Source organism: Callithrix jacchus, chromosome 18, assembly GCF_049354715.1.
Source record: "Callithrix jacchus isolate 240 chromosome 18, calJac240_pri, whole genome shotgun sequence".
Taxonomy (NCBI): Eukaryota; Metazoa; Chordata; class Mammalia; order Primates; family Cebidae; genus Callithrix; species Callithrix jacchus.
This window is the reverse complement of record NC_133519.1, coordinates 40455655-40527563: the sequence shown is the minus strand read 5'-3', so window position 1 is coordinate 40527563 and position 71909 is coordinate 40455655. Positions and strand designations below refer to the sequence as shown.

Genomic DNA, 71909 nt, shown 5'->3' with positions numbered 1-71909 from the left:
AACTGCTTGTTGCCCCTCTTGAAATTTCCACCCCTTGACCTGAGAGCTTCCTCTGGGATGGAGTGTGAACCAGTTACCTGACAGGTGGGACCAGGGCTCAAACCTATGTGGGTGGCAGGGTGAGGTGGCTCATGTCTGTAATCCCAGCTCTTTGGGAGGCTGAGGCAGGCAGATCACTTGAGGTCAGGAGTTTCAGACCAGCCTGGGCAACATGGTGAAATCCTGCTTCTGTTAAAAATACAAAACTTGGCTAGGTGTGGCGGTGTGTGCCTGTATCTCAGCTACTCCGGAGGCTGAGGCACGAGAATTGCTTAAACCTGGGGTGGGTGGAGCACGGGGGGCAGACAGAAGTTGCTGTAAGCTGAGATCTCGCCACTGCACTCCATCCTGGGCGACAGAGTGACACTCTGTCTCAAAAAAACAAACCAACCCTATGCGTATGTATATTTTGATGCTAAAGAAAGTAAAATGTGCTCTGTGAACAATAAAACTGGATAGGACAAGGGAGTTTTTTCTGTTTTCCTGAGAGTGCCAACATTGTGCTCCCACATCATTGTTTATATTCCAGATTCCGTGGGTTGCCCTTAATCTGGCACACACTCCAGAACAGCACGCACTGTCTCCCACAGTGGCCGAGGCCAGCATGGCCAATGTGTCCACTCTCCAGAGGCAGGACAGAGGTAGTATTTTGGGTTCTTTGGGACTAGCACAGGACAGGTGAGTGGAGTGTAGGTGGGGAGGGCAGCCAACAGTGGCTGTGAACCCACCTCAAAGAAATCTCACAAGAGGCTGGGCGCAGTGGCACTTTGGGAGGCTGAGGTGGGTGGTTCACGAGGTCAAGAGATAGAGACCATCCTGGTCAACATGGTGAAACCCCGCCTCTACTAAACATACAAAAATTAGCTGGGCATGGTGGCGTGCGCCGGTAGTCCCGGCAACTTGGGAGGCTGAGGCAGGAGAACTGCTTGAACCCAGGAGGCAGAGGTTGCAGTGAGCAGAGATAGCGCCACTGCACTCCAGCCTGGCGACTGACAGAGACTCCATCTAAAAAAAAAAAAAAAAAAAGAAGTCCCACAACGAGCTTCAAGGGAGTGTCCCAACAACGGCTCTAAGGGTCACGTTTCTCAGCTTTGGGGGTCAGCAGCCAGCGACTGAGACCACGGGAAGTAGGAAAGAAGTGAGTAGAAAAATGAGGGTGAAGATGAAGAAATAGGAGAAGGGCTGGATTACACAAGAAGTACCCTGTCATTCCGGGGCGTCCAGAAAATGAGGGAATCATCAGGGTTTTGGTGGGTTGGTTTGTTTTTTGATTGTTTGTCTTTTGAGATGAGGTCTTGCTCTGTCTCTCAGGCTGGAGCACAGTGGGACTGCTCATAGCTCACTGCAGCTGTCATCTGGGCTCAGGAGATCCTCCTGCTTCTGTCCGCTAAGTATCTAGAACTACAGGTGTGCACTATCACACGCAGCTAATTTTTAAATTTTTTCTTAGAGATGGGATCTCATTTTGTTGCCCAGGCTGGTCACAAGCTCCTGAAATTAAGCCACCCTCTTCCTACCTCAGCTTCCCATAGGCATGAGCCACTGTGCCCAGTTTGGGAACTGTCAGTATTTTTAAAAATAGGATTTAGTCTTTAATATTTTACAAAGAGCATCTATATATTGCCTGAGGGGCTGGGGAAGGTTGGGCAAAGGTAAAGCAAGGGAAGGTAATCCTTCTCCTTTCGTGATTAGGGCCTCAGTTATTTGTAGTAACGCAGGCTCAACAGGTCCTGAAAGGGCAGGAAGGAGATGGGAAAGGAGGAAAAAGAAAGAGAAAGATGGAAGATAAAAAAAGCTTAAAAGCTTGGTGTGGCTAATGCCTGTCATCCCAGCACTTCGGGAGGCCAAGGCAGGAGAACTGCTTGAGCCCAGGAGTTCAAGACCAGCCTGGGCAATATAGTGAGACTCTGCCTCAGAAAAAAAAAAAAAAAATTAAAAGAAGGAGAGAAAGAGAAGCAGGTATGAGCATCCATTGGCAAATATGTACTAAGTGTTACTATGTCTTAGACTGAATGCTAAGAACTGGGAATATAGAATTAAAACTTTCTGATCTACTGAGAGAGAGAGGAGGAGGAGGGGGAGGAAAGAAAGAGAAAGGAAGAAAGAGAGAGGAGGAGGAGGGGGAGGAAAGAAAGAGAAAGGAAGAAAGAAAGGAAGGAAAAGAAAGAGAGAGAGAAGGAAGGAAGGGAAGAAGCAAGAGGAGGAGAGGAATGAAAGCTTTCAGGCCCTGCCTTCAAGGAGCAGTATGCCACAGAAACTGTGTACAGACTGTCACTGTGTCACTGGGCTGCTGCCGACATGCCATGCCTTATGGTTGTTTGTTCTTCAGGAGGAAGTCCAGTCTCCACTGATACGTGTAATTTGTCTTAGAATGTTGGGCGGGACCACAACTCTGTAAGGCAAATTGAACAAATATCCTTTTTCTCCATTTAAATAGGCTATGGCATGTTTACCATTTATTCATTTCATTTCTTTTTTTTTTGAGACGGTGTTTCACCCTGCAGCGCAGGCTGAGGTGCGGTGGTGCAATCTCTGTTCACTGCACTCACCGGCCGACTCCTGGGTTCGAGTGATTCCCCTGCCTCAACCTTGGGAGTAGCTTGGGTTACAGGTGCACACCACCGCACTCAGCTACTTTTTGCATTTTTGTGGAGATGGGGTTTTGCCATGTTGGCCTGGCTGGTCTCAAACTCCTGTCCTCAAGTGATCTGCCTGCCTCGGCCTCCCAAAGTGCTGGGATTACAAGTATAAGCCACCACACCCGGCCTCTTTCATTTAATTTTCAAACCTTGAGGTTCTACCTTACTACTAAAGGCATGCTACAAAGGATGTATCTAACCATTTTTTTTTCTTGGCACTTTAAATAACAGGGACCCTTATGACAGCCTCTCTCTGAGGCATTAACTATCCTGGAAACAAGTTTGACCATAGATTAGATTAAGAAGGGAGGTCAAAACATTCCTGAATCACTTCTGGAGACGACGTGGTTTCAAAGTGAAACCCTGGGTTGCACATTGGGAACTGACATAGGGAGTCTGCTTGGAGCTTCCTTTTCCTGGCTTTGGTTGGTGTCCCAATGGCTTATTGCCTGATCAGGATCACTGAAGGTGTGTGACATGACTGAATCAATGCTCTGCACTGGCAACCAGCAGCCACCTGCATCACCAAAGACTTTTGGAACACTCTGCTGCTGTCGTGGAAGGCCCAGGTTACAGAGATAAAGAGAGTGTGTTCCCTGCCCTTGGGTTGCTTATAGCCCAAGAGAAGAAGCAGAGGCCGGGCACAGTGGTTTGCGCCTGTAATCCCAGCACTTTGGGAGGGTGAGGTGGGTGGATCACGAAATCAGGAAATGGAGACCATCCTGGCTAACAAGGTGAAAGCCCATCTCTACTAAAAATACAAAAAATTAGCTGGGCGTGGTGGCATGTGCCTGTAATCCCAGCTACTCAGGAGGCTGAGGCGGGAGAATTGCTTGAACCCAGGAGTCGGAGGTTTTAGTGAGCCGAAATGGTACCACCACACTCCAGCCTGGGCAACAGAGTGAGATGCCATCTCAAAATAAAAACAAAAAGAGAGAGAGGAAGCAGGGAGGTAAATAACTGATTGGAACTTGAAGCAAAATCAGATGAGTTCTAAACTCTGGAACAGGGACTGGGACCATGAGGACTCAGATGTGAGAGCACGTAATTTCCTTAACAGAAAATCGGATGGAGAGAATATTGATTTCAGCTGGGCCTTCAAGGCTATGTAAGATTGCACAGGTAGAAAAGATGGAAGGTGATTTTCCAGGCCAAGGGAATTGTAAGAGATTTGCACAGAAACATGAAAGCATGCAGCGGTTCCAGGAAAAGTAGCTCTTTGGAGGTGCTTGAAGGGAAGGAGACTGCATGGAGTGATTAAGGAAAAGTCATGGACCAGGTGCGGTGGCTCACACCTGGAACCCCAGAACTTTGGGAGGCCGAGGCGAGTGGATCACCTGAGGTCAGGAGTTGGAGACCAGCCTGACCAACATAGTGAAACCTCATCTCTACTAAAAACACAAAAAATTAGCCAGGCGTGGTGGCAGGCACCTGTAATCCCTGCTACTCGGGAGGCTGAGGCAGGAGAATTGCTTGAACCCGGGAGGTGGACGTTGCAGTGAGCCAAGATCGTGCCACTGCACTCCAGCCTGGGCAACAAGAGCAAAGCTCTGTCTCAAAAATAAATAAATAAAGTAAAAGTCGTGGAAAGGGCATCTGAGAGACTCACAGGAGGAAACTACAGTGAGCTGCCTACAGACAGATGCTTAGGGAGGCAGTGCACGCGGCCCTGTATTCCAAGCAGGCACGCCAGAGTCTGCCTCTCCACTGTCTCGTGATTACTGACCGATGCTGAGCAACTTATTGAACCTCTTTGAACCTCGTTTTCTTACTATATAAGTTGAACATAATATATCTACCTTTTAGATGGGTGTTAAAGTGCTGAACAAGTGAAAACGACAGACCCTCAATCGATGTAACCCTCTTCTTTGACCTCTTCAGGCAGAAACATCATTGAGCATCAGCTGGTTTTCTGAATTGCCATTCATTGTCAACTGTACCATTCAAATATGCATATACCACCTTCTGTGCATTGGGCCCTATGCTAGATGCTGAAGGATGCAAAAAATGCAGGCTATCAAAGAGAGGATAATACAGTTGCGAGATGATAGGAGGAGAGATCAAAGGGGGAGTAAATGTCCTAGATAGCAACCCATCGGAGCCCTCACAAGGCCGCGCCCCATTCATGAACAGAGGAGCATCCAGACGGTGAGTGCTGTGCGTGATGTCCTGTGAGTTCAGAGTGCGGTGAGGTCACTGAGGGCCGGGATGCACTGGAACGGTTTCAAGGAACAGGAGAAAGGTGAGCCAGGGCTGGAAGCTAGTTAGCATCTGGAGAGCAGAATCACTGGAGGTGTGTGAAGTGACTGAAGGAAGAAGAGAGGAAAAGAATGATGTGTTAAGTGGCAAAGACCCAGCCATGGAGCAAGGTGAGCTTAGGGGAAGTCTGGTTTGACTGTGTAGGAGGAGACCCAGGAGAGGAGGCTGAGAAGGAGATTGGTGTCAGATTATGGAAATCTTTGGAGGTCGGGCTAAGGACTTCAATTTCCATAATAAGCAATGTGTTTTTCATTGTGTGCTCTAGGCACACAGGTCCACCTCCAACCCACACTCTGCATTTTTTAATGCCACTTATTCTGTAGTATGCATATATTGTACTATTTTCTCTATTGGATATATGTGTCATACTGTGCCATAAGGAAAACTATAAATTCCACAGGATAGGTCGCATGAAGTTTTCCTAAGCTGATGTGATTTAATGAGGTAGCAGATCTTGGAAGCTGGAGGTAAGGAAGGCTTAGGGATGTCCATGGAGAAGCCGGGAGAATACTGCTCTGATGGTTTGTAGGAAGTGTCTCCACCCTTGGTGCCTCTCCAAATGTTGATTTTAATGCTCTTAGAGTTTCCCTGATGGTTTGGACCTCGAGTTTGAACAATACCACTGTAGACCATATTTGATGTTATTTCCCATACGCTAATATCGGAATCCTGAAATATCCATTTGGCTGTGTCCCCACCTAAATCTCATCTTGAATTGTAACTCCCACAATTCCCACGTGTCATGGTGGGAGGTAATTAAATCATAGAGGTGAGTCTTTCCCGTGGTGGTCTTCTCGTGATAGTGAATGAGTCTCATGAGATCTGATAGTTTAAAAAATGGGCGTTTCCCTGCACAAGCTCTCTCTCTCTGCCTGCCACCATTTTGAAAGACATGACCTGCTCCTCCTTGCCTTCTGCCATGATTGTAAGGCCTCCCCAGCCATGTGGAACTTGTAAGTACATTAAACCTGTTTTTCTTCCCATTCTCAGCTATGTCTTTATCGGTAGTGTGAAAATAGACTAATACAAAGTAGAAGGGACATTTCTGCTGAAGGATCTTGGGTCCTTCCAGATTCTTTTAGATTTTGCCTGATCATACTTGACTCTCCCAAAGTCAAGTTTGATTGACTCCTTGACTCTCCCAAAACAAACCAACCAAAGTCTCATCAGCTAACGGTAGAACTGCTGTATGTTTGTAATTCCCTTGTTCTCTAGAGACCCCTGTGCTTTGATATTACCAGTTATCCTTTCTCAGCTTAACTCCAAAGAAGAAATCAACCAAAAACCTTGGGAATCCACTGACCAAGGGCAAAAGGCAAGAATGGTGCAGTACAAACATGGCCTGCCTGGATGTTTGATTTGGTTTAAAGAGTTACTAGGGATAGTATACTAACCTTTTATTTTGCAAGGACCTTTACTTTCCCGGTAAATAACTGTTTTTAAAGTAGCAGTTTCTCCATGTGACTGGGCAAACAGATCCTTAAAATAGATCTGACTCCTTTCTGTGGATCACCAGGGTGGCAGCAGTGACACCGGGGCCGTTTGTCCCAGTTGCATGCCAGGAAAATGGTCAAGCCATAGTGTCTGGGTTCCTTTTCTATCCAGGACACAGTCGTTGATCTCACTGCCTCTTGAAGCCATAGCCTGTGGTGGCCCTGACTACCACCAAAGAGTGGACTCCACACACAAGTGTCTGCAGCCCCAGGTGCTGAGAGAGACCCTCCCGGGGGGCATGCACAGGGACCGTCTTACTGGCCTGGAGTAGATCACTTCAGTTTCACAGACTCTTTTTAGCATGGTTCTCCATAGCAAGGGTGGCTAATGGAGAATAAGGGGCCTGGGAAGAGGCCATTCACAGTGGTTCCTACAAGGAACATGGTCAGTATCTCCCCTTCCCAGCAGGAGCCTGCTCCTGCATTTGGGGATCTGTCGCTAGTAGGTTGACTGGGTCATGCCAAGCCCTCAAGACCCTGGATGCTGACCATCCTCAGCCTGTTTTTCTCCCTGCTTCCTATGTATTTCCTACTGGAGTAAGACCAGCTTTTTACAGCTACCTCCCAAGTCAGACACACACAAGAACCGTGTGACAGTCTTCTCTACTGGCCTTCGTTCATGCTGTTCTTTCATCCTGATAAGTTCTTTTCTTTCTCCTGTATCCATTCAAATCCTTCCCACCCTTCAAAGTCCGGTATAAACCTACTCCCTCCTTAAAGCCTCCTCAGAAAGTTCCTGTTTGGCCCTGCTTCTTGTCTCATTTCATGTGGGCCAGTTTAGTTTCCCCATGTAGTTTGCAAGCCCCAGAAAGCAGAGGCCATGTTGGGTCCTTCCCGGGTGTCACCCACATCCCCTAAAACTCATTTCTTGTATCGCTTATCTCTCCTTTGTAGTTCACTTAAAAAAAAAAAAAAACAACAACAACAACAAGTTCCCCCCCCGTAAGTCACTGGGAATGGTGCTATTCACTTCCAAAATGCCCACAGCTACTGGCACAAAGCTGGCGATCAATACATGTTTGCTGATTGGATAATTTATCAATAGCCTATATTGAAGAGACAAAATAGTAACTAAAATGATAAAAGCTTGAGCACAGTCCGTGAATCTTACGTTGGATCCTTGAAAATGACCATGTCTAAACACATAATGGCCTTTCATGCAGTTCTCTTTCATTTAATGAGGGAGATTGACTCCAGCTTCTCTTATGTTCATTTACAACAATTCAAACTAGTACTCACTGTACTGGATCTTGATCATGAGATCTGAGGTCCTGCTCCTGGAGAAGAGAGTGGAAGATGCTTCATTAGTCACCAGCCAATCATTTCCCACTCAGCCCTAATAGGGAGTAAGCGTGACAGCTATGAGCAGTAGCCACAGGCTGTTCAGGGCAAGGGAAAACATAGGGAAAGAGATCCAAGGGATGTGAAGCTGGAGTGAAGGATTTCAGCTTTGAAAGGAGAGATTGATTGATTCTCAAACTACATACTGTGGCCAGAAGTGGCCTGAAGACTCACATGACCAGTTATGCAAGTGGCATAGCAGACACCAGAACACGATGAGACCTCCAAGGGAGGGAAGCCAGGCCAAAGCTCTCTCTGGGGAGCAGCCAAACCTTCAACAGTCATGGAACAAAGTCAGGAAAAGTCCCTGAGAGGAGCTAAATTTATCCAGGTTGCCTCTAGTGCTTGAGGGCATGAACTTAGGGGAAAAAAAAGAGCAAATGAGAAATAATTTATATGCCAGAGAGAGGAGAGAGAGAGAGAGAGACCAGAAAAGACAGACCAGTACCTATGGCTGATGGTTTGCAACAGCACAAGAGGGAGATCTCACTGATGTTGACCACCAGCAGCTGCCTAGCCATATCTCTGTGTGTGTATGTGTGTACGCGCGAGCGTGTGCGCACACACTGCTATGGGTGTATATCTGAGGACCTTTATACTAGGGATTTAGAGTGGACAGAAGATCAGGAACCACATCAAGCTTCCACTACCTCTGATGGCTCCTAGGCATGTAATATTTTCCTGGAGAGCTAGGTAAACAGCTGAGAGTTACAGAAGCATGCCAGCTCCTACCCAATGCTTGAAGAATGCAATACTCAGGGTACAATAGCTTGGTAACATAATGGTAGAATCCCACCTACTGATGGATCACAGAGAAAATGCTGAGATTGTTGTCAGCCTGGACAATGTTTCTAATTTGGAAGGAGTTGGAGGAAGCCGTGAGAATGCCCGCTCAAGGGTGGCTCTCAGTAAGTGGGCAAGAGGAAGCAGGAGGTGACGGAGCACTTGCTCAGTAGCTATTGGTAGTTTTTTGTAAATGCTCTCTTATTCAATCCTTTGAGGTAAGTATCAATTCCAATTTATAGATGACAACCCTGAGACTCATGGAGTTTACATAACCTTAGCAAGGTCACCCTGATAATAAGGATTGAAGTAAAGGTTCAAACTTAGTCTGCCTAGTTTCAAAGCCTGGGCTTTTTCTACCCTACTGCCATGGTTCCTAGCTCTATCTACGCCCATCAAGTCTAAAATCAGCCAGAGAGAACCACCAGGGAGAGCCTGGTGTAATCAGAACCTGTGAGTTCTTGGCTCATAAAACTCTGCATCCTGGACCAATCAAAAGATAACAATCAACCAACACCTTCCCTGGGCCAACCAACCACTTTCCTACTTGGAACTCCTTCCAAAGTGACATTTTTCTTAGAAAATATTTAATGAGATAAAAGGTGGCTGTTGTTGCATTTTCCCTTTGCTTTCAGATATGATAACCCTTCTGGTCATGTCCCAGTCTTCTTGGTCTTTGCCCTCAGCACTGTGAAAGTACATATTTGCCCAACCTTTATACTACATAGCTCTGAGCAGCACATGCTCTGATCTGGCTGAGTTCACTTGACAGAAGGGTGGGTGGCCTCCTACTGACCCTTTCAGGAAACACCTGTCCTCACCTGGCTCCCCTGGGGCCCATGCTGGTGGCAACTGTGCTGGGATGGGGGCAGAGTGTGCGGGAGCCATTTCTCCACAGGAAATCCAGAAACAGTCCCACCAACTTCTCCAGGATTAACTTTTAATGCCTTCAGCCTTGCTTAAATCTTCACACTTCCTTTTGTCACTTCAAGCATTAGCTACATGTAATTGTAACCCATGTCCCATGTTCAATACTCAGGAGGAAGGAGAAGCAATAAGAAACTCACACCTTGGTCCACTTCCTCAGAGACGAGCGTCCATTCTGGGAGTTCCCTGCATTCCTCCTTACTCTTCCCATCCTAAGGCTGGTGCTCCTTGGGACTTGGTCATCTTTTGTTCTCGGTGTGTTCATTCTCCCCAGGCAATCTCATCCTTTCTTATGGCAATGATCCTTAGATCTCCCTCTTCTCAGACCTCAGCACCCACCCGTCTACTAGAAACTTCCACTGAGAAGTTCCTCAGGACAAAATACATGCTCAATAACTCATTGCTGAATGTGTGGATGCTTTAAACCGGAAAAATGAGCAGCTCAGGCAGAAGTAAGCCTCTGACTTGTTGGATTTTATAGTTCCCCCTTTTTATTTTATTTTATTATTTTGTTACAGCTCTGTGAGGCAGTTGGGAGTGGCGGAAGCATCACAATCCTCAGGATTACAACTGTGTTTTGGTCCTAACTTCGCTCGAACATCTATTTATTTATTTCCTCCAGACGGAGTCTTGCTCTGTTGCCTAGGCTGGAGTGCAATCTCCGCTCACTGAAACCTCCGCTTCCTGGGTGCCTCAACCTCCTGAGTAGCTGTGATTACAGGTGTGCACCACCATGCCTGGCTAATGTTTTGTATATTTAGTAGAGACCAGGTTTCACCAGGTTGGCCAGCTTTGTCTTGAACTCCTGACTTCATGATCCACCCACCTTGGCCTCCCAGAGTGCTGGGATTCAGGCATGAGCCACCGTGCCTAGCCTTTAATATCTATTTCTATCAGTCTGTCTATCCGAAGGCTACAGGCAAAGCTCTGAGCTAGGCAGTATGGAGTCCCATCCAGGATTCTACATCCTGTTCTGTTGCAAAAGGGCTCGTAGCTTTCAGCAAGTCCCTTTGCCCCTCTGGATCTCCTGAGATAGTTGAATTGCTCAGCTGAATTATCTAAGACCCATCTAACACTTACCTTTCAGGGTGAAGCATTCTAACACCTCTGGGTAGAAGTGTTTGTCAGACTAACTTACAGTTTTTTTCTGGGAGGAGATACTATAAATCTCAGCAACTTGGCAGAGTTCATTCTGTTTTTCTACAGCTTTGTCCAGACTCTCTGAAGGAGGCTGGGAACTAGTTGCTGGTTTCAACACTGTCCAAAATTCAGACTTCTGTCATTGTAGCTGTCCACATAGCAGGCTTGAAAAGGAATGTGAAAATATCTGTCTCTACAGATGCCTGTGTTTGTCTAGCTTGTCTACTTTCTTTTCTTCTGATGCACAGACTTGCAGAGGCAGCTGCTGCCTGAATATACAGGCAGGAGTTTCTCTGCATGGATGACTGACTGTAGGGGCTGCCTCTACAGGTTGATAACTGCTTGACATGCCAGACACCAGAACCACGGCTCTAAGTGAATTGTTACCTTTCCAAGTATTCACCTCAGTAGGTATATAAGGATACTAGTGTTTGAGGAATACTATTTAATTATGATAGTAAATCCATTTATATTTTTTATTTTTTAAAAAATATTTTTCTTTAATTTTTTTTTTTAATAGAGATGGGGTTCTTGCGACGTTGATCTAGCTAGTCTCAAACTCCTGACCACAAGTGATCCTCCCACCTTAGCCACCCAGTGTGGCGCCTGGACCTTATTTAAATTTTAATAAAAGTGACATAGACCCTGAATGTAAACAAGTCAAATGTGCTAAAAACACTTCACTCAGCAGTCCTGTAGCCTCCTGACCTCCTCCTCCACATCCTGCCCCCCAGAGATACTTGCATTCAAATTCACTTCTTTCTAATGATATATACTTCCATATTTTATTTTATTATTATTTTTTTATTTTTTGAGATGGAGTCTTGCTCTTGTAACCCAGGCTGGAGTGCAATGGTGTGATCTTAGCTCACTGCAACCTCTGCCTCCTGCGTTCAAGCGATTCTCCTGCCTCAGTCTCCCATGTAGCTGCGATTACAGGCATCTGCCACCATGCCTGGCCAGTTTTTCTATTTTTAGTAAAGATGGGGTTTCACCATGTTAGCCAGGCTGGTCTCAAACTCCTGACCTCAGGGGATTCACCTGCTTTAGACTTCGAAAGTGCTGGGATTACAGGCGTGAGCCACCGCGCCCAGCCATACTTCCATACTTTAAAGACTATGCCCATACTGATGTTTAATAATTTGATATTGGCCGGGCGTGGTGGCTCACGCCTGTAATTCCAGCACTTTGGAAGGCTAAAGCAGGTGAATCACCTGAGGTCAGGAGTTTGAGACCAGCCTGGCTAACATGGTAAAACCCCATCTTTACTAAAAATACAAAGAAAATCAGCCGGGCGTGGTGGCATGCGCCTGTGGTCCCAGCTACTTGGGCAGCTGAGGCGGAAGAATCGCTTGAACCCAGGAGGCGGAGGTTGCAATGAGCTGAGATTGTGCCACTGCACTCCAGCCTGGTGACAGAGCAAGACTCTGCCTCCAAAAAAAAAGCAGATGAAATTATTAGACAGGGTCTCATTATGTTGGCCAGGCTGGAGTGCAGAGGCTACTCACAGGCATCAGGGTACACTACAACCGCAAACTCCTGGGCTCAAGCAACGCTCCTGCTTCAGCCTCTTGAGTAGGTAATACACAGTGAGCACCACTGTGCCTGGCTAACTTGACAGTATTTAACATTTTTATTATAGATGAGGTTTTAGATCTCTGTGGCTCCCTTTTTCTTTTCAATTGCTTCCAATTCCTCCTGCAGAGGAGTCAAATAGTATTCAGCATTTAGATTATTATTACTATAGATTGTTCATGCTAAGCCAAGTATTAGATTATAATTTCAATTTTTTGATAATTAATGATTGTCTGTTTACATCTTTTGTTTTCTTCTTGCTTTTCTTTTTCTCCCCTCCCCTCCCCTCCCCTCCCCTCCCCTTCCCTTCCCTGCCTTGCCTTTCCTCCCCTCCCTTCCCCTCCGCTCCCCTCCCCTTCCCTTCCTTGCCTTCTTCTTTTCTCTCTTTTTTGAGACAGGGTCTCAGGCTGTTGCCCAGGCTGGAGTGCAGTGGCACAATCACGGCTCACTGCAGCCTTGACCTCCTAGACTTACATGATCCTCCTACCTCAGCCTCTCAAGTAGCTGGGACTACAGGCATGCATCACACCTGGCTAATTTTTTGTATTTTTCGTAGAGATGAGGTTTTGCCATGTTGCCCAGGCTGGTCTGAAACTTTTGGCCTCAAGTGATATGCCTGCCTCAGCCTCCCAAAGTGCTGGTGTGAGCCACCATGTCCAGCCCTTACTTTTTTTTTTTTTTTTTAACCTATGACTAAATCCCTCTACCCCATTCGACATCCTCTCTGTATAAAGTTCCATGTGGTCAAAGCAGATGTCTGTGGAGGATGGAGATGTTTTTACATTCATCTTGAAGTCTTCTGTGTGTACAGCTCGAATTATTTCCCTGTAGACCTTTCCTCCAGGAGCTTCTGTCCTCTTGCCCCACTTTGGGTGGTCCTCCAGGCCTGTGGCAAAGCTGTCCTTGTGGGACTTCCCTTCACCATCATCCCAGGAATGGCCTTCATCTTTCTCTTACATTGCATCCCCTATTTCTTGCATCCCATGTCTTCTCTTTTCTTCGTTTACATTTTCATTTTGGTTTCCTTTTTCCTTTTGAGATGGAGTCTCACTCTGTTGCCCAGGCTGGAATTCAGTGGCACAATCTCGGCTCACTGCAACCTCTGCCTCCCACGCCCAAGAGATTCTCCTGCCTCAGCCTCCCAAGCAGCTGGGACCAGAGGCGCCTGCCACTATGCCTGGCTAATATTTTTTTGTATATTTAGTAGAGTCAGGGTTTCACCACGTTAGCCAGGATGGTCTCAATCTCCTGACCTTGTGATCTGCCAGCTACAGGCTCCCAAAATGCTGGGATTACAGGCGTGAGCCACCGTGCCCAATCTGGTTTTGTTTTATTTTCATTTGTCACAGTCTCTAGAAATCTCTAGTAAAGGATACATAGGAGGTAAATTTTTTAAAGTCTTGCTTGTATGAAAATGTCTGTGCAAACTTCCATCATAGGCTACCGCTAATGATATAAACTCACTTCTTATTTATCATCTCATTTGCTTTGCGTTATCCTTCCACATATACTGCTCCCTAGAAATGACACTCAGTAAGGCCACCAGTGACCTCTTTATTGTGAGACACAGTGGTGCCAATCAGCCCTGGCCATCCTCTCAACTGACTTGAGTCAGCCGATGGCATTTGATGCTGTTGATCATTTCCTCCTCCTTGAACTTCCCACTTTCCCTGGTCTTTGCAGTTTTACTCTCTACTCCCGCCTAGATTTCCTTCAGTCTTCCTGGGTACTTCTCATCAGGCTCCTTTTCCTGCCCAGTCCCTAAAATGCTGATTTTCTGCAGGTGCCATTTCAGGCTCTCTCCCCTCTCCCTCCACACATTCACCCTGGGTGACCTCATCCCCTCCCATGACTCTTCCCCCACATGAGCACTGATGATGCCCAGTTCCACCATCTCTGCTCCAGACTCATCTCATCAGCTGCCTTCTGGCAGTGTCTGTCTCCATTGATACTTCTCACTCAGCAGGTCCAAGGCTGAGCTCATCACTCTCGCTCCACTCCCCCTCCTCTTCCTGCATCCCTGTTCTCTGTAAGCACCATTGCCATCTACCTCATGGCACGAGCGTAAATCCTGAAACTTCCTCCTGGTGTTGGATTATCCAGCAAGTGCAAAAAAGCAGAGGCTTGAAACACCAAGGAAACAAACCCAGAGTGCCAAAAAATTATTTCTAAAGAATGTAGTGCTTTACACGCATGTTTACAGCAGCACAATTTGCTATTGCAAAAATGTGGAACCCACCCAAATACCCATCATTCAACTAGTGGATACATATATATGATGGAATGCCACGCAGCCATAAAAAAGAATGAATAAATGCAACCTGGATGGGTTTGGAGACTATTATTCTAAATGAAGTAACTCAGGAATGGAAAACCAAACATTGTATGTTCTCACTCATACGTGGAAGCTGAGCTATGAGGATGCCACAGCATAAGAATGACACCATGGACTTTGGGAACTCGGGGGAAAGGGTGGGAAGTGGGTGAGGGATAAAAGACTACAAGTTGAGTTCAGTGTGTACTGCTCCAGTGATGGGTGCACTAAAATTTCACAGATCACCACTAAAGAACTTATGTAACCGAACACCACCTGTTGGCCCAAAACCTATGGACATAAAAAATAATAAATGAAAGCTTAAACAAACATACAAGAATGTGGTGCTTTAAAAAAGCACCAAAAAGCCATCCTAGAAAAAACAAAGCTTTTGGCTTCCTTATTTTATGATCAGATAGTACTTTCCTTGTGGGTGTTGTATACAGGAGGGTGGGTGAACATAACCTTTCCAGGCTTAGAGCCACTGATGTTTCTTCTACAGCCTCGTCATCCTCAGCCACCCCTTCTCCATGCCCAGTTGGTTCCTAAGCCCTGTTGATTTTGCCTCATCGACAGCAGCTGAACCATCTCTAATGCTGTCTTAGGGCTTCTGGTGTGTCGGTGTCCTGGATTGCTATAGCGGCCTCTTGACTAGCTTTCCCTTCCCACCCATCTGTCACAGAGATGTCACCTGTTTCATGTCACTCTCCTTCCTAAAATCTTTTCCTTGCCACCTGGTAACTTCGAGAGAGGTTTCAACCCCTTAGCCTACCTCTCTGCTGCTATTCACATGCAGCCACCACTCCAGGCATCCTCATCTCTACCCCTCCCCAGCTGGGAAGGATCTGCGTGACAAGGGAGAGAAAAGGTGGGAGACTGTAATCCTGTATTCTCTAGGGAAGAAAGGAATTCTCCCCATTTCTCAAAAGCCTCCAGAGGAGAAATGATCAGATATACATAGAGTTCAGCCAAGAAGCATTTTCCTTCTGCCCTGGGCTTGCCTTTTGGTCATAGCTTTTGTCCTTAAAATGCAGGTAGATTTGTCACTGGGGCCACATGCAGAAGAGGGCCATTGTCTTCTCTCAATGTTCTGCTCAGTGAGAATATCTTCACGTCACCAGCCACGAGCAAGCCGGCTCAGCTGACACAGCTCATATCCTCTGTAAACAGGGCCTGGGAGAACGCTGTGTGTGCCTCCGGTCAGGAGCTCCGTGGCTGGGCCTTGGCGGGCAGAAGGGCATTACTCACTGGAGCCCCGTCCTCTCCCCAACAGTTTGCCCATTTTCACGGGGGGGGGGGGCTGAAAGGGGGATGGGGGGAGGGTGGGAGAACACAGGAGAGTGGAGCTGTTTGTTTTCTCCTTCCTGTTAACAATGCAACATCTGTTCCCCAGCCTGGCAGCTGGACCAAAGTGAATTGATGAGAGCATTCAAGCCTCTGGATGGGGGTGGGGAGTGGGAGAGGGAAGGAGGGAGGGCTGCCTCGAGGGCTGAAGCCTCCCTGAGCAATAACAATAGCAACAATCATGAGAGTATCTTCAACACCATTTGGCAGGAGGACTGTGGCCCACAGAGCCGGTGGAGCTGGGTAACTTGATGTTCCAGCAGAACATGTAATGTAACAAACGCACCGAACAGAGATCTGTGTGCTTTTTTTTTTTTTTTTCAAAGAATTGCCCAATTAAAGGGATAGTGTTTACCTGGTAAATATCTATTTTGGCTCATGCAGGGTGATAGAAAACATCTTTATTTACCTAAGAATGAATCTGAGAGAGGTGAAGCTGACAGAGGTAGAGTGACAGCAGAAAGGCAGAATGAGGGTTAAGGAGGCCTCAGTGAGGAGAAAGAGGGCCCGCCTCCTCCTGATGTCCTCCTGCCACCCTCCTGTTCCTTCTCGTTCATCTTTGGCTGCTTTCTTCTCAGCTCTGGTGTCTCCCGTTGGCGTGTGCAGGGTTCGGTCTCTCCTCCACCTGCCCTCACTCTCAGTGTTTTTGTCTAGTCTTATGGCTGTGGGATCCACCTAAATACTGAGCATTCCCAGTGAATACCCCTGACTCAGACCTGTCCCTTGAATGTCAGCTTCATGTATTCAACTGCACACTGACCATCTTCAACTGAGAATCTAAAGTCATTTCAAAGCTAAGCATCCCCAAATGAGCTTCTTGAGTCTTCCATTCTCCAAACTTGATCTTCCATAGTCTACCTCATCTCAGTGCATGACAACTTCGCTCATTCTTCCTTGACTGTTCTCTTAGTCTCATATCTCACAAAACACTGTAGGCAAAGGCTGTTATCTTCAAAATGCATCCCAGAACCCAGTCACTTCTCCCTGCCTCGATGACTTTGTTCCCTGTTCTAAGCCATCATCAGTTCCTTCCTAGTTTATTTCAACAGTTTCCCGACTACTCTGCTTCTGCCTTTGTGCTGTCTTCCTCTTGTCCAGCCTGTTCTCAACACGGCAGCCAGAGATCCTGCAAAACCGTGATTTCGATCGTGTTCCTACCCTGCTCAAAACCCTCATACGCTCCCCATCGCAGAGGAGAAGCCTGCGAGCTTCTCTCCAGTCTGGCCTCCCGCTCGCCCTCTGACTTCTCCCACTGCTAACTACTTCAGCTTGGCCGGCACCTTGTGTTTCTAGAACATGCCAGGCACTCCCAGCTCCAGACCTTTTCCTGGACGGCTCTTCTCTCAGATGTTTGCTTATCTTGCTTTTTATCTTTTTGTCTTCACCCCAGAATTCCCTACCTTCCTTTTTTGGTCTATTTTTCTCCATAATACTTGTCACATCTGAAAAGTCGCATCTCCCACTGATTTATTTGGTTTATTGCCTCTTCTCAGTGATGACTACACTCTGTGCGGGTGGGAAAGCATGTTGTTTTGAATTCTGCTGTTCCCCTGGCACTGGAACAGTGCTTGGCACACAGAAAGCACTCAACAAACATTTGATGAATGCATGAATTGATGAATAAACAAACAAACAAATGGATGCATGAATTCTGCTTTTGTTTCTGGCAGAATGGCTATGATATGGTTTGGCTCTCTGTCCCCACCCAAATCTCATCTTGAACTGTACTCCCATGATTTCCATGTGTTGCAGGAGGGACCCAGTGGGAGATAATGGAAACATGGGAGTGGTTTCCCCATACTGTTCTAATGGTAGTGAATAAGTCTCACAAGATCTGATGGTTTTATCACAGGTTTCTGCTTTTGTGTCTTCCTCATTCTCTCTTTGTCTGCTGCCATCCATGTAAGACGGGACTTGCTCCTCCCTGCCTTCCACCATGACTGTGAGGCTTCCCCAGCCACGTGGAGCTGTAAGTCCAATTAAACCTCTTTCTTTTGTAAATTGCCCAATCTAAGATATGTCTTTATTAGCGGCATAAAAATTGACTAATACAGTAGATTGGTACCAGTAGAGTGGGTCATTGCTGAAAAGATATTCAAAAATGTGGAAGTGACTTCAGACCTGGGTAACAGTCAGAGGTTGGAACAGTTTGGCGTGCTCAGGAAAAGACAGGAAAATGTGAAAAAGTTTCGAACTTCCTAAAGACTTGTTGAATGGCTTTGCCCAAAATGCTGATAGCAATACAGACAATAAGGTCCAGGCTGAGGTGGCCTCAGATGGAGATGAGGAACTTGCTGGGAACTGGAACAAAGGTGACTCTTGTTATGTTTTCAGCAAAGAGACTGGTGGCATTTTGCCCCTGCCCCAGAGATTTGTGGAACTTTGAACTTGAGGGAGATGATTTAGAGTATCTGGTGGCAGAAATTTCAAAGCAGTGAAGCATTCAAGAGGTGACTTGGGTGCTGTTATAAGCATTCAGTTTTAAAAGGAAAACAAGGCATAAAAGTTTGAAAAATTTGCAGCCTGATAATGTGATAGAAAGGAAAATCCCATTCTCTGAGAAGAAATTCAAGCTGGCTGCAGAAAGTTCCATAAGTAAAGTGGAGCTAAATGTTAATCCCCAAGACCATGGGGAATATGTCTCCAGGGCATGTCAGAGGTCTTCACTGCAGCTCCTCTTATTACAGGCCTGGAAGCCTAGGAGGAAAAGTGGTTTCTTGGGCTGGGCCCAGGGTCTCTGGTCTGTGTGCACCCTAGGGACTTGGTGCCCCATGTCCCAGCTACTCCAGCTATGGCTGAAAGGGGTCAATGTAGAGCCATAGCTTTAGATGGTAGTCTTGGCAGCTTCCATGAGGTGTTGAGCCTGTGGGTGCATAGAAGTCAAGAATTGAGGTTTGGGAACCTCTGCCTAGATTTCAAAAGCTACATGGAAATGCCTGGATGCCCAGGTAGAAGTTAGCTGCAGGGGTGGGGTCCTCATGGAGAACCTCTGCTAGAACAGTGCAGGAGGGAAATGTGGGGTTGGAGCCCCCACACAGAGTCCCTGTGGGGGCACTGCCTGGTGGAGCTGTGAGAACAGGGCTACTGTCCTTCAGACCCCAGAATGGTAGATCCACCGACAGCTTGCACTATGTGCCTGGAAAAGCCACAGACAGGTAATGCCAGCCCATGAAAGCAGCCAAGAACAAGGCTATTCCCTGAAAAGCCACAAGGGCAGAGCTGCCCAAAACTATGAGAGCCCACTTCTTGCATCAGTGTGACCTGGATGTAAGACATGGAGTCAAAGGAGATCATTAAGATTTGACTGCACCACTAGAATTTCAGACTTGCATGGGGCCTGTAACCCTTGTGTTTTGGCCAATTTCTCCCATTTGGAATGGCCATATTTACCCAATGCCTGTACCCTCATTATATCTAGGAAGTAACTAGATTACTTTCAATTTTACAGGCTCCTAGGAGGAAGAGATTTGCCTTATCTCAGATGAGACTTTAGACTCTGGACTTTTGAGTTAATGTTGAAGTGAGTTAAAACTTTAGGGGACTGTTGGGAAGGCATGATTAGTTTTGAAATGTGAGGATATGAGATTTGGCAGAGGCCAGGGGCAGAATGGTATGGTTTGGCTCTGTGACCCCAACCAGATCTCATCTTGAATTATACTTCCATAATTCTTGTGTATTATGTGAGGGACCCAGTGGGAGACAATTGAATCACAGGTGCAGTTTCCCCTGTACTGTCCTTGTGGTAGTGGATAGGTCTCATGAGATCTGAGGTTTTATCACAGGTTTCTGTTTTTGTGTTTTTCTCATTACGTCTTTGCCTGCTGCCATCCATGTGAGATGGGACATTTTCCTCTTTGCCTTCCACCATGATTGTGAAGCTTCCCCAGCCATGTAGAGCTATAAGTCCAATCAAACCTCTTTCTTTTGTAAATTTTCCAGTCTAGGGTATGTTTTTATCAGCAGAGTGAAAATGGACGAATACAGGCTAGATTGCTAGAGGTGCATCTTACACCCTCTGAACCAATGAGAAAGTGTAGAGTGCTTGTTTTGGGTACAGCATCTCTCTTCCCCTGAAAGAAGTGTGGGTTAGAAAGGCAAGGTAGGCTCTTCGGTCTCGGGGACCTATTATGGCTCTTGGGGAAAGGAATGTGGGGCTGCCCCCAGTAAAAGTCATAAACAAAGGCTCTGTTCCAATTCATGGAGCTCCCTCTGGTGCCTTTTTCAGATTGACTGCTATTAGGTACTCCTGGGAAAACGTAGTAGATTACAGATGAGAGTGACATGAGGACAGCTGTCACTCAGACACAGGAGAGAGATGAAGGATGGAAACTGTCAGGTTAGGGCCTGAACCCTATTCCTCAGCAGGCGGTCATGACCCTTTGCTCTGTAATCTCCCTCGAAGCTACGTGGGTCCTTAGAAGGTGGTGACCTTTCATATAACTTTGATTCTTGACTCGTCTCTTTCCATTCGTTAGGGACCAGGGCTGAAAGAAAGAATGCAACAGAGTGGCTTTTTCTTGGGTTAATCAAAGTGGCTTACACTTGTACAGTTTGCCAAGAACTTCCATATGCACTCCTTCAACATTGTCTGAGGGCCACTTATGTGCAAGGAAACTGCTAAGTATCAGTGATGCTAAAGACAGCTTTGATGCAGCACGATGGATGCTGTGAAATGTTGGTGTCATTAAAGCCACACCGAAGGAGGCAGCTTATTCCCTTTATGCAGGTTACGAGACAGATTTAGAGATTAAGTTGCTCAAGAATACATTAGAAGAGGCCAGGAGTAGTGGTTCATGGCTGTAATCCCAGCACTTTGGGAGGCTGAGGCAGGTGGATCACCTGAGGTCAGGAGTTTAAGACTAGCCGGGCCAACATGGTGAAACCCTATCTCTACTAAAAATACAAAAATTAGCTGGGTGTGGTGGCGGGAGCCTGCAATCCCAGCTACCCATGAGGCTAAGGCAGGAGAATCACTTGAACCAGAGAGGTGGAGGATGTAGTGAGCTGCAGTCTAGCCTGGGTGACAGAGTGAGACTCCATCTCAAAAAAAAATAAGAAAAGAAAAGAATAAATGAGGAGATTAGAAGAGCCCCAGGAAACAGATTTGACCCCAGATGTTCTGATGCCTAGTCCAGTGCTCTGACCTTTATGTTATATGCTATTCAAGGGTGCCTTCCTCAATCATTTTCTAAGCCTACACATAGTCACACTAGTGTATGGCTTTAGCTACCTGTTCCAAAAACACTAAGCAAAGAGGTGTGTGAGATTGTTTGTCCTGAAGTCCGCTTGCTGAGGTGGGAGATAGGACCCAGACATCCTTGAATAATCCCTTAGGTTTCTGTCACTTACAATTATCTCAACTCTGCCACTTGTGATTACCAGTGATGAATTTTTTTAACCTCTCTAGGCCTCAGGTTCTTCATTTGTAATATGGAGATCATAGTTCCTATATCAAAGGCTATTACAGCGCTTAATGAGCTTACAGGTATAAGGCACTGTGTTCGTTTGCAAGGGCTGTCTTAATGAAATACAGCAGATGGTGCGGCTTAAACAACAGAAACTTACGCACAAAATAAAAAGAAAAATAAACCAACAGAAATTTATTTCTCACAGTTCTGGAGCATAGAATTCCAAGATCAAAATGTCAAAAGGATTACTACCTTCTTTTTTTTGAGACAGAGTCTCACTCTGTCTCCCAGGCTGGAGTGCAATGGCACAATCTCTGCTCACTGCAACCTCTGCCTCCCGGGTTCAAGCGATTCTCCTGCCTCAGCCTCCAGAGTAGCTGGGACTACAGGCATGTGCCACCATGCCTGGCTAATTGTGAGCCACCTGCCTTGACCTCCCAAAGTACTGAGATTACAGATGTGAGGCACCACACCCAGCCTGGGTTAGTTTCTTCTGAGGCCTGTCTCCTTGAGTTTCAGATGGCTATCTTCTCACCGTGTTCATATGGTCCTTCCTGTGTGCACCCTTGACATGCCTTTGTGTGCCCTTATCTCTTCTTTTAAGGACACCAGGCAAACTGGATTAGGCCCACCCTGATGGCCACATTTTAACCTAACCATCCCTTTAAAGGCCCTGTCTTCAGATACAGTTATAGTCAGACAAGGTGGGCGTTAGGGTTTCAACATAGGAATGTTTGAGGGACACAATTCAGGCTGTAACAACAGCCTAACACAGAGCTTGGCATATAGTTTGTTAAATAAATAAATAAAAGGAAAACCTAACACTTCAATCAAATGTCTGTTCTCAGCCTGTACAGCTTCTTAGGGGTGGTTACCATGTGTGCACCATATTTCTCCCTCACAAATGCATCTCTCTCAAATGTCCACAATCGTTCCTAGTACTGTTATTTTTAAACTGCTGCATTTTAGAAGAGTCTAAATTTACTCACTTCATATCCTTGGTGATTTTCTAGAATGTAGAAATATCCTCTCTCAGCTTTTAGCTTTTCAGATGGAATGGCCCCCTGGCAGAGCAGAAATATCCTGGCTTGGGAGTCAGGAGATCTTGGTTCAAGCCTCGGTTCCACTGTAGCTTTGGGCAAGTCTTTTCAACTTTCTGGACTTCTGATTCTCCAGATAAAGACTGCAGGGAATGAATTAAGTGCTACAATTGAATAATCAGTGACCATTTCACAGAACATTGTAGATAAGAGCAAGGACTTTGGACCCAAGGCAGATATGGGTTTCACTCCCACCCCTGTTACTTTCTAGTTGGGGAGCTTTGGGCAAGTTACTTAACCTCTCTGAGCCCCAGTTCCTCTCTTGGACTTCTTTTCAAACAAAAAACAAAATGCGAATAACGGTACCTCCCTTCATAGGGTTGCAGTGAGGCTACGCTCTACTCCAGGTGTAGCAAGAGATTGGATTTGTTGGAAGAAAGAATGATGAGATTGGTTTTGTTTGAAGAAAGAATAATGTTCTCTTGTATTTTGATTTTTTTTTTTTTTTAACTAAAGTAGTACATTAGTCTCATGCTCTCTGTGGGTCATAAATAGATCAATTCAACAGCCGGGGTCAGGGATGGTGGCTCACACCTGTAATCCCAGCACTTTGGGAGTTCAAGGTGAGCGGATCACCTAAGGTTATGAGTTCAAGGCCAGCCTGGTGAACATGGTAAAACTCCATCTCTATTAAAAATAAAAAATATTATCCAGGCATGGTGATGGGAGCCTGTAATCCCAGCTACTTGAGAGGCTGAGGCAGAAGAATCGCTTGAACCTGGGAGGCAGAGGTTGCAGTGAGCCGATATTATGCCATGGCATTCCAGCCTGGACGACAAGAGCAAAAATCCATTTCAAAAAAAAAAAAAAAACTCAACAGGAGGGTGAATAGGCATACAACAGTGCGACTGCTCAGTTAAGGCCACCATTATAATCAGAATATGAAAATCAGTGTCTGCGAGTTTTTTTCCACTGCGTTTTATTATCATACTTTTTATAGCTTCTTATTATTGCAAAGCGTCAAATCACTTCTGTTAAAAGTTTTGTCTAACCTTCATTGCAGTATATAATATAAATTCATATGAAGAAGTAGTAATATTACCTTTGCAGTATTAAATCCATGTTCCTTTCAATCCATAGAACAAATGGAAAAATAGAAAAAGTGCTATACCCTCCTCCTTGTCAGTCAAGGCAAATCTTTAATTGAAACTTTTTATTGGTCCCTTCTCAAGGGCTGACAGATGTCTAACTCCTAAGTGTAAGTCACAAATCTCTCCTAATAGCTCTGGAGCTTACTGCAGGAGGATGTGGTCGACAGTGGTGGCGAGAAGGTACAGCCTCCTGAAAGTTAGTGACTCAACCTCAAACCAAAGGGATAACTGGTAGGTTTCAGTTGGGAGAACATTTTGAAGCTGCAGGTTTATTCCACTTCAGTTGTTTTTAAAACCAGAGGTTTTAATGCAGCTAAATGTTCTTTAAAAAGTACTTCTGGCATTTTGTAAAAAGAAAGTGCACCTAAAGGGACGTCAAAGATTCATCTAAATCTGATTCCTAAATGATAGTTTCTCAAGTGTTTAAAGACAGTTGTCGCGTCTTGTGGGCGTCTGCAATTTTCTAGGCTAAATTCTTCACCTCTTTCAATGACTTCCTATGTGACGGTGTTGCCCAGTTCTGAATGTCTTGTTCAGTTGTCATTCAGTGTGCTTGTCAACCTGAAAGTGTGGCACTCAGAGATGAACTTACCGCTTCAGATGTGGATTGACCTGTGCAAAATGAAGTCTTCTTCCATTCCTCTGTGGAATTTTACACTTCCATTCACCCTAGCCCTGTAAGCATTAGTGTGTCAACAATACCACAATCTTAACTCATAGTTTCTTTTAGTCAGCTAAAATCTAAATGATCTGCTGTTATTTCCTTCTCCCCACCAAGAGTAATTTAAAAAACCTTTGTTTTGAAATAATGATAGATTTTCAGGAAGTCGGAAAGAGTACTGACGGGTCTGGAGTCCCCCTCCCTCTGTTTCCCCCAATGGTTATATCTTACTTAGCTATAGTGCAATAGCAAACTCAGGAAATTGTTATTGGTACAGGGTGTGGGTACAGTTCCACACCTCTTTATCTCTTTTTGCCTTAAAGGAATAATCTGAGCTCATTGAAAAATAAACCCCGTAACTGTATAAGCATCTTCAGATGTTATCCTCTTTTCCCCCATTTTGGAATCCTTTGTAATTATATTGTCAGAATTGAATTTTTGAGAGCTTCTCATTTAATTTGAAGTCTCTTCTCTTAACATGTCTTAATACTTCTCCAGACCAAAAAAAAAAAAAAAAAACAAAACAAAAAACAAAATACAAAAACCAACCAACCAATCAAGCAAAATCCTCCTTCCTCCCTGCTCCCCATAGCAGTAAAATGGCACCACCATTTGCTCAGTTGCTCAAGCTCAAATGCTGGGAGACAATCTTACTCCTCCCTTTCACTTACACCCTTTATCCAGTCCATTAACAAATCATGGCAAATCTGCTTTCAGAATTCATCCAGAAGTCCCACCACGATCATCCCCCCACATCAAAGCCACCACCACTGATCTCTGACCTCCTCGCTGACCTCTGCTCTTGCCTCCTTCCAGTCTGTTCTCCCCAGTGAGCATAGAGAGAGGCTTCACAGGAGTAATCTAAGCCACTGGCATTCTTCAGCTTAACCTTGCCAGGGGCTTTCCACACAACAATAGCTAAATACTCATTTATACAGTGCTTATTATGTGTCAAAGGATGTTAGTGCTTTACCGATTTCCAGTCTTCACAATACTGCTGTGAGGCCAGCTGTGGCATGATCTACATCGTACAGCTCTTATACATCCACCTGTCAGAGGGCAGCGACTTTGCTGAGGTCTTATAGCTCCCATGTGTAAGAGTGAGAATAAGACCTCCACAGATTAGCTCTGTAGTGCACACTATGCCATTCTGCCTTGTGCCTCATCCACAATAGAATTCACATTTGCATGGCCTAAAGGCCTGCACCATCCTGCCCTAGTACCTCTCTGACCCCATTTGCTACTACTCAGCCTCATCCATACACATTGGCATCTTTGCTGGTCCTTTGACATGCTTAGAGCATAGCAACAGCCCTCTGCAGCAGCACTTCCCTGCAGAAGCAAACCCCTGCTACAGCACCCCTCTACAGCAGCACCCCCTCCCTGCCACAGCACCCCCTCCCTGCCTCAGCACCCCTCTGCAGCAGCACCCCCCCGCAGCAGCACCCCCTGCAGCAGCACCCCCTCCCTGCAGCAGCACCCCCTCCCTGCAGCAGCACCTCCTCCCTGCAGCAGCACCCCTTCCCTGTAGCAGCACCCCTCTGCAGCAGCACCCCCTCCCTGCAGCAGCACCCCTCTGCAGCAGCACCCCCTCCCTGCAGCAGCACCCCTCTGCAGCAGCACCCCCTCCCTGCAGCAGCACCCCCTGCAGCAGCACCCCCTCCCTGCTGCAGCACCCCCTCCCTGCAGCAGCACCCCCCTGAAGCAGCACCCCCTCCCTGCCACAGCACCCCTCTGCAGCAGCACCCCCCTGCAGCAGCACCCCCTCCCTGCTGCAGCACCCCCTCCCTGCAGCAGCACCCCCTCCCTGCAGCAGCACCCCCTCCCTGCTGCAGCACCCCCTCCCTGCAGCAGCACCCCCTCCCTGCTGCAGCACCCCCTCCCTGCAGCAGCACCCCCCTGAAGCAGCACCCCCTCCCTGCCACAGCACCCCTCTGCAGCAGCACCCCCCTGCAGCAGCACCCCCTGCAGCAGCACCCCCTCCCTGCCTCAGCACCCCTCTGCAGCAGCACCCCCCTGCAGCAGCACCCCCTCCCTGCCTCAGCACCCCTCTGCAGCAGCACCCCCCTGAAGCAGCACCCCCTCCCTGCCTCAGCACCCCTCTGCAGCAGCACCCCCCTGAAGCAGCACCCCCTCCCTGCCTCAGCACCCCTCTGCAGCAGCACCCCCTGCAGTAGCAATTACCTTGCAGTAGCACCCCTCTGAGGCAATGCCCCTCGCAGCAACACCTTAGTACCTGCTCATCTCCCTGCCTGCAGCATTCTTCCTCCATAAAATGGCCTCACTTTATTTAGGTCTCTGTTCAAATGTTCCTACTTCAGACAGATTTTCCTCGACTACGGAAATAGCAGTCTAACATCTTTGCCACTATCTCCTGAGCTTGCTTTATTTTTAAATTAAACTTATTTTTTAGGAATAGCTCTTGATGTACAAAAAATAAAAATGAATAGTACAGAATTCCTATGTGCCTCACATTGGGTTCTTCCGATTATTGACGTCTTATTTTAGTATAATACATTTATTATAATTAATGAACAAATATTCATACATTGTTGCTAACGAAAGTCCACATTTTATTCAAATTTCCTTAGGTTTAACCTGGTATCATCTTCTGCTCCAGGGGTCTATCCAGACACCACGTGAGATGTAACTGCTATCTCCTTACGCGCCTCTTAACTGCCAGTTTCTTAGACTTTCCTCGTGTTTTATGACCTTGACCGTTTCGAGGAGTACTAATTGGGTATTTTATAGATTTTCTCCATATGGCGATTTATCTGATGTTTTTCTCAGGGTTAGACTGGAGTTATGTGTTTTAGTTAGGAAGATCACAGGGGGAAGTGCCATTCTCATGTCATATCAAGGGTACACACTGTCGACATGACTGACCACTGTCGATGCTGACCTTGATCATCTGTTTGCGCTATTCATTGTCCTGTTTCTCTAGTCTAAACTTATTCAAGTTACTCCCCCGCAACCCCTTTCCATACTGTACCTTTTGGGAGGAAGTCACCATGCACAGCCCACACTTATGGGGAATTAAGTTTCATCTTCTTGAGAGTGGATCATCTCCATGTGTTACTTGGAATTCCTCTGCCTGGAAGATTTCTGTCTTCTCTCCATTTTTTGTTATTTATTTATTCAGTCATTTACATGTGTCAATGCGGACCCATGGTATTTATGCTGTACTTGGATTATAATTCAGTACTACATTACTTACTTTCCTGCTCAAATTGTTTCAGCTTTGGCCCTCGGGGGCTCTTTCAGCTTGCTGTTGTGTCTCTTTGACATGCTCCCATCAAGGTAGGATTGTTTTAGTTGTTACATTTCTTCGTTTTTGAGCATTTTCTTACTTTCTGGCACTGTGTTTTAAACTTAGCCTGTCTATATCCTACGCTAGTCCTAGAATCAGTTATTTCTCCCAAGAGTTTGCTTTCTTTTTCAGAAAACACTTATCACTACCTGAAGTTATATATTTATTTGTGTATTTGCTTTTCATTACTCCCTCTCCCAGTAACTGCAGGATAGGAATTTTGTGCTGTATTCCTAGTTATTGAATAGTGCCTGGTACAAAATATATGCTCAGTTAACGTTATTCAATCAGCTTCAGAAGTTCGTTGTTCATAACTCACAATTTACTTTTTGGCACATGGGAGTTTTGGCTGTCATGGTTTTCTTTTCCTAGAGTTTTCCTCATCTTTGTAATCCTGATCCTCCTTACTTGTTGATCAGAATTAACTCTGAAATGACAGTTCCTTTATTGCTTCTTTAATTTTGTATCCAAGAGGAGAATTTAGAGAAGTTCTGTTAGTTTTTTTTAAAAAAAGAAAATGAGATATGCAACTTTTTTTTCAGATAACTGAAAGCAATTTCCTACCATGTCTCTATTTTCTTCCTTTTTTTAAGACAGGGTCTCAGTTTGTCACCCAGGCTGGAGTGCAGTGGCACGATCACGGCTCACTGCAGCCTCAACCTCCTCAGCTCAAGCAGCCCTCCTGCCTCAGTCCTGCAAGTAGCTGGGACTACAGACAGGCACCACCACACCTGGCTGATTTTTGCATTTTTTGTAGAGATATGGTTCATCATGTTGCCTAGGCTGGTCTCAAATTTGAGGACTTGAGCGATCTGCCCATCTCAGTCTCCCATAGTGCTGGGATTACAGGAGTGAGCCATGGCGCCCAGCCACAAAATTCTTCTGGCATTCCTTCTTCTCTTCTTTCCCTTTCCAAAGAGGTGGCTACCAGGTTGCCAAGTTACCATGGGATAATTAAAATGCCCTTCAGGTTTCATAAATATTTATTGAGCACCTATTCTGCCTTTTTAAAGGAATTATGAATAACGGGAAGCTTTATGGCTCTTATAGTAGGGGTTAATGCTAAGAAAGATACAGACAAAAATAATTAGAGCAGAACGAAACATGTAAAACACTAGTAAGGCAGAAGTAAAGTGCTGTGGAGGTTTGGGGAGCAGAAAATCACATCTATTTGGCAGACAGAGGAACTGGGAAACTCATTCATCCTGGGCATAGTTGTAAATGATGGATATAGAATGAAGGTGTATCTTCTAGAACATACAGGATAACTCCTGATATGAGGTTGGGACATTTAGTTATGTTTCGAAAATAGCAAGGAAAATAGTTTGCCTAAAGTTTATGAGCACATGTAGAAAAGCAGTGACAGGTAGGACTAGAAAAAGCAAGGAATCACTTTGGAAAGAACTATGAATGCAGGTAGAGGAATTTGAAGTCAGAGGTGGTTGAGTTTAAATCATACACAGGGAATTTCAGAAGATCTTTTATAAGGGGTTTTTGAGGAAGAAGTTGTCTTGGAGGAAGTTGAGGTAAAGGCAGAGAAAATGATCAGGGATGTTTTGCAATAGGGCTAAAGAGCATCAGTGAAGGCGTAGACCAAGACTGTATCTGTGAGCATGGGAGTGTGAACACAGATTCAAGGTGGAGCCTGACAGAACTTGACAGCCAGGAGGGTCAAGGGGAAGGGGCACCAAGCACGGTTGAATAACTAAAACCGACGCCTAGGAGAGTGGTGGAAAGCCGCAAACACAGACCAAGGGGAATGAAGAACAGGAAACTATGAAGAGCCAGTTTTGCCCCTTGTTCCTCTGGTCTGTTTCATCTGGGCAACCACTTAGGGGCCAGCTGTTTAGGAGGTCCAAATTCCAAGGACAGTGAGGGCCCTCTCTGGATCAGAGGCTGGAAATTTTGCCTCTCCTCTCAACCACAGTGCTTCCAGAAATTTCTGATACAACTGACCACTTTGATTATGCCTTCTGCTTCCTTAACTGTCCTGGGAAAAATGGTTTGGTCAGCCAGGTGTGGTGGCTCACACCTGTAATCCCAGCACTTTGGGAGGCCAAGGCAGGCAGATAACCTGAGGTCAGGAGTTCGAGACTAGCTTAATCAATGTGGTGAAAACTTGTCTCTACTAAAAATACAAAAAATTAGCCAAGTGTGGTGGCCTGCATCTGTAATCTGAGAAACTCAGGATGAAATCTGAGAAACTCCTGAGGCAGGAGAATTGCTTGAACCTAGAAGGTGGAGGTTGCAGTGAGCTGAGATGGCACCACTGCACTCCAGCCTGGGCAACACCATCTCAAAAGAAAAAAAGTTGGTTTGGTATTCATAAATTCAGGACTTATAGAAACATTATAGAACATAACTGCTTCAAATGAGTATCAACTGTGATTCCTTCCAAAACCATAGCTACATGCAAAAATGCAAGATACAGAGAGTCATAGATGGGCTTTGAGTTCATCTGAGCGGAAACCATTCCAGTGGATAGATGAAACTCCATCCTGTCCTGAAGACCCACGAAAGAGGCATCAGTGCCTCCGTTCTTTCACTGTTGTTTGTGTATACATGCATGTATGTACATACACCTGCATGCAAAAGGAGATTTGAAGTGACTTATTCAAAAGGTAACATAAGCCAGAGCTAGGTAATAAGAAGTGATAGAGAGAAAGGGAACGGAAGCACAGTGCTGGGCACAAGGCGGTGCCGGGAATGAAGCAAACACAAAACGCACTGTCAGTCTGGGCTGCTGTGATGAGTGAACCATAGACCAGATGGCTTGAACAACAGACGTCATTCCTCATGGTTTTAGAGGCACTGAGATCAAGCTGCTGGCAGCTCTGGTGTCCGACGAGGGTTTGCTTCCTGCTGTGCAGATGGCTGTCTTCTTGTATCCTCACGTGGCAGAGAGCAGAGAGACAGAGCAAGCTCACTCACGTCTCTTCTTGTATGGGCACGAATCCCATTTCACCTCCAAATACCACCACCCTGGGGATAAGGTTTCAACATACGAATTTGGGGGACACAAACATTCAGTCCCTAGCATGCAGGATCAGATCCTAGGTACTTAACAAAGTTGGGTCATAAATCTAGCCCTAAGCTTTTGAGCAGGGAATGAGAAAAGAAAATAGATTAAGATATACTGTTCACAGGAATCATCAAACAAACAAACTGTTGATTTACAGTAGCTCAGATATGTTTCCAAGTCCTAGCAGCTTCCCACTTCTGCTCCAGCTCCTGCAGGTCCTTGCTGGCTCCTGAAGCCTCGTCGGCCGGCACATCCCTGCTTCTCCACGGCATTTCTCAGCCCCCATCTCCTTTGTTGTTCCTGGAACATGCCAAACTTATGCCTGACTTGAGGCCTTTACACCATGTTTTGTCTCCCTCTGGAATGCTTGTTCCCCACATCCTCACATGTCTAATCTGCCATTCAGGTCTTGGCTGAAAGTCCCGTCTTCAAAGAAGTTTCTCACTTCCCAGTCTAAGAAGCCCCCTTCCCTCATCTCCACTCTTGTCTTGCTTCACCTTCTTTATTTTTGTTTTCATAACAGTTACTCACCACAAAAAATTCTTTTATTCACTTATTTAATCATTTTCTCATTGTATATTTCTCTCATTATGTGAGGCCCATAAGCACAAAGACTGTACCTTCCAGAGCACTGTCTGGCAAATAGTAGGATGCTCCGTAAATATTCACTGAATAATGAACACTGAAAACTAAAACTAGGGAAAACTTTTTCTAAAGGGTCCTCATGAAAAGGGATACTGAGCAATGTAGTGGATATATCCTTAGCAGCACCCTCACAGCAGACACAGCAAAGAGTCCCCAGTGATTCCTGTTTTGTTTTAATTTGTTTAGAGACAGGGTCTCTCTCTGTTGCCCAGGCTAAGGTGCAGTGGGGTGATCATAGCTTACTGTAACCTGGAATTCTTGGGCTCAGGTGATCTTCCCAACTTGGCCTCTTGGGCTGCTGAGTCACTGGGACTATAGGTGTGTACCACCACATCCAGCTTTTTCTTTTTCTTTTCTTTTTTTAGACAGAGTCTTGCTCCATCACTCAGGCTGCAATGCAGTGGCATGGTCTTGGCTCACTGCAACCTGAGCCTCCCAGGCTCAAGCAATTCTCCTGCCTCAGCCTCCTGAATAGGTGGGACTACAGGCAAACCGCCCTGCCTGGCTAATTTTTATATTTTTAGTAGAGACAGGGTTTCGCCATGTTGGCCAGGCTAGTCTCCAACTCCTGACGTCAAGTGATTACAGGCTCACACATGTAATAATCCCAGCCTTGGCATCCCAAAGTGCTGGGATTACAGGTGTGAGCCACCACACCCGGCCTAATTAAAACTTTTTTTTTTTTTTTTGTAGAAACAGGGTCTCACTTTGTTGCCCAGGCTGGTTTTGAACTCCTGACTTGAAGTGATCCTCCCACTTTAGCCTCCCAAAGTTCTAGGATTACAGGCATGAGCCACTGCACCCAGTCCCCAATGATGCTTAATTAGTCTCAAGTCAGCTCAAAGCAGGAGGCAGCCAAGACACACGAGAGTAGTTCTGTCTGAACGTTCTAATTCTACTTTCCCTCTGTCTGAAATCTCTCTCGTTGCAGCCATTCTATCATACCATCTCAAAAGATTCAGACAACGGTAGGCTGCTATCACCTGCCTAAAAGAGTTCATTTTATAGAGGTTAACAATGGCATCAATTTGCATTATTTGGAAGGTTCAGTGAATTAATAAAAAGGTGGCTTTTTGGAATATATTTGAAATAAGTATTTTTATTGAGTAGACACTCAATAATTGATCTAATCGCTAATACAAGCAGATCTCTTCTGAACCTATTCAAGTTATTCAAACGAAACATTATGGATTAACTCATAACCTTATGTGCAGATTTGTGTTTACTAAGGTCACTGACTGTACTGTATGCTAATAGGCATTAATATCTTTTTCATCCACTCTAAGATAGCACCAATTGTAAGCAACTCGCGTATTGATAAGAAAGAAAAACATCGGGCAATTAATACTATAAGGCTCAGTTTTAGGATGTGTCTCAGTACCTATAAAAAATGATAGGAGCTAACGTTTATTAAAATCTATTATCACTCAGGCACTGTGAGCTAAACATTTTACATAAACATTCTCTTTTATTCCCTGCAAAATACAAGGGGAAAGGTACCTTTATAATCTCCAGTTTACAGATGATGAAGCTGAGGGTAGATATCCCAGTTCACAAAACTGGTACATGACAGAGAACTAGAGTGAACTCAGAACTGCCTGACACTGGAGCCTGACTTCCAAGCTACTGTATTTAGAACACCTGTCTTAGTCTGCTTTCTGCTGCTATAGCAGAATAACTGAGGCTGGATAATTTATAAAGACAATATATGTATTGCTTAGAGTTCTGGAGGCTGGGAAGTCCAGGGTATAGGGGCTGTATCTGGTGAGGGTAGATGGTGGGCACTATTGCTGGTGGGCACTCTCTGTGGGGTCCTGAGGTGGCTCAGGGCATTGCACGGTGAGGGGTCTCATGAGAAATGTCCAAACTGGCTTTTACAACAGATCCACTCTTGTGATAACTAATGCACCTCCTCCACAACCCATTAGTCCATTAGCCCACGAGTGGATTAATCAATTTGTGAGGTGAGAGCACTCATAACCCCATCACCTCCCGAAAATCCCATCTCTCAACACTGCTGATGTGAACTTTGAAGGTACACATTCAAACCATATCACCTTCTACAATCTGATTTACCCTATTGCTTTTCTCAGTTGTGTCATCTTGGATCAGGCATGTGGAACCTTCTAGGAAGGCTAGTCGTCTACCGAAAGGGTTCATCATTCAGTCTAATAGTGCATGCAAAATAAAAACAACCTAATTCAGTTTTCATCCCTAAGTGTCAAATTTGTAAAGCCCTACACATTTTTAAAAATTAAGAACATAAAAATTTATTTAGTATGGCAGAGGCATTCTAGAAGGACAGCTACTCTGAGTGATGGCACTGATTATTAGAGCAATATATTGAGAGAAACAAACCCAGTGAAGCCTTGGACCAACTTGCTCATTATTTACAGACAGTACCAAGAAAATGTTTAGCTCCAGGTTTTTTAAACGATGCAAATTTCTGGAAGGTGATGTTCACTCCAATGAGAAGAAACTATATTTAAAGGCAGCCGAGTGGCCTTCCTTTTTGTATTTCCTGGATTTCTTTGTTTCCATTGCTCATAAGTAGCTGGTATAGGGATTCTCACATACTCCACTAACTTGTGCTTTATAGACATTAAAATTGATCAATTATTCCATAGGTTTAGAGGTTTGCAATTGGTTCCTTGACGAGGGGTGCATACCAGAATTACCTGGGAGCTTTCTCAAAATATGTGTACATGGGCCCTTCCCTCAGCCTACTTACATGGAGTTCCTGAGAATAGACTGAGGATGTGCATTTTAAAATCTCTCTTCAGGATGATATTGATGCTAGCTCCAGGTTAAGTGGTCTGGTATTAACTTTCATCAGAGCCAAATTTCTAAAGAAAGTGGTGCCTAGCGATGCCACCGAGCTATCAGTCAAAAGACCTGGCTCTACTTTTCTGGTCACTCATGATCGTTTTCTGCATCTATTTCTCTACCTGCAAACTGTAGAAATTGCCAATAAATCAATCAACAAGCGTTGAACGAATTCGCACAGTATGCGCAGAACTAAATTAGTCCGGCGATTGTTGCAGACACGCATTCTCTCTTCTGCTTAGTGACCTTGCTCTCTGCTTAAAAGGAAGAGTTCATTACCCTTAGACTGGGGAATTGTAGCCTGGATCCACTTTTCCTGCATCACTTCAGCTACAAGCCTCACAAACACACTCACATACACAATTTCTAATGGTATCTCCTCACTCCCCAGCATAGTAACAAAAAGCCCATGCCGTGATCTACGTGATCTGCTCCCTCTCCTATGACCTCCCTGATTTCATCTCCGGCTGATTTCCTGTTCAGTCACTTGGCCCAAGCCACACTTTGCGATGTTTAGATCATGCCAGGCTTGCTCCTGCCTCAGGACCTTTGTGCTTGTTCTTCTGTCTGTCAGAAGAGCTTGTTCCTAGATAACCACATGGCTCTCCCATCACTTCCTCCCACAGTTACTCAAAGTGCTCTCCTGAGTGGGGCCTTCCCTGGCCAGGCTACCTACAGCGTCAACCTCCAGCCTGGCAATTCACATACTTCTTGCTGGTTTTAACTTTTCTCCCTATCCCTATCACCACCAGCCTTCAAAGTCCCTCTCAGAATGTGAAAAGAGAGAAGATGCCTAAGAAAATGCAATAAAAACAAAACAAAACAAAAAAATAGGCAAAACCCTAACTAAAAACCCTGCAGGAGTTTGGCATTCAGTCGTATAATGAACAATCAGAGGGGATAAACTTCTGGCCAAAGGCAGAGTAAATCCAATAAGGACGAGGAAGAAGATGACAGGAAGGATATTCATTTATATGAATAAACAGGTTTTCTACTTTCTTTCTTTCTTTTTTGTTTTTGAGACAAAGTCTCACTCTGTCATCCAGGCTGGAGTGCAGTGGCATGATCTCTGCTTACTGCAACCTCCGCCTCCCGGGTTCAAGCGATCCTCCTGCCTCAGCCTCCTTGGTAGCTGGGATTATAGGCATGTGCCACCATGTCTGGCTAATTTTTGTATTTTTAGTAAAGACAGGGTTTTACCATGTTGGCCAGGCTGGTCTCGAACTGCCGGCCTCAAGTGATTCACCCACCTTAGCCTCCCAAAATGTTGGGATTACAGGCATAAGCCACCATGCCTGGCCAATTTATGTGAATAAGCAGGTTTTCTACTTTGAACACTGCTTTATTTTTTTGCTTACATTGTTCCAGCTTTGGCCATTGGGAGCTCTTTCACTTTCCTCCTGTGTCCCTTTGACATAGCCCTATTGATGCGGGTTGATTTGGTCTGTATGTTTGTTTGTTCAGTTTTGTTTCTGAGCTCTTTCTTTCTGGCACTACAAGATGTTTTAAGCTTGTCTTGTATATATTCTGCCCTGGTCAAATTCTAGAATTTAAAATATGAGAACACATCCCAAGATAAAAGTACAAAATCAGGTTTTATGAAGACTGTTGGGAGTAGCAAAGAGAGACCACAGAAAATGGTCAGCACGAGGGCAGACATAGAGTTCAGTAGTGATACTAGAGTTTAATGAAATAAACAGTGAATTTCCATGTAAGAATGCAAACGCAGTCTTGTGGATTTCTCAGAGACTTGGTGGACGGTGTTTGGTGACTGCAATGTGGCTGTGGGAGGGCATGCTTTTGCAGATTTGCTGGGCCCAGTAGATATGGCACGTCCTGGCTATCCATGAACTCAAGCATGAAAGCCCAAAGGGGACATGCAGGGGAAAGCTCAATACAAGGAAAATCAGTAGTAGCAACATGGCAGGACTACTGAGAATGATGCTACCTTAATACAGCGTAAAGATTACAGATGTGGCCAGGTGTGGTGGCCCAGCACTTTGGGAGGCTGAGCAGGTGGATTAGATAACTTTAAAAGTTATCTGGAACTGCTGTGGGAATCTCACCACTGTCATAGTCTCCATAGGTCTTTGGCTCAGGGATCATTTCAGATGTGGCAAAGTCTCTTCAGGCTGACCACAGCTTTCTGGTCCCCTCTATTCCTGGGGTGCATAAGCATTTGAGGTTTTGAGAAGAAGATACGCCGGCCAGGGACCTTGTCATGGAATGTCAATGTCCACCCTGCTCCTTGTGCCAGCTGCCATTTTTTTTTTAAGTCTGCCATCAGTGGGTACAGGGAAAAAAAAAGGTAAGCACTCAGCATGGGTATATGATTGGGGATGGTGCAGGGGAGATTCACTTATGGACTCATAAAGATAGTGAACAAAGTAAAGGAACAGAGATTATTCTATGGCAATAAAGTAATTTATATTTGTTTTGCTATAAAATAACTATTTTTCTCTAAATCTAATCTTGATATCAGCCAAAAAGTCACCTCTATTTATTCATCCTCAAGATATATTTATAATCTCGAGTGCCAGTTTGGCACTTTTCTGGGCACTGGGATACATACCTGAACATGACAAGCTTCTCAACTTCAGGACAGTTTGGGACACCTGGCTGTGGTGACCACAGCTTGTCAGTCTTTCTTCCCCCCGCCCAAACCTGGTGATTTCCTCTTGAGTATAAGACAATACCACTCAATGAACTGGATAGAGATTTCATAAAGAGGAGCTAGGTGAAGTCAGGGAAAGAACTGGGATACTGGTTTTGATAGGTGGAGACTTGTGCCATTTTACTGTATGATCGAGAGAGCTGCACACTCATGTGGCTAATTCCTCAATGGCATCACCTCTTCCAACCCACTGTGAATCCTCTTTGCAAATTTTACATGGGCTTACACATTAATTTTTCAAGCCGTCACCTCATTTTTCTATTCCCTTTCCTCCAAAAAAATCCCCCAAAACAAAGGAACAAAACCTCTAAAACAAGAAAGTGGAGGGTCTATTTCCTCTTCATTATTTTGCCTTTTCTTGCCCTTCACTTTTGGCCTCTGCCACAGTGGGCAGCAGAAATGCTGACCTATCATGAGAAAGGCTTTTCTGGGGGTCCTGTCCCCCCGGCAGCAGCGACAGCAGTGGCAGGAAGTACAGGAAGCCTCATGAGATGGCTTGTTCTTGAACACTTGCCAGCCTGCTTCTGCAGACTCATGAGGTCACGAGAAACACGCAAGTTACCGGGGAGGTTATCAGAGCAAAGCCCCAGTTCTCAATTGCGTGAGGTTTACCCATAACCAATAAAATGACCACAGGGCTCAGCCGTGAGAGTTCCAGCCACAGCCTGTGGCCCTGGTGCTACGTGTTGAGATGCTTCTGGTTCGAAGCACCCAGGAAACCCAGCGGTTATTGTTGGCAATGAAGGGCAGTTCAGCGAGGCTGGCTCTGCTAGTGCTGCGACACGTGGGCTCACGGTAAGACGCTGCTGCTGAAGCCTCACGAGGTCACGTGAGAGGGAAGGGATGATGACCCCTTCCTGTTTTTGTGAGGCAAGAAGGTGGCTGATTCTGAGGGGAAAGGGAAGAAGTCTGGTTTATAGACCAGAGTCAACCTCTGTGGAAGACCCAGGATGGGGCCCTGTGACTACTGTTTTGCATTTCTGGGCAATTTAGCTAACTGCTGACATACGAATATAAGCTGTGAGGTGAAGACGCTGGCCCCAAGTCACCAGACTGCCAAAAGTTTTGTCACTTATTATGATTATTTTTGAGATGGAGTCTCACTCTGTCGCCCAGGCTGAAGTGCAGTGGCATGATGTTGGCTCACGGCAACTTCCTCCTCCTGGGTTCAAGCAATTCTGCTGCCTCAGCCTCCTGAGTAGCTTGGATTACAAGCAAATTTTTGTATTTTTAGTAAAGATGGGGTTTCACTATGTTGGCCAGGCTGGTCTTGAACTCCTGACTTCAGGTGATCTACCCACCTTGGCTTAAAGTGCTGGGATTATAGGCGTGAGCCACTATGCCCAATATTCATCACTTATTAAGAAATGGAAAGACAGAAAGAGAGGGCAGGAAAAAAGGAAAGAAGAAAGGGAGGAAAGAAGAAGGGGAGGGTAAGAGGGAAGGAAGGAAGGGAGAGAGAAAGAGAAAGAAAATTCTTCTGTCAAATATTGTTTTCTGATACAGAAGCTCCATTCTGAAAGTGTTGCATTAAAGGCAAATGAGAAGGACTGGACCCAGGCCTCATGCTCCACCCCATGTAAACCCCCTAGGCGTGTGCCCAACTACAGAACCTTTTGGTTTTCTGCCACATCTGGTCATCTGATTGCACACTTTGAAAGCTGAACCTCTGGGATGGTTTGGCTCTGCCTTTCGGACACAAAGGCACTAAGCCGGGCCCAGCATCTAATGTGCCCAGCAACACTGGTAGGTAGCCTAATTTGGAGGGAGAATGGGAGCCCGGCTACTCTGTGGCCAAAGACTAGAGATAGGCCTTGGGTCTTGGATTCTGAAAACCCGCTCTGCCGCTCCTCTCTCCTGGAGGGGAACTCACCCCTGGGCTGGAAACCTGGAGTAGAGCTGGGGATTGTGAGGCTGGGCGGGTGACAGCCCTGGAACTGGGTCTGTGAGTCAGGAGACTCAGAGTGGGGCCCAACATTGTTGTGCTCGGTTCAGAATGATCATCTGACTCCCATACTGGGGATGCTGATAAGGCCGTTAAGCTGCTGGTGGGAGTGGCGAGAGGCTTCCTGGACAGCTGATAATTTGGAGAGAAGTATTAAATACTTGAATTACAAAATGTATTTGATGATATAGATGCTAAACACTTAATTTGTCTTTTTAAAGCAAGCTCTGATGGCATTATTAAGTGGGTTTCTCTTCTCTCTGCTCCCCACCTTACACAGCTGGCTTGGGGAGCTGACTCATCTTCCACACTCTTTCTCAATCTGCAATCAAGCTCTAATAGGGAGCATTTCTTTAACAGATACCAATGCAGCTAATATTAAATTAGCTAAATTAAGGGTGTATTTTTTAAAAAGTTATTTTCTAAAGCCTGGGTGTGATCCATTTATTTAAGATAAGATGAGGTGCTCAGTTTCCGTTGGGTGTGGGTGGAAGATGCAGTTTATCAGCTGTCTCCACCATCATCACCAACAAAGACCAAAAAACACCTAAGACAGCTGCCACATAGATTGCTTACAGGCTGGCCAGGCAGATAGATTCTTTCTTTTTTTTTTTCCTTTTCTTTCTTTCTTTCTTTTTTTTTGAGATGGAGTCTTACCATGTCACCCAGGCTGGAGTGCAGTGGCACAATCTTCGTCACTGCAACCTCTGCCTCCCGGGTTCAAGCGATTCTCCTGCCTCAGCCTCCTGAGTAGCTAGTATTACTGGTGCATGCCACTGAGCCTGGTTAATTTTTGTCTTTTTAGTAGAGACAGGGTTTCGCCATGTTGGTCAGGCTGTTCTCTAACTCCTGACCTCAGGATGTACCCATCTTGGTCTCCCAAAGTGCTGGGATTACAGGTGTGAGCCACTGCATCCGGCCTAGAGTCTAAGCAATATCTTTAACTAGGGCTCTTGTTAAAAGTTGCTTTTTTGTTTTACTTGAGATAAAATCCTCTTATCAGTAACACCATAGTCATCAAAAGGCTGGAATAAACAAATTAAGTCCCTGCTCACCACGAATACATTTCCAAGCAATGGCCAAAGCCACAATCTTCTCTGCGACAATAATGTTGGGAGGGTAATACTTTCACCAGCTTTATCTACTCTGCTCCTTACGATGACCCCCATGAGGTAAGTTAACCCAGTTTTACCATCCTCACTTTCCAACATGGATCAAAACTATGCAATATGCTGATGAATCATGTGCCTTTTGAAAAACAACTCCACACATGGTACTGGACCAGAAACTTTGATAGAAACAGAATGCCTGCCCATGTGACACCAAGTGACTGTCAGCACTACTCATTTTTAAAAATTTTTGTTTTTCTGAGACAGGGGTCTCACTCTGTCACCCAGGCTGAAGTGCAGTAGCACAGTCACCATTCACTACAACCATGACCTCCTGGGCTGAAGCGATCCTCCCACCTCAACCTTCAGAGTAGCTGGGACTATAGGCACACAAAACCATGCCTGGCTAGTTTTCGTAGAGTCAGAGTCTCACTGTGTTGCCCAGGCTGGTCTCTAGCTCCTGGGCTCAAGTGATCCTCCCGCCTCGGCCTCCCACAGTGCTGGGATTACAGGTGTGAACGATTGCACCCAGCCAGAACTACTACTCTTGAACTGGGTTCTGTCATATCCAATAGTCATAAGGTCAGATGAGCCCAGCACATTTCATTATACAATAGAAGTAAGTGGCATACTCTTGGAACTGAGCACAAGCAGGAGAGGGGACAGCAGGCTACACAGCAAAGCGCTCAGAACCCAGGCCCCCACCACTGTTACACGCGCACCTAACCCTCTTCTAACACCCATGGCTATATGGGCAGTTCTCAAGCAGAAGCTAAAGGAGAATCAAAAAGTCCAAGCTCGCTTTATGGAGGGGTTGGCTTGGTGTTTGTGTGCAAGTTAAATGTTGATGACAGCTGCACTTAGTGTCACTCAGGCCTGACCTTGAAATAGCCGGGGGCGAGAGAAAATCCTCCCAGTGAACAGAACTTTGCACAATGCACATGCCTATCCACTTTGTTTAGAGACAGAAGTGGTTTGAGGTTGGAATATATATAGACTTGTGTCCTGGAGTATAACTCAGTCAGAGGTTTGGGGTTTTATTTTCCAAAAATCAAGACTTGTGCCCTGGGACAGGTTCCCTTAGCCCCCCAGGACTGGCTTGGCTCCTCTCTGGGGACCTTGCTGTACTCAGAGGGTCCCTCATAGGGTTAGGTGGCCCACTCTCTCTTTCTAGGGAGCTGATGGACCAGGATGGTCTAGAGTCCATAGCTCATATAGAGAACATGTCACAGATACCTTCTGAAACTCTATCCCCAGCTCTGGGTTAGGGCCCCTCCTTGCACAGACTCCTGAGAAGCCTGAACAAGGCCCTGTCATTTGCTATACTAGAATTAGCTAAGAACAATACAGATCTAATGCAAACATATGTAGGGGCATGTGGAAAGTAGGTTTAAATTTGCATTTATTTATTCATTTTTAATGTTTATTAGTTTTTTGAGGTGGGGACTCACTCTGGCTAGAGTGCAATGGTGTGATCTCAGCTCACTGCGACTTCTTCCTCCCAGGTTCAAGCAATCCTCCTGCCTCAGCCTCCCGAGTAGCTGGGACTACAGGCGCATGCCACCACGTCCAGCTAATTGTTTTTTATTTTTAAGAGAGACCAGGTTTCACCATGTTGAACAGGATGGTCTTAAACTCAAGTGATTTATCCACCTCAGCCTCCCAAAGTGCTAGGATTACAGAGGTGAGCCATCGTGCTTGGCCTAAACTTGCATTTAGCTTTGCAGGGAGGAGGAGGAGGAGATTTCTCAATTAGCCACTTGGTTGGTGACATAACTTAAATATTTCAGACAGCAATTCAGCTCACAGTGAGATTAAGGGAGAATAAAAAACTTATGCTGAGATCGTCCAATAATTTATTTAACCAACAAGCACCATTTCTTTATCATGGAAAGACTGGCCTAGGAAAGCCTGACCCTTTCCTCTTCTGGTTCTGCAGCTGCCTCAACATCACCAAGCTACCAGGAAAGCATAATAAAAAAAAAGAGCTCATCCTGGAGGATGACGCCCTTGTAGCCATGAATTCTTACAAAATTAAACTGGCAAAGAAACATGCAAGAATCATGATCATGATGATAGTAGTAATATATGAAGCAATTCTGTGAAGTCAAGTTGTTGTCTGTGGTTTTCGGCCTTTACTTTATGTAAGAAACACTTGGGGAAATTTGAAAGGCAAAAGCACATGGGCTCTATTCCCTGAGATTCAGATTCAGTGCTGTGGAGAGAGGAGCTAGGCATCTATGTTTTGTTTTTTAATTGATGAATAATAGTGTTAGCAGCAGTGAATCCCTACAAATCTGCAGCAACCTCAGTTCTTGCCTCCTCAGAAGAAACAATTCGACCCAGGGACATACGGCAGAGGGAGAGACTCAGGCAAGTTTTACAGCAGGAATGCAAGTTTATTAAAAAGTTTTAGAGCAGGAATGAAGAAAATACAGTACATTTGGAAGGGAGCCAAGTGGGTGAGTTGAGAGATCAAGTGTGCAGTTTGACCTTCAACTTGGTGTTTTATGTGTTGGCAAGTTTCCTGGTTTGTGTTACATCGTTTCTGAGTCTTCCCGTGGGGTGGGCTGTTTGCACGTGCAGTGGCCTGCTGGCGCTTGGGAGAAGCTGCACGCACAGTGTGTTTACTGGAGTTGTACACATGCTCGCCCGAGGCTTTCTTCCCTTACCAGTTGGATGTTCTAGAAGAAGGTCATATACCAGTTAAACTCTGCCATTTTGCCTGTGAGTGCGTATGCTTGAGCTCCTGAGATCTTATCAGGAAGCTGCTGATCACCAGTTTCAGTGGTTTTCTACCTATTTGGAGACACTGGCTGCAAGCAATTGTTATTGGTTTAGCCACCATCTGACCGTCACCTGGTGGTCGCCTGCCATTCCTCATGCAGGGGAAAGTGAGGGGGCATTTCTCCTGCCCTTCTCATGTCTGCCTAATTACGTACTGCTATAACAACAGTTGAATAGTTGTACATGTAATTTGGGGGACCATGTGATATTCTGATACCTGTATGTAATGTGTCATGAGCAAATCAGGGTATTTGGATGTCTGTCACCTCACATATTTATCTTTCCTTTGGGTTGGGACCATTATAATTCTTCTAGCTATGTTGAAATATGTAATAAATTATAGTTAACTATAATCTCTCTACTGTACTATCAAATACCGGAAGTTATTCCCCCAATTGTATTTTTGTACCCCTTAACCAACTTCTCTTTATTTCCCCGCCCTGCTTTCCTTTCCAGCCTCTGGAAATCATCATTCTACTCTCTACCTCTATCAGATCCACTTCTTTAGTCCTTACATATGAATGGAAACATGCGATGTTTGTCTTTCTGTGCCTGGCTTATTTGGCATAACACAATGACTTCCAGTTCCATCCGTGTTGCTGCAAGTGACAGGATGTCATTTTTTTTTTTATGGCTGAGAGAGAATTCATTGGTATATACACCATATTTTCTTTATCCATTTACTCATTGATAGATACAGGTTGATTCCATATCTTAGCTCTTGCTGTATATGTAATACTGCTGTAATAAATATGAGAGTGCACATATGGCTTTGATACACTGATTTCCATCCTTTTGGATATATACCCAGCAGTGGGATTGCTGAATCATATGGTAATTCTATTTTGAGTTTTTTGAGAAATCTCCATGCTGTTTTCTATATGGCTATATTACTTTACATTCCCACCAACAGTATTCAAGAGTTTCTCTTTCTCCACATCCTTACCAGCATTCATAATTTTTATTTTCTTTATTTTTTAATTTTTTAAAAATAATAATTATTATTTATTGCACTTTAGGTTCTGGGGTACATGTGCAGATCATGCAGGATTGTTGCATAGGTACATACATGGCAAGGTGGTTTGCTGCCTCCATCCCCTCATCACCTATATCTGGTATTTCTCTCCATGTTATCCCTCCCCACCCTCCCCTCCCCCCACAACTGACCACAGTGTGTGATGCTCCCCACCCTCCCCACCCCTCCACTGTCCCCTAGCCCCCCAACAACTGACTGCAGTGTGTGATGCTCTCCTCCCTGTGTCCATGTGTTCTAATTGTTCAACACCTGCCTATGAGTGAGAACATGCAGTGTTTGGTTTTCTGTTCTGTGTCAGTTTGCTGAGAATGATGGTTTCCAGATTCATCCATGTCCCTGTGAAGGACGCAAACTCATGGTTTTTTATGGCTGCATAGTGTTCCACATTTTCTTTGTCAAGTCTATCATTGATGGACATTTAATTTGGTTCCAAGTCTTTGCTATTGTAAACAGTGCCACAATGAACCTATGTGTGCCTGTGTCTTTATAATAGAACAATTTATAATTCATTGGGTATATGCCCAGTAATGGGATTGCTGGGTCAAATGAAATTTCTATTTCTAGGTCCTTGAGACATCGCCACACTGTCTTCCACAATGGTTGCACTCATTTGCACTCCTACCAACAGTGTAAAAGTGTTTCTATTTCTCCACATCCTCTCCAGCATCTGTTGTCTTCTGATTTCTTTAATGATCACCATTCTAACTGGTGTGAGATGGTCTCTCACTGTGGTTTTGATTTGCATTTCTCTAAAGACCAGTGATGATGAACATTTTTCATATGTTTGTTGGCCTGATATATGTCTTCTTTTGTAAAGTGTCTGTTCATATCCTTTGTCCACTTTTGGATGGGTTTGTTTGTTTCTTGTAAATCTGTTTTAGTTCTTTGTAGATTCTGGATATTAACTTGTTGTCAGATGGGTAGATTGAAATTTTTTTCCCCCATTCTGTTGGTTGCTGGTTCACACTAATGACTGTTTCCTTTTCTATACAGAGCTCTGGAGTTTAATTAAATCTTATTCATGTATTTTGGCTTTTGTTGCCATTGCTTTTGGTGTTTTAGCCATGAAGTCCTTGCCTATGCCTATGTCCTGAATGGTTTTGCCTAGGTTTTCTTCTAGGGTTTTTATGGTGTTAGGTCTTCTGTTTAGATCTTTAATCCATCTGAAGTTAATTTTAGTGTAAGGTGTCAGGAAGGGGTCCAGTTTCTGTTTTCTGCACATTGCTACCCATTTCTCCCCATACCATTTATTAAACAGGGAATCCTTTCCCCATTGCTTGTTTTTCTCAGGTTTGTCAAAGATCAGATGATTGTAGATGTGTGGTTTTGCTTCTGAGGCCTCTGTTCCATTGGTCTATGTCTCTGTTTTGGTGCCAGTACCATGCTGATTTGACTACTGTGGCCTTGTAGTATAGTTTGGAGTCAGGCAGCATGATGCCTCCAGCTTTGTTCTTTTTGCTTAGGATTGTTTTGGCTGTGTGGGCTCTTGTTTGGTTCCATATGAAGTTTGAAGTGGTTTTTTCCAGTTTTGCCCAAAGTTATGAAGTTGTTTTTTCCAGTTTTGCCCAAAGTTCTGAAGGAGGTCATTGGTAGCTTGGTGGGGATAGTGTTGAATCTATAAATTACTTTGGGCACTATGGCCATTTTCATGATGTTGATTCTTCCCAACAATGAGCATGGAATGTTTTTCCATCTGTTTGTGTCCTCTCTTATTTCCTTGAGCAGTGGTTTGTAGTTCTCCTTGAAGAGGTCCTTTACATCCTTTGTTAGTTGCATTCCTAAGAATTTTATTCTCCAGTAGCAATTGTGAATGGGAGTTCACTTTTGATTTGGCTCTCTGTCTGTTATTGGTGTATAGAAATACTTGTGATTTCTGCACATTGATTTTGTATCCTGAAACTTTGCTGAAGTTGCTTATCAGTTTCAGGAGATTTTGGGCTGAGATGATGGGGTCTTCTAAGCACACAATCATGTCATCTGCAAATAGAGACAATTTGACTTCCTCCTTTCTTAATTGAATACTGTTTATTCCTTTTTCTTGCCTGATTGCTCTGGATAGAACTTCCAATACTATATTGAAAAGGAGTGGTGAGAGAGGGCATCCTTGTCTAGTGCCAGATTTCACAGGGAATGTGTTCAGTTTTTGCCCTTCAGTATGATATTGGCTGTGGTTTGTCATAAACAGCTTATATTATTTTGTGATACATTCCTTCAATATCTAGTTTATTGAGAGTTTTTAGTATAAAGGGCTGTTGAATTTTGTCAAAGGCCTTCTGCATCTATTGAGATAATCATGGCTTTTGTCTTTGGTTCTGTTTATGTGATGGATTACATTTATAGACTTGTGTATGTTGAACCAGCCTTGCATCCCTGGGATTAAGCCTACCTGATCATGATGAATGAACTTTTGATTTGCTGTTGCATTTTGTTTGCCAGTATTTTATTGAAGATTTCTGTGCTGATGTTCATCATGGATATTGCCCTGAAGTTTTCTTTTTTAGTTGTGTCTCTGCCCAGCTTTGGTATTAGAATGATGTTGGCCTCATAAAATGAGTTTGGGAGGATTCCTTCTTTTTGTATTGTTTGGAATCGTTTCAGAAGGAATGGTACCAGCTTCTCTTTGTACATCTGGTAGAATTCGGCCGTAAACTCATCTGGAGCTGGGCTTTTTTTAGTTGGTAGGCTATTAATTGCTGCCTCAACTTCAGCCCTTGTTATTGGTCTCTTCAGGGTTTCAACTTCTTCCTGGTTTAGTCTTGGGAGAGTGCAAGTGTCCAGGAATTTATATATTTCTTCCAGATTTACTGGTTTGTGTGCATAGAGTTGTTTGCAGTAATCTCTGATGGTAGTTTGTATTTCTGTGGAATCGGTGGTGATGTCCCCTTTATCATTTTTTTATTCATCTATTTGATTCTTCTCTCTTTTCTTTTTTATTAGTCTGGCAAGCAGTCTATCTATTTTGTTGATCTTTTCAAAAAACCAGCTCTTGGATTTGTTGATTTTTTGAAGGGTTTTTTTTTGTGTCTCTATTTCCTTCAGTTCTGCTCTGATCTTAGTTATTTCTTGTCTTCTGCTAGCTTTTGAGTTTTTTTAATCTTGCTCCTCTAACTCTTTCAATTTTGATTATAGGGTGTCAATTTTAGACCTTTTCTTGCTCCTCATGTGGGAATTTATTGCTGATTTTCCCTCTAGACTCTGCTTTAAATGTGTTCCAGAGATTCTAGTATGTTGTGTCTTCATTCTCATTTGTTTCAAAGAACATCTTCATTTCTGCCTTCATTTCATTGTTTATCCAGTTGACATTCAGGAGTTGTTCATTTTCCATGAAGTTGTGCAGTTTTCAGTTAGTTTCTTAATCCTGAGTTCTATTTTGATTGCACTGTGGTCTGAGAGACTGTTTGTTATGATTTCCATTCTTTTGCATTTGCTGAGGAGTGATTTACTTCCAATTATGTGGTTGATTTTAGAGCAAGTGAGATGTAGTGCTGAGAAGAATGTATATTCTGTGGATTTGGGGTCAAGAGCTCTGTAAATGTCTATTAAGTTTGCTTGGTCCAGATCTATGTTCAAGTCCTGGATTTCCTTGTTGCTTTTCTGTCTCATTGATCTGTCTAATATTGACAGTGGAGTGTTAATGTCTCTCACTATTACTGTGTGGGAGTCTAAGTCTCTTCGTAGGTTGTTAAGGACTTGCCTTATGTATCTGGGTGCTCCTGTATTGGGTCCATATATATTTAGGATCATTAGCTCTTCTTGTTGCATCAATCCTTTTATCATTATGTAATGCCCTTCTTTGTCTCTTTTGATTTTTGTTGGTTTAAAGTCTGTTTTATCAGAGACTAGGATTGCCACCCCCCTTGTTTTTGCTCTTCATTTGCTTGGTAAATCTTCTTCCATCCCTTTATTTTGAGTCTATGTGTGTCTTTGCACATAAGATGGGTCTCCTGAATATAGCACACTGACGGTTCTTGGCTTTTTATCCAATTTGCTAGTCTGTGTCTTTTGATTGGGGCATTTAGTCTGTTTATATTTAATGTTAATATTGTTATGTGTAAATTTGGTCCTGCCATTTTATTACTGGTTGGTTGTTTTTCCCTTTGGTTGGTGTAATTTCTTCATTGCATCATTGGTCTTTACCATTTGGTTCTTTTTTGCAGTGGTTGGTACTGATTTTTCCTTTCTCTGTTTAGTGCTTCTTTCAGGAACTCTTGTAGGGCAGGTCTGGTAGTTACAAAATTTCTCATCAATTGCTTGTCCATAAAGGATTTTATTTCTCCATCATGTATGAATCTTAGTTTGGCTGGATATGAAATTCTGGGTTGAAAGTTATTTTCTTTAAGGATGTTGAATATTGGCCCCCACTCTTTTCTGGCTTATAGGGTTTCTGCTGAGATATCTGCTGTGAGTCTGATATACTTCCCTTTTTGGGTGACCCGACATTTCTCTCTGGCTGCCCTTAGCATTTTTTCCTTTGTTTCAACCCTGCTGAATCTGACAATTATGTCCCTTGGGATTACTCTTCTAGAGGAGTATCGTGATGTTCTCTGTATTTCCTGTATTTGAATATTGGCCTGCCTTGCAAAGTTGGGGGAGTTCTCCTGGATAGTATCCTGAAGAGTGTTTTCCAGCTTGGATTTATTCTCTCTGTCATCTTCTGGTACACTGATCAAGCATAGATTAGGTCTTTTCCAATAATCCTATATTTCTGAAGGCTTTGTTCATTTCTTTTCACTCTTTGTCTCTTTTCTTGCCTTCTCATTTTATTTCATTGAGTTGATCTTCAATCTCTGATATCCTTTCTTCTGCTTGATCTATTCCACTATTGAAACTTGTGTATGCTTCACGAAGTTCTTGTACTGTGTTTTGCAGCTCCATCAAGTCATATATGTTCTTCTCTAAGCTGGTTATTCTAGTTAGCAGTTCATTTGTCTAACCTTTTTTCAAGGTTTTTAGTTTCTTTGCATTGGGATAGAACATGTTCCTTTAACTCAGAGGAGTTTGTTATTACCCACCTTCTGAAGCGTACTTCTGTCAATTTGTCAAATTCATTCTCCATCCAGCTTTGTTTCCTTGCTGGTGAGGAGTTGTGGTCTTGCGGTGGAGTAGAGGCATTCTGGTTTTTGATGGCTTCATTCTTCTTGTGCTGGTTTCTTCCCATCTTCTTGGATTTATATAGCTTTGATTTCAGGTACTTGCTTTGGGAGTCAGCCTTTTCTTTGCCTGCCTGCAGAGGCACTGCTGGGCTGCCACGGATTCAGTGGAGCTGCTGCGTCTTTTATTTACTCAGGAAAATTGGTCCAGCTTCTGCAATGGTGGCTGCCCTTCCCCCTACTGAGCTAGATCGTTCCTGGTCACTCTCTAACTGATGTTCTGGGTGTGAAACTCTGCAATGAGAGTTTTTCAGCCTGCTAGGCTTTCTGCAAGGGAGACCTGTCCTGCCATATGGCCTGTTTCCCTGCATTCAGTTCCCCTTCTTTCTGGGGGCCAGGTGGCTCCATCCAGCCGGCTTTCTGGCTTTTGTGTCAGCCAGTGCTTCCGTCTAGATCTATGCTGACAGCCTCGGCGCTGGCCTAAGTTGCTGTTCTGCCCTGTTCAGGCAGCTCCCTGGGATTTTCAGCCTGGTGAAGATCTATTCTGTGGGTTGTAGAGGACTTCAGTGGAGGCTATATCCGAACCAAAGTTTCAGAGGGGGAGATCCCCCCGTCCTCTAGTCGGTTGCATGTACCTCCTGGCTGGGGCAGTGCCCTGCCTTGCCTCAACTTGCCCTATTTGGTTTATACCCACTATACCCACTGTCCAACCAGACCCACACAATGAACCTAGTACCTCATTTGGAATTGTGGAGACCACTTGGCTTCTGTGTCTCTCGCTGGGAGCTGCTTTCTGAAGCTACCTCTTACTAACCATTTTGGGATCCCCCCAATATTAATTATTTTTAGTTGACAGCTCTCATTCTGCAGCCCAGGATGGAGTGCAGTGGTGCAAAGACAGCTCACTGTAGTCTTGACCTCCCAGGCTCAAGCCATTCTGCTGTTTCAGCCACCTGAGTAGCTGAAACATTTTTGTAGAGACGGGGTTTTGTCATATTACCCACTGTGATCTCAAACTCCTGGGCTCAAGTGATCCACCCACCTCAGCCTCCCAAAGTATTGGATTACAGGCATGAGCCACCATACCTGGCGTATTTTATTCTTTTAGAGACAGGGTCTACCTTTGTCACAAGGGTAGAATGCAGTAATACAATTGTAACTGACTGCAGTCTGAAACTCCTGGCCTCAAGTGATCCTCCCGCCTTGGCTTCCCAAAGCACTAGGATTACAGATGTGAGATACCATGCCAGGCCTATTTTTTGTCTTTTGATAGTAGCCATTACAACTGTAATGAAATTATATCTCATTGTGGTTTTGATTTGCATTTCCCTAATGATTGATGTTGGGCATTTTTAAATACACCTGTTGGCCATTTATATGTCTTCTTTTGAGAAATGTCCATTCAGGTCTTTGCCCATTTTCAAATTGGATTATTTGTCTTTTGCTACTGAGTTGTTTGAGTTCCTTCTATTTTCTGGTCACAGATCCCTTGTCAGGTGGATAGTTTGCAAACATTTTTCTCCCGTTTTGCCTTTTTGTTTTGTTGATTGTTTCCTTTGTTGTGCAGAACTTTTTAGCTTGATGTAATCTCATTTGTCTATTTTTGCTTTTTTTGCATATGGTTCTGAGACATTACCCAGATAAATCTTTGCTCAAATCAATGTCCCATAGCATTTCCCCAGTGTTTTCCTTTTAGCTGTTTTATAGTTTGAGGCCTTACACTTAAGTGTCTAATCCATTTTGAGTTGATTTTTGTATATAGTAAAAATGAGAATTCAGTTTCATTCTTCTGCATGTGGATATCCAGTTTTCCCAGGACAATTTATTAATGAGGCCATTCTTTCTCCAATGTATATTCTTGGTGTTTTTGTCAAAAATGAGTTGGCTATGAGTGTATGGATTTATATCTGGGTTCTCTATTCTGTTCCATTGGTTCATGTGTCTGTTTTTATGCCAGGATTATGATATTCTGGTTACTCTAAAACATCTGTCTTTCTTAAAAAAAAAAAAAAACCCAGAAAATTTAATGTGCAGTCTGGGTAGAAAACCATTGAACCAGACTTTTACCTATTATGAGGTGATTCCCGTCCCCATAGAAGAAAATACACTGGTTGTGACTGGGGATGAGGTAGGAGGCCGAGATACAAAAACCATCAGAAAGAGGTGCTACACAAACCAGATAAATGAAGGCATATTTTCAGTGACACCCTATGAGTCTCTATATTCAACAGACTCTGTATCTCTAGATCCGGTGAACTTTCAACACACACTATTGTATAAAATCCACATTTCAAGCATTAATGCCAAATTGTTTATTAATAGACTATAAAAGTAAGGCTATTGTTTCAAAAATTTCTTTGATTTGAGTTTCTTAAATGGGCAAGAACATTTCCTATTAGAGCTTTGTTCTGTTTCCTGCATCAATGAGTTAGTGAGTTATTTAACTGAAAATCTTTTTTATCTTTAAAACAAAGATAATGGTTATTTTAATAACTTCAAAGGTAGTTGTGAGTCTAAATTAGACAAAAGCACTTTTTGAAGAGCTAAACATTTATATGTAGTACTATTATTATTTACTATTATTGCATTTTATTTTTATTCCACATATGACTTGGCCCAGTGGGCCTTAGTCTTGTTTTGCAAAGGGAGAATTTGGGAAACTGCTCTTATTATTGCAATCCATCTTCCTAATGCCCTTACTTTTATTTTGGTTAGCATCCTTATCTCAGGAGCAAAATCCTAGCAGAAGTGCTGGCTAGGCGACCCTCACCACGTGACTCACAAAGGCAAAGTATTTTAAAGGGTTCTCCTCTCCTACGTTATGTAGTAGTACTTTTTCTGACCCCATCTCTACTCTCATACTATATAAATACCCATTTAAAGGCCCAAGGAAAAGCCAGTGATTTTAGTACACATGATCACAACAGAGCTGTCCACAGAGGGCGGTTGTCAGTGCAGAGTGAGAAGGCTAATACGAAAACACTGTGTCAACTATGAGGTGCTGGGCATGTTGGCGATGATGATGGTGGTGATAATGGAGATGATGGTGTTAATGGCAGTGGCACACACCAGTTTGCTAATCCTGCATAAATATGTAGAAACATGAACTACTGGTCCTTACTAGACTCGTAGATGTGCCAAGGAGATAAGATAGCCTCAGTAGAAAGGATAAATCCTGTGGAGTGAAGCCAAGGACTGACTGGCTATGACAATGTTAGTTGCAGGTCTTCCCCCATCCCCCTCAAATCTAGGAAATGCCAAGCAACTTCCATAGCAGTCTCCACTGGGTTTTCTTCTGCATGTTTCTTTTTAGCTAGTTCACTCGAAGCTTCATTATACGTGTCTTTTGCTTAACTAAGCTCCTCCCCCCGTACCATCTGAGCAGGTTCCGCTCTGGAGACCTTAGGATCGGAGGCAAACATTGTCAAAGGGTGGAGTGCAGGAAGGCAGGGGCGGCAGCACAGGGCTGTTTACTGATCCTCGGGAAAGGTTCCTGAATGACTTGTTCTTACCACCAACTAACTGCTCATTCTCTAACAGCTAAGTGCTCACGAGAGAGCCGCACATTTGAGTGGAAGTCTGCGGGCTAAGAATAAAAGCCAAGGAGGCTTGTTCTGAGTCAGAAACTAACTTTAAATGTGACTGAGAGCAGGTTAGTCTTAGGTTTCTTCTCTCTTGGTAAATGGGAATAACAGTACCTATCTTTCAGAAGTTATGACCTAGAAGTTTGTAGTTGAAATTTTGCTTACAGTTGTATTTTGTTTTAAGATTTTTAAAAAATTTAACGCTTTAAGCCGGACATATATTCAGACCCAATCCTCATCATTCACTTCCTATTATTTTCTCAAAGTATTCTAAGTCAAAGGTTTAGCGAGGGGATATCTTGTAATAAATGGAATGTGCAGGGGTTCATTCGCTCCTTTAGCCAGCATTCACTGCTTACTAAATCCAGGAACCTAACCCAGCTAGGCCCCGGGGCTGTGGGGAGCAAGGAGATGCCACGGCCACCCTGGGAGCGTTTCCTGTTTTGTGGGGAAGGCAGGCACAGTAAAGCCCTGGAAACAGCAAACTGACGCAGGAACAGAAAACCAAACACCGCATGTCCTCACTAGTAAGTGGGAGGTACGTGATGAGAATTCATGAGCGCAAATGGGAACAGCAGACACTGGGGTCTACTTGAGGGTGGAGGGCGGGAGGAGGGAGAGGAGCAGAAAAGATAACTGTTGGGTACTGGGCTTAATACTGGGTGATGAAATAATCAGTACAGTAAAGCCCCATGGCACGAGTTTACTTATATAACAAAGCTTCACATGTAGGTAAGCCTGAGCCTATAATGAAACTTAAGAAAAGAAGCACATGCAGGTATCCCAAGTGCTCGGAGCAGGCAGCTGCAATTCCATTTTGGTTTGAAGATTTCAAAGACTTCACAGGGGAACAGGAATGGGAAAAACTGAAAAAATTGGGTTACAAACTAAACCAATGTGAAAGACGTATTAACCTTCCGAAGGAGTTCACATGTATATATATATACATTTTCAAATATGAGAAGTATCATTGTCTCTATTTTAAATATGGGGAAAGATGGTACTAAAAGGATGTGAATATATAATGTCAAGACAAAGAAAGTCTTGGGAGCCTAACTCCTAGCGAACGCTCTTCACATGAAAACAGTGCTCCTCGGTTCTCGTACCTGCCTAAAAGCTTCCTTGACTTCTTACTTCTCCTCTCTTTCACATTTGTAGATTACCCTTCCCTGGGAAACTTTTTTTTTTGAGACAGAGTCTTGCTCTGTCACCCAGGCTGGAGTACAGTGGCATGATCATGGCTCACTGCCACCTCAAACTCCTGGGCTCAAGTGGTCCTCCCACCTCAGCCTCCTCAGTACCTGGGACTACAGGTGAGTGCCACTATGTTCAGTGAATTTGTTTTGTTGTTTTTGTAGAGATGGGGTCTCACTATGCTGCCCAGGCTGGTCTCAAGTGGTCTCAGCTCCTGGCTCAAGTGATCTTCCCACTTTGGCCTCCCAAAGTTTTGGAATTATAGGTATGAGCCACTGTGCCCAAGCTCTTCTCTTTTTTTCTCCCCATGCAGATGTGGCCCAAGTTCTGCCTTCTTTCTTTCAACCCCATCGCCTTCCCCTGAGTATTCCTTTCAGGCTAAGCAGGGTGGCTGGCTGTGGACAAACAGTCACTCTCTGTGGCATCACAGCCTGTGGGGTCCTATGGCCGTCCCCCACTGGTCTTATCTCTGAGGATTCTTCTGAGAAGTTCCATAGCTCCAGCAGCAGGTTTGACTGACTCAGGGGATGATTCTTTTGTTTCTTTGGGTCTCAGTGACTCCTCCCCCCAAAGAACTTACATTGGATGGAGAAAGAAAAATTATCTCCACCTTGAGTGACCATTCCCCACTCTACAGGGTGATGACTTGATGTCATTCCTTCTTCACTTTCTCAATTCTGGAACCCCCTACATTGCTCAGTGCTTCTTCCACATCGTGTAGATTCTTTATTCTGGGCATTGAAAACTTCTTCCTCTAAATGTGGAGATTTTTTCTGCAGAGAACCACTCCACCTCCCTGTTACTGGTGACACACCTCTGACCAAAACAACTGTGTACAGGTCAAAACCTCAGTTCTTCAGGGTCAGGGTAGGAAGTCAGAGGTAAGAGATCCATAAATCTGTGCTTCTCCCAAGCCACAAGCTGTCTCTTTGGATTAGCAAAGAGTAGCAAATGGCTATGGGGCATGTCCATTGACTGAATTAGTGACGTACCTGTGTTAGGCCCTGCTGCGGACAGTGCCTCTCTTTGGAAGGACATGAGGTGATGCGAGAAGTCACACAACTCGCTGTGAGACCACAGGGGCGGGTAACAGCTCATCTGCCTTCATCACAAACCTCGAACCTTAGTCCTTTGGTGATGGCTTTGCCACAGACCTTTTTTAAATCTCTGGAAATTTTTTCAAACTTGGTTTAATTTCATTTTGCTGACTTCCGTTCCAGGTACTGGTGTCTGGTAATTCTGTTATAGCAAACTTTCTCTTGAGGGTTTTGGGGAAAAGAATAAGACATTCTTCACATTGACTCTTTTTAGAGAGAGATAAGGCTGGAGTTCAGGAGTGCAAATGGATAGACAGGCACAAGAGACAGCTGTCTTTGAACAGATCCCAGAGTGTCTTGGGCATTGGGCAGGGGATGGAGCTTGACCAGAAACCTAGTGAAGACTTAACCCCTCCCTGGCTCCCACCCACGGTCACTGCAGAATGAAATTCTGGCTCAGGGTCTGTCTCCCACATGGTCATCACGGCCACTGTGGCAGATTGCTCTGGCTTTCTAGGCACAAGGTTTCCTGAGAGGCCATGCTGGAGATCAGCACCAGAAACAATTAAAAACACCCTCAGACTGTTGTCATGATCACTTGTGAAGCCAAATGGAGAAGGAATGTGAGGGGTAAAGTGTGGAGGGGGCAGGGAGTGAGTAGGAAGAACGAATATGCAAGGTGTCATCTGGGAGAGTGTGGGCCCATTCACAAGAATGCTGCAAAGTGCAGAGAGGGCGTGGGGTGTCTGTGTGAACCTGAAATGGGCTCAGATGACTGTTAATTTATTCTAGGTCAGAATTTCCCCATCCATTCTGTGACCTTCCATAGGAAAAGCTGTACTTTTGTTGAGTGTATTTTCAATGTATTGTGTATGTGTTTTTGAAGTTAAATGTGTGTGTGTATATTTTTAAAATCAAATTTTAAATGTAATATGAATCTTTGCTAAATCAGAAGACCTCTCCTGAGTGCTCCAGGATTAAATTTAGTAGGTTTTTATTAGTACAGTAACAAGGGTGAATAGGTGAAAATGAATGCTTGAGGTTTGGAAGGCTGTATCCTCTCCTGAGTTTCTGGAACGTCCTATGACAAGAGAGTTCTGGCTTCCTAAGAGCTAATGGTTGAAGAACTTGGGATGTTTCACTTGGGGCAGGCTAAGAGATGACTGAATTTCATGAATAAATATAAATGACAATAACACATGGCTTCAGATTTGCATAGGCCAAATCAAGACTAAGTGAGCTGAAATAGCAGCAGAGAGAATTTTGATTAAAACAAAACTCACACACACATATTGTGTCTTTTTTGCTGCTCCAGTCCTGGCAGACTCTGGGTGAATCCAGTGTTTGGCAGGGACAGGTGTCTATGAAGATGTGGGTAGAGGTAGGTAAGCAGACTGAACACCCAAGATCCAGCTGATGTTATTTCTAGGGGGCTACTCCTTTTCCTTTCTGACCTTACCCAGCCAGAGTTGAAGCTGCACCTTCTTACAGTAAATACCAGCAAAGCTCCACCTAACAGGGCCTTCCCAAAAGAGTACCCTGGACAGAATCCTCCTGCCCACAACCCAAGTTCCATTTGACTCAAGGCATCCTGGACAGAATCCTCCTGCCCACAACCTAAGTTCCATTTGACTCAAGGCATCCTGGACTTCCCTCAAATTAGTATACGCCTAGAAGATACTTTCTGTCCATAGACAACAGAAATCCTCATTGCCTTACAAACATGAAGAATGTCAGGAGTCCATTATGTGTCATGGGCTGAGCCTCCGGAGAACTAAGTTCTACCCTGGTTATGTTGTGAACTGGCCGTCAAGTAAGGGTGAGTGGCGTATCCTCTTTGGGCCTTGCTATCATCGCCTGTATCATGAGGGATATTTGACTAGATAACCGTTAAGATCTTTCACAGCACTGACATTTTATAATTCTCCTGCGACTTGTGCTTTCCCTGTTCTACACTTAAGTCAAGGGTCCAAATAGGGTCACGTTAACAATGGCAATTCTGTCCATGGGCTCCTGCATCCTCCACCCTCTCTGTGAGCTGTCTCCCCCAGGTTTTATCAGGAAGCCTCAGGGGTCTTTTGCATGTGCTCACGTGATCCCACTGGACGCTGCCCCATGAGGGTGCTAATGTCTGCCAATGCTGCTGCCCTCATGTCCCCAAAGATATAGACAGTTGCAGTCTCAGAAGAATTCAGGATCCCCTAAATGCTGCAATATTAGCACAGAAGCAGACAGAATGTTACTCTTTCCCACTTGAGTTACCTTTTCTCTGGCATGAAATCGTGTTGTTCGCATCTCTTCTAGCTTCTGAAACGCTCTTGCAGCTTCAGTGTGCGGCTTCTTTTTACCTGGAGCCAAGGGAGGAGCCTGCTGACGTCTGAAGAACCCAAGCCCATTCCATTCCAGGGTATAGACTCCAGCCCAAAAAAATACCATTCCAAAGTGACCCTTGCCCCACCTTTCTGTGACACACACCCAGACAGGTCTGAATTGCTGAAGTGAATGCTATTTAGGCTGAAATGGGGGACCCTGATATGCTATTTAAAGAAAAAAGAAATGAAAAATCACAGGAATCTTGAAGCTATTCATCTTGAAGACCATTCACGGAAGCAGTGAGATTAAACACAGCATCCTTCAATATATTCCCTCCACGGAACCTTGGGCTATTGTTCCCTCATAATGCCAGTTTACCTCTGGGAGTTTCAGAGGCGGGTACTCATGTCTGCTCAGCACAGTCACCATAGCACTGCATCAGATCAGGGGGAAACGAGAAAAAATCTATTGTCAGGAAGCCTGAGGGCTGACCCAAACACAGCAGAGCTACAGAACATTATTTCAGAAACGATTTCTTACATCGCTGCCTGCAATTGTTCAGCCTGATTCTTAGACAGGACTGGAAGCGGAAAATCACCCGTTCAGCAGAGAAGGCTTCATGTTGCTATTTTATTAAGGACAGAAACATGTAGAGAAAAAACCCATGGATCTGCCTCACTTTCTGCTCCCCTCTTCACTCTTCTCTCCAGGTCTCAAGCACTCTTTGTGTTCTTTTTTTTTTTGAGACAGAGTTTCGCTGTTGTTACCCAGGCTGGAGTGCAATGGCGTGATCTCAGCTCACCGCAACCTCTGCCTCCTGGGTTCAGGCAATTCTCCTGCCTCAGCCTCCTGAGTAGCTGGGATTACAGGCACATGCCACCATGCCCGGCTAATTTTTTGTATCTTTAGTAGAGACGGGGTTTCACCATGTTGACCAGGATGGTCTCGATCTCTTGACCTCGTGATCCACCCGCCTCGGCCTCCCAAAGTGCTGGGATTACAGCACTCTTTATGTTCTTTCTATGGGGCAGTTGTCAGTAGGAGAAAAGACTATTTTGATTTAAACCCACACCTTCCTTTTAAGGAGGTCCTTTCTGCTCACCTGCTCATTCAATTAACCGGGGGCACTCAGAGGGGAGGAAATCCAACAAGCAAAAGAGGGACCCTCAAATGATGCATGCAGAATCTTTAGTGGTGAATTGTTGAGCTGGAAAAATTGTCAGTGTGAAATCTAAAATGGGTTCTGTCATTTGTAAGATCCTTTAACTATCCTACTTCTCTTAATAACCACGTGGGCTATCCCAAAACAGATCTATGTGCCCTATTAGAAGACACAGAGGGTGTTATGAATGTGTGTTGAAGCCACACTTTGAGCAAGATTGTGCTTCTCTAGAATCATGATCTGTATCAAAACTTTCTGGCTGAATTGTTCATGTTACTAGTAAATCAGTTTCTTTTTAAGAGAGTGTAGTAGATGCTGTGGAGGAATCCTGCCAACGGCAAGAGTGAAGATGAAGCTCTATATGAAATAAGGGAAAGGGCGGACCTGCCACCACGGAGCTAGTCCACTTCTATGGACAAAAGTCAGCTTCTGGGCCTCATTCATTCATTCACTTTTCATTTATTTGCCCATCCATCCACTCCACACATATTTCTGGAGCCCCTACTAAATGCTAAGCACTGCAAGTCTTAGGGACAGATCAGTGAACAAAAGAGACAAGCTTGCTGCCTTTTTGGAGCTTCCAGCCTAGAAAGGGAGACAGTCTAATGTGACACAAACAAATTATGTAATTGTGATCACAGTAAGTGTAGGGAAGGAAGAACATCGGGTGCTATAAAAGCAAATAGGAAGAATGGTGAAGGGTCAGAAAAGTTTCCATGAGGAAAGCTGAAGGCTTAGCCAGATGAAGGGGAGGGGAGCCCGGGGAAATGATCTAGGCAGGAAAAGATCCACGACTGAAGGGAGAGGCAGGCAAATATATGTGTTGTGTGCGTGCATATGAATCTCAATAAAATGAAATAGTAAGAAGCAAGTAAGCAAAACTCAGTGAAGAGAAGGGAAAACAAAATACAAATCAACCCCAAGAATATGCTCCGAAAAGTTGCCAACTGTGGTGGCAGGGGAGTGAGTGCAGGGTGTCCTATACGCAGGCTAGCTTCCGCCCCTCCCACATTGAAAGAAAAAGGCATTTTGTGGAAGGATGACATTGTCTTTCATTACCGAATCTCCAAATGGTGCCCTGAGTCAGATGGATGCTATGAATTCTTTATACATTTGATGTGGTTATCAATGGGTAGAATGGCAAAGTTGGAGGTGGATATAGGGCGGATCACAAGGTCAGGAGATCGAGACCATCCTGGTCAACAAGGTGAAACCCCGTCTCTACTAAAAATACAAAAATTAGCTGGGCATGGTAGTGCATACCTGTAGTCCCAGCTACTCAGGAGGCTGAGGCAGGAGAATTGCTTGAACCTAGAAGGCGGAGGTTGCGGTGAGCCAAGATCGCGCCATTGCACTCCAGTCTGGGTAACAGCAGCGAAACTCCGTCTCAAAACAAAACAAAAAAAAGTGGGGGAGGTTATTATGGAAATTGCATTAGTGGCTGTTTAAGAGGAGAAATAGGACAGGTGCTGTGGCTCACTCCTGTAATCCCAGTATTTTAGGAGGCTGAAGTAGGAAGATTGCTTGAGGCCAGGAGGTTGATACCAGCCTGGGCAACATAGCAAGACCTCACATAATGCCTCCCCCGCTTTTTTTTGTTTTGTTTTGAGACGGTGTTTCGCTGCTGTTACCCAGACTGGAGTGCAATGACATGATCTTGGCTCACCGCAACCTCCACCTTCTAGGTTCATATATGAAGTTTACTAAATATCAATTATTAATATATAATATAATTATATATTAATATATAATATAATTATATATATTATATAAATATATATAACATAATATATAACAACCAACTTGTGTTGTACCTTTTATATGATATTCTATATTATATTATGTAAAAGGCACAGTTGTCCCACACAAACATCTCCTGCTTTAAAGAAAGGAGGAATGTAATATTCATCTAATAAATGCAAAGTCCTAAATTAAGTATGTTTAATTGGTTAGCTTCTCTAATAAAATCTCTTATCCAGAATAATATCTTGGTCCATACATTGAGTCAGTAAAATAATACCACAGAGTCAAAAGATAGAAAATGGTAACCAGTAATCCATTAGGGAAGAATTCTATGTTTGTGATCACAAAGTCGCTTCCAGTTGGTTTTGACTCTAGACATATCATTTCACTCTTCTGGCCTCAGATTCTACATCTGGGAGATGAAGGGGTTATAGCTGACGGTCTCTGTACGTTCCCCTCTAGCTTTCAAGTTCAGTCAGATAACAGGTCTTGAAGGTATATTTGCGACCAGCCCATCCATCCTTTCCTTCTTGGTCAATAATCCCCAACTGTCATTCTCACCTGCTGGTTATTTCTTAACTTCGATTTCCCACTGTCCCTACAGGAACTTAGAAATACTGAAGGGAATATCTAATATTCACAAGTCCTGGGCCTGAGCGCCCCCTGGGCACACAGAGATAAACTGTTGTAGCCCTGGAAGAAATCAGGGCTCTGGAAAGCTGGGGTCTAACTAAAGTCAGCACCAAATCCCTGAATTTCCCTGTTTGTACTATGAGACAAGAAATGTGGGACTTTCCGGACTTGGGCAGGAAAGGAGCTTGGAAGAATGAGAAGGACGGGGTGGAAGCTCTATCATCAAACAGGCTCTGCAGGGCTCCGCAGGGCTGTTCCCCAGCAGGTACATTCAGAAGGGAAGAAGGTACCATAGACCCTTGGCAGATGCTGCTCAGTGGACATAAATCAGTGGCCACACAGTGAGTGTACAGGGGCTAAAGGGAAGCCACTTGAAAAAATGTGCTGTTCAGCTGAATCAGCTCACAAGCAACAGTCCGAAGTTTACTAAATATCAATTATTTGTGTTGCCCGCATTTTCCTCCAGTCCCAATAAACACCATGTGTGCGTTTCAACAGAGATTTTATCTTTGCGTACTTGCCATTTTTGATGCTTTCTTTCATCTTTTACTGTTTTGTATACACACCTTCTGCATTCCTAGGCATATAACCATTATTTTAAGCCTTTTAGGATATGGCATCCTGTAGTGAGACACTTTTTGAGAAGTAGAGTATGTGCAGGAGCATGCGTATGTGTGTGGTGTGTATGCACTGCATGTTTGTGTCTGTGTGTATGTATGTGGTGTACATAAGTGTCTTCATGTGTACATATATGGTGTATGTATTGCATGTGGGGATGTATTGGGTGTGCACGTTTCTGTGTATGTGTATATTGGATGTGTATGTGTGGTATATGTGTTTCTCTGGGTCTGTGGGTGGTGCGTCTATCTGTGTGTATATTTGTGTTATGTATGTTTGTGGGTCTGTGGATGTTTATTGGGTTGTGTATGTGTGTAGTTACATTTCTGTGTGTGTGGTATGTGTGGTGTATGTGTCTCTCTGTGTTTGTGTGTGGTCTATATGTATTGTGCTATGTATGTTTGTGGCTCTGTGAGTGTTTATGTGGGCTATGCATGTGTGTAGTGTGCATGTTTGTGTCTATGTGTGTCTGTGAGTCTATGTGTGGTGTATGTGTCTGTGGTGTGTCTGTGTGTGTATTTGTGCTGTGTGTGTGTGGCTCTGTGGTGTTTATTGAGTTGTGTGTGTGGCTCTGTGTGTTTATTGGGGGGGGTGTGTGTGTGTGGCTCTGGTGTTTATTGGGTTGTGTGTTTTTATGTCTCTGTGGTGTTTATTGGGTTTTGTGTGTGTGTGTCTCTGTGGTGTTTATTGGGTTGTGTGTGTGTGTGTGGCTCTGTGGTGTTTATTGGGTTGTGTGTGTATGTGTGGCTCTGTGGTGTTTATTGGGTTGTGTGTGTATGTGTGGCTCTGTGGTGTTTATTGGGTTGTGTGTGTGTGTGTGTGGCTCTGTGGTGTTTATTGGGTTGTGTGTGTGTCTCTGTGGTGTTTATTGGGTTGTGTGTATGTGTGTCTCTGTGGTGTTTATTGGGTTGTGAGTGTGTGTGTGTCTCTGTGGTGTTTATTGGGTTGTGTGTGTGTGTCTCTGTGGTGTTTATTGGGTTGTGTGTGTGTGTGTGTGTGTCTCTGTGGTGTTTATTGGGTTGTGTGTGTCTCTGTGGTGTTTATTGGGTTGTGTGTGTGTGTGGCTCTGTGGTGTTTATTGGGTTGTGTGTGTGTGTGTCTCTGTGGTGTTTATTAGGTTGTGTGTGTGTGTGGCTCTGTGGTGTTTATTGGGTTGTGTGTGTGTGTGGCTCTGTGGTGTTTATTGGGTTGTGTGTGTGTGTGGCTCTGTGGTGTTTATTGGATTGTGTGTGTGTGTGTCTCTGTGGTGTTTATTGGGTTGTGTGTGTGTGTGGCTCTGTGGTGTTTATTGGGTTGTGTGTGTGTGTGGCTCTGTGGTGTTTATTGGGTTGTGTGTGTGTGTGTCTCTGTGGTGTTTATTGGGTTGTGTGTGTGTGTGTCTCTGTGGTGTTTATTAGGTTGTGTGTGTGTGTGGCTCTGTGGTGTTTATTGGGTTGTGTGTGTGTGTGGCTCTGTGGTGTTTATTGGGTTGTGTGTGTGTGTGGCTCTGTGGTGTTTATTGGGTTGTGTGTGTGTGACTCTGTGGTGTTTATTGGGTTTGTGTGTGTGTGTCTCTGTGGTGTTTATTAGGTTGTGTGTGTGTGTGGCTCTGTGGTGTTTATTGGGTTGTGTGTGTGTGTGGCTCTGTGGTGTTTATTGGATTGTGTGTGTGTGTGGCTCTGTGGTGTTTATTGGGTTGTGTGTGTGTGGCTCTGTGGTGTTTATTGGGTTGTGTGTGTGTGTGGCTCTGTGGTGTTTATTGGGTTGTGTGTGTGTGTGTCTCTGTGGTGTTTATTGGGTTGTGTGTGTGTGTGGCTCTGTGGTGTTTATTGGGTTGTGTGTGTGTGTGGCTCTGTGGTGTTTATTGGGTTGTGTGTGTGTGTGGCTCTGTGGTGTTTATTGGATTGTGTGTGTGTGTGTCTCTGTGGTGTTTATTGGGTTGTGTGTGTGTGTGTCTCTGTGGTGTTTATTGGGTTGTGTGTGTGTGTGTCTCTGTGGTGTTTATTGGGTTGTGTGTGTGTGTGTCTCTGTGGTGTTTATTGGGTTGTGTGTGTGTGGCTCTGTGGTGTTTATTGGGTTGTGTGTGTGTGGCTCTGTGGTGTTTATTGGGTTGTGTGTGTGTGTGTGGCTCTGTGGTGTTTATTGGGTTGTGTGTGTTTGTGGCTCTGTGGTGTTTATTGGGTTTGTGTGTGTGTGGCTCTGTGGTGTTTATTGGGTTTGTGTGTGTGTGGCTCTGTGGTGTTTATTGGGTTGTGTGTGTGTGTGAGAGTTAACTCCTGTGTGCTGACTGCAGCCCCTCAGGCCTACACTCTGGGCTCACTTCTCAGGCCTTAGAGGCAACACTATTCCAGGCAACACTCCTGGGAACTGTGCCTGTGTCCCAGAGACAGTGTGGAAAGCACTTTCTGCAGCACGTGTTTGAAAGCCTGCAGGGTCACTATGTGCCTAGGGTGTGGTACACAACAGCTCTGCAGAGGACGAGTGTCTGTGGTTATCAGCAGAGTCAGTGTACTGAAGAGGCCATTATCACAGGCACCAGAGTGCATGAATCATGGGGTATGTCATTTTCTATTTTAGAAAGAAAAAGAAAAAGGAAAAAGAAAACATCTCTTGAATGAATCAATCAATTCTCATTAGGCCCATTTATAGCCACATTGTCTGGTCCTCTTTCAGGAGCTGGAAGAGGTGGCCCGCATCCAAATCCACCATCCTATCCATAGGCCTTTGCCCCATATTCTGGCCCCATTTCCCTGCTCGATGTGTGCACACAGCTCTGCCTCGCGCTGTGAGTGGGCACACCTCTGCTATGGTGTTCATTTCTATACTGCTCCGTGTCTGTCAGTCGGCCTCCTGCCTTCTGACTTGGGTCACACTCAGGAGGTAAAGACACTTTCTATAGGTCAGAGCATTCTAGGTTGCTATAATTTTCTGTTTAAACTCATGATGAATGAACTCCTTTAACATTCATTCAGTGGGTGTAGCCACATGCTGGGTTAGGCATTCAAGACGCAGGGAGGGTTAGATAAAATGAGAGTTCAGAGCATAGGCTTAGAATAAGATAGAACCTGTTCACATTCCTTCTTCACCCCTTCCTCTGTGACCTGCCTGGGACGGACAAGGTAACTTCCTGTAGGCTCTGCTTCCTCATTTGTGAAATGAGCACTTCCCTAACTGTGGTGCTCTGTGGCCAATGACAGCTGAAAGGGACAGCTGTGCTGTGGACGGTCACCCAACCTTCATTCCCGCCTCTAGCTGGGTGAAGTTGGAGAGCTGAGCACCACACTTCCCAGGCCCCTTTGCCGTCAGGGCTCTGGATGCAAGCTGTCTTCTGCCAAGTAGAGGCACACGGCGCAAGACGTGCAAGGCAGAAGCTGCACTCCTTTGCAGTCATTTGCTGGTCAGCAGGGCTGGGGAAATGTGAGATTTTTCTGTATCAGAGCTCCAGAGTCCATTCTCCAGCTTCTTGGGTATTGAGAGGCAGGAACTGTAGCAGAGGCAGCAGTCACTTCTGGATTCTACCACAGCTCCAGAGGTGCCCGAGAGGTGGCAACTTCCCTGGTGGTTCATTTCTTTCATTGTTTTTTTTTTTTTTTTTTTTGTGACACAGTTTTGCTCCTATTGCACGGGCTAGAGTGCAGTGGTGCGATCTCAGCTCACCACAACCTCCGCCTCCTGGGTTCAAGCAATTCTTTTGCCTCAGCCTCCTGAGTAGCTGGGATTACAGGCATGCGCCATCACGCCTGGCTAATTTTGTACTTTTAATAGAGATGGGGTTTCTCCACGTTGGTCAGGCTGGTCTTGATCTCCCAATCTCAGGAGATCTGCCCACCTCAGCCTCCCCAAGTGCTGGGATTACAGGCGTGAGCCCCCACGCCGGGCCCTGGTGGTTCATTTCTGTACTTCTTTGTGAGCCCCTCCTAGAACCTGCTCCTTCAGCTCTTCTAACCATTTTGCAAGCACCTATCCCATGACAAAATCCCTTCCTACTCAATGTAAGTAAAGCAGTTTGTTTCCACCACTGAATCCTAACAGATAAAATCTATTATCATTTGTATACAGAAGATAAAATCATAGCAGCTACCACATATTGGCTATACCGTAAGTCCAGATTTTTATAAATGGTATCGAATTTCATTCTCCCAGAAAAATCACACAGCCCCCAGGGGCCTACTCAGGGTGTGAACTTAGGTTTCTCTGCCACCAAAGGTCAGATACCAAACCATTATGCTCTTCTATTCATGCTCTGTAAGAGCTCGCAGGTCAGGAAGGGTGCATTCTGTTAACAGATGGCTCCAGTGCTGTGAGGGAGATGCTGAAGAGGACTGCGGGCCCAGGCCTGTGGGAGCCAAGATGAGAAAATGTCTAACCCTGCCTAGGCTGGAAAGTCCAAGATGGAGCCACCTTGGCAAGGAATCATGACCTCCAGGCTCCTTAAGATGGTGGGGACCTCTGCCTAGAAGCTCCAATAGCCTGTTTCTCAAGAAATCATGATGTAGGAACTCCACAGAAAGAAGGAAGAAAGGGAGAAAGGAGAGAGGGAAATTGGACAGTCAGGAGGCAGTGAGGGAGCCCTAACCGGCAGCAGCGTTTGGATGCCTGGAGGGCTGAACCCTTTGTATCCCATTCTCACCTCTTTCCCCCAGGCTTTCAGGTACCATGTTCTACTTACACACCTGGCCTTGCGTAGACGATACCACTCCTCACCATTTTCTAGCACCTGGAAAATGGGTTTGCCCTTATTTGGTGGTTCCTTTTAATGTCGATCTTTTCAGGAATCGAAACAATTTTCCTTTACTCTAATTTAAAGGCTTCTGAGCAAATGTAAAAGCTTAGGACTTCCCATGTGTTTCTAAAAGGTCTTTTAATACTGGAAAAAACCAAAACAAAACAAGACTTCTTCAGCTGCTTCTCTAAATGAAAGGTGCATCCCAGCAAACAATCACAGCTGGCCTCCCTTATTAGGGACCTGGGGATCCTAGGCTAAAGGAAATATATATCCTTTGCATTTGTATGCTTTAAATTTACAAAAGGATTTTTAGTTGTTTTTTTTTTTTAAACTCTCAACTGATTTTTTTTTTTTAAAAGACACAACTGATTGTTTTATCTGCTGCCTGCAAGATATTAGAATAGACACACTATTCCTGTTTCAGAGGAACAGGTTGAAGCCTGAGTCCCACATCTAGTAAGTGACTGAGTTAATTGATGACCCTGAATTAGTGGGTGGAAGTAAACTTTTCCCCAGATCTGCTGGAGTAAAGGGCATGGGGGTCACTTTTTGCTCTTCCGCTGCCTAACTGAAGCATGTGTGAGGAGCTGGCTCTGTTTTCCTGTCTGGAACTTGGCACAGGAAGTCCCTGTGGCATCAGCCCTAAGTGGAAGCAGGTTCCTGTTGAGGAGGTGGTGCCAGATGTAGGGCCTCTGATTTCTAGGCTCTTAGCAACCTCGTTTTCAGGATTTGCTACCACCCCCTAATTTCCAGGTAATGGCCTTGTAATATTTTATAAAATGGACAGTCAGGACTGATATGATTAGGTTTTGTGTCCCCATCCAAATCTCATGTTGAATTAGAATCCCCACAATGCCCACGTGTCAATGGAAAGACGAGGTGGAGGTAATTGAATCATAGGGGTGGTTTCCCCCATGCTATTCTTGTGATAGTGATTGAGTTCTCACCAGCTCTCATGGTTTTGTAAGGGGCTCTTCCTCTTGCCTCTCTTTTCTGCAGCCTTGTGAAGAAGGTGCCTTTCTTCCCCTTCGCTTTCCGCTATGATTGTGAGTTTTCTGTGAGGGCTCCAGAGCCATGCTGAACTGTGAGTCAATTAAACCTCTTTTCTTTATAAATTACCCAGTCTTTGACAGTTCTTTATAGCAGTATGAAAACGGACTAATACAAAAAGCCTAAACCTTGAGCTCATGTTCTAACTTCCAGACCCTGGGTAACTGGCTCCTCTCTCTCCACATTTAGCCCCACACCCATGGTCAGACCCTTAGCAGAGCCCTGGGCACCAGGCCAAGACATTGCAGAAGATTCTGGTCCCAGGACAACTGTTAGGTGATGTCAGAGAGGTAAAGACCACCACATAGGTGCACCTCGAATACTTTCAGGACACACAGGACCTGAAATACCACAGTATTTTATACAGGGCACAAAAAGGGGGCTTAGAAATTACTCAGTCTTCAGAAGAAGAGATGATAGGAGGGAAGTTACAGTGGAGGTAATGAAGCATTCGTAAGATAATATCAAAAAGTACATTCAGGTAGCACTTGCTGATTTCAAAAGCTTTCTCACCTGTATTATCTCATGTAATTCTCAAAGTAATAGTCTAAAGCTGGGTGCTATGACATGCACCTAAAGTCCCAGCTACTTGAAAGGCTGAAGTGGGAAGATCATTTGAACCAGGAGTTCTGGGCTGTGGTGGGCGATGACTAGCCATTGCACGCCAGTCTGGGCAACACAGCAGAACCTTGTTTTTTTTTTTTTCTTTTGAGATGGAATTTTGCTCTTGTTGCCCAGGCTGGAGTGCAATGGTGCGATCTTGGCTCACCACAACCTCTGCCTCCCAGGTTCCAGGTAATGGCCTTGTAATATTTTATAAAATTCTGCCTCAGCGTCCCAAAGTAGCTGGGATTACAGGCATGTGCCACCATGCCTGGCTACTTTTGTATTTTTAGTAGTGACAGGTTTTCTTCATGTTGGTCAGGCTGAAATTGAACTCCTGACCTCGGGTGGTCTGCCCGCCTCGGTCTCCCAAAGTGCTGGGATTATAGGTGTGAGCCACTGTGCCTGGCCCAGGACCCTGTATCTTAAATAAATAAATAAAGTAACAGCCTTGTGATGTAGGCAGAGCAGACATTACCATGCCAGTATAAAAGACAAAAAGCCTGAAGCTTGGGGTTGAGGTCTTCTGATGCCAATTCTAGCTCTCCAGTGAAAATTAGGAGCAATATTGTATATGGTGCCACCAATTAAAAAAAAATCTAAAATCCCCATTACCTGATTCTGGTTTCCACCTGCTTGGTCTCCTGCAAATTCCCTCTTGATTGGTTCTGGGAGTCCCCAGGAGGTATTTCCCATGTGTCTCAGGAACAAGGCCACTCTTAAGTTTCCCTTCTGATGGCTTCCCTGATTCTGGGGCCCTGGTGAATGTCACACTGCCCTGAGTAGTTGCACATACCCCACTGTGCTGCCACCACCGTTCTCTTTCTTGTAGCCACAGGCCCCGCCCAGTCTCTGGTAGCATTTGCTACCAGTCCCGTGGCTGTCAAGGGTATTTGCTGGTCTATGGCAGAACAGCAGAGTGTCTCTCTCTCTCTCCATGGAATCACGCGGTGTTAGAGGCTCCCAAAGCAGTGTTAACATGACTCCAGTGTGAGAGAGGTGACCTTGGACACTGAGGTCAGCTGTTACCTCTTAGAGGGGGAGGGCTTGGGATGGACGCATTTAACACCCGTGCAAGGCTGTCAAGTTCCACTCGGTATCTTTGCTCTGAGGCTTTTTTCTTACCCTCTCGTCTCTGTCAGTCTCCTCGGGAACCAAATGGAGTCAAGTGCGTATTTTGGATGAATTCTTTGTTGCTCAAAACTGAGGAATCAAGCCGAGTTGGACAACTCATTGTTCCTTAATCTGTTAATGCTACTATTTGGGTAGAGAGAAACGCTTGTCTTAAGCCCTGATATGTCAGTGTAGTTTGAGGCACTCCAGTGACGGAGAAGAAGGGCGCAGTTCCTGCTGCCTTGGACGTGACCGTCTGACAGGTCGGTGTTACGACACCTGCTTTCTTCTTTGTCTAGGATGAATCTTTCATGGGAAGCTTACCTAGGTTAGTCATCCTCCTCCCACACCCCTACCTCTATCCTCCACCCACACTCCCAATTTACAAAAAAAATTTGAACTGAATTTTTATTTTTAGATAACTGCCAATTAATGTGCAGATGTAAGAAATATTACAGAGAGATCCTTTGTATCACCCAGTTTTCTCCTGTGGTAACATGCTGCAAAATTTTAGTATAAATATCACAACCAGGATATTGACATTGACACAGTCAAGATACTGAACAGGCCAGGCACAGTGGCTCATGCTTGTAATCCTGGCACTTTGGGAGGCTGAGGTGGGAGGATGGCTTGAGCCCAGGAGGTCGAGGTGCAGTGAGCCGTGATTGCACCACTGTACCCAGGCTGGGTGACATGGCAAGACTTTGTTTCAAAAAAAACAGGAGGAGGAAAAGGTACAGAACATTTCAATCATCACAAAGATATCTCATACTGCCCTTTTACACACACGTCCACCTCCCTCCTCACCCTCCCACCCCTCACCCTGGCAACCACTAATCTGTTTTCTATTTCTGTAATTTTGTCATTTTTGAGAATATTGTATCAGTGGAATCATATACTGCGTGATGTAGAATTGACTTGTTTTACTCTGCATGATTTCCCAGTTCTCTGGAGATTCACTGAAATATTTTTGTTTCTCACTGAGTAGTATTCCGTGGTCTGGATGTGCATGTGTCCTTCCTCAATTTGGATACCTTACTTGTATGAATACAGCCAAAGACTGCAAAGGCCCTTTGGCAGGCCCTGTCCTGGATTCCTTGTTTCTCTGTGAGTTAATATTCCCAGGTTCTTTTCAGGTGAATACTGAAAGTCAAACCTCTCACGTCTTGTACTGGTCCAAATGATTTTCCAAAGCAAGAAATTTACATAGATATGTAATTTTGTCTTGCTAGCCTCAGCCTACCGGATACTTCTGCCACTTGAGACTGTCACGTAGCATGTTAGGCACTCTCCCAGTTTTGTGCCATCTGTGAGTGTGATAACATGCACTCTCAGAACAAATTCGATACGCAAGTATTGAAGAGGATGGAACACAGGCACGACTGGCCTTCAGACTAGCATAGTACACTTAAGCCTCTTTGCGCTTAGTTGTTAGTGAGTTAGGAAGCCACCTAAGCCCCTGTGTTCCCACATCTTGCCTGTGAGAGTTTTGTGAGAGCTTTGGAAAAACGTTTTGCTCAGATCCAGCTACACCTGTTTGGTAATCCAACAAAAAAGAAAACGGGAGCTTGATGGCAATGGCTCTAAATGATCTCCAGTTGGCTTCTAGCACTGTGGTCCCTGTTTGTGGTACTTACACCAAGCCTGGCCTTGATCTTATTCTTCTTGCTCTGAACACAACTGAAACAATTATCTGGGTTGTCCTTAGGATTTTTACAAGTCTCAGCTTTTTCTGAAACTGCTATTATGAGGTCTTTGTTGTTTCTTTTGTGCTTTTAAAATCTGAGTGCCCCAGGCAACCAAGTTATTAATTTCTCCATACTGTTTTCTGCATGTACACATACACATACACAAAGAAGATTGAACTGTTTATGTTTATACTAACAAAGCATTAATTTTTACAACCTTCTAAGCCTCTTGAGACGTCCAGCCTTTTGGAGGTATTGGCCACAGGATCATTCTTTTTTGGTTAAGTTGAATATGTGACTAGTTCTTCCTGGAATTCTCTTTATTAACTACTAGATTGGTGCAAAAAAAAAAAAAATCCACAATTACTTTTGGACCAACCTAATATATGGTCTTTAAAACAGCATAGCTACCCTTCACCACTCTCAGGAGGCCTAGTTAAGAAGTGAGCTTTGGGTCAGATAAATCTAGGTTGGGCTTTTTCTTTATTACTAGCTACATAACCTCTTTAACCCTCAGTTTCCCCATCTGCAAACTGTGGATAATTTCATAGGATTGGGAGGATTAAAGGAGGTAATTCTCTGTACATAGTAAGTACTCAATAAATACTAGCTTTTATAGTTAAAGTATTTCTCTGTAATCAAACATGTTAAGGGCTCAATAAATGTAAGCTGTTGTTATTTATATTTATATTTATTTATTTATTTTGAGACAGAGTCTCACTGTCTTCCCCAGGCTGGAGTGCAGTGGCGTGATCTTGGCTCACTACAACCTCGACCTCTCATGTTTAAGAGATCCTCCCACCTCAGCCTCCTGAGCAGCTGGGAGCACAGGCACATGCCACCACACCTGGCTAATCTTGGTATTTTTAGAAGAGATGGGGTTTCACCATGTTGCCCAGACTGGTCTCAAACTCCTAAGCTCAAGCGATCTGCCTGCCTTGGCCTCCCAAAGTGCTGGGATTATAGGTCTGAGTCACTGTGCCCAGCCGAAATATTTTATTTTTATATGAAGTATCACTTTCATTTCTTTATCCATGCTTAGCCCATACCTGAAATCATATGTTTTGCTACCAAACCTTTCTTACTTTCTCCAGAGATCAGCTGGAGACATTCACCATTGTTATTCTTTCTGTTTCAATGCCTGAGATTCTCCATCATAACTAGGTATGAGTTTTATCTAAATCTTTTTCTTTCTCCTCATCAAATATTAATGTAAAGCCCTCTTGATCAGCTGATGAGCCTCCTGTCAAACCCTCTCCCTGTTCTGTCTCTTGGTAACAGCCCATTTCTCTATCGTTGTAAGGCAGAGTCCAGGAAAATCAAACCTGTTTTTCAACTTGTTTATGAAGTGTGCACTTCCCTGTCAGTATCAAGGTCATTACTTTCCACTGGGATATGAGATAAAAGGACCCTCAGTGGATCGTAAGTAGGATGGATGTTTGGCATTTTGTTTATGATTTCACAGCCATCTGAGATACACCTCCAAATTTCTTTGTGCTGTACTGTCCCTCTCCATGAGGGTCAGTGGCAGTGGGTAGTGGTCAGCAGGCTTCAGGACTCCTGCAGGCTCCCGTATTACCAGACACCTTTGTCAAAAAATCAAAAAGCCTTCTGAGATTCCTGCCAGGCTCTTCCTGCTCGACACCTTTTTCACCTCACTGGGCTCCTTGCTGGCTCTTAAGTATGGGCGTGGTTCTACCTTGGGGGGAGGGGTCTTTCACCAGATATGCACCAGGTATCCCCAAGACCCATCTACATGCCCATGTCCCATGTTTCCATAAGGTCTGCCCTGACCACCCTAGTTACAATTACAACCTACAGTGCTCTGATCCCCCTAAGTATAAAAATACTTGCTTGAAGTAAAAATTTGAAAAAAAGATTATAGTAAAAATAAACAGAATCCCACCA

The 71909-nt window shown here is 44.6% G+C and overlaps 2 long non-coding RNA genes across 2 annotated transcripts in view; both read right to left on the bottom strand.

Annotated features, from left to right (window-relative positions):
• LOC144580090 (uncharacterized) overlaps positions 1-7888 on the bottom strand; it is an 8016-nt gene extending 128 nt beyond the window's left edge. Inside the window, exons 1-2 of the long non-coding RNA XR_013528976.1 lie at positions 7670-7888; positions 1-4984 (exon numbers count right to left, since the gene is read on the bottom strand). The exon at positions 1-4984 is cut by the window's left edge and continues 128 nt beyond it. This is a non-coding gene — a long non-coding RNA (uncharacterized LOC144580090). The remainder of the gene's footprint in view (positions 4985-7669) is intronic.
• An 8347-nt stretch (positions 7889-16235) lies between these two features.
• Positions 16236-56889, bottom strand: LOC118149133 (uncharacterized). Its single transcript, XR_004736351.3, has 3 exons — positions 56636-56889; positions 22252-22445; positions 16236-20338 (listed from the first exon to the last, which is right to left on the bottom strand). It is a non-coding gene; the product is annotated as an uncharacterized LOC118149133 (long non-coding RNA).
• Positions 56890-71909: the final 15020 nt, after the last annotated feature.